The sequence below is a fragment of the Petaurus breviceps genome, unplaced genomic scaffold, assembly GCF_028583685.1.
Source record: "Petaurus breviceps papuanus isolate PSGF00001 unplaced genomic scaffold, PetGlider_PUasm1.0 115, whole genome shotgun sequence".
Classification (NCBI taxonomy): domain Eukaryota; kingdom Metazoa; phylum Chordata; class Mammalia; order Diprotodontia; family Petauridae; genus Petaurus; species Petaurus breviceps.
In genome coordinates, this window is record NW_027185612.1 from 1,122,193 (window position 1) to 1,185,270 (window position 63,078).

The 63,078-nt window shown below is 44.7% G+C and overlaps 3 protein-coding genes across 10 annotated transcripts in view; 2 read left to right on the forward strand and 1 right to left on the reverse strand.

The window, feature by feature from the left end:
* The window catches only part of RARRES2 (retinoic acid receptor responder 2), a 5,667-nt gene extending 3,277 nt beyond the window's left edge, over positions 1-2,390 (reverse strand). For 3 of the 4 annotated variants that reach the window (XM_069083452.1, XM_069083428.1, XM_069083443.1), the window contains exons 1-2: positions 2,277-2,390; positions 366-589 (exon numbers count right to left, since the gene is read on the reverse strand). In XM_069083452.1, coding sequence (XP_068939553.1) covers positions 366-563 — 198 coding nt within the window. In that variant the 5' untranslated portion in view covers positions 564-589; positions 2,277-2,390. Of the gene's footprint in view, positions 1-365; positions 590-998; positions 1,100-2,276 lie in introns of all 4 variants that reach the window. The other variant, XM_069083437.1, reaches the window with a different exon arrangement.
* Positions 2,391-10,292: 7,902 nt separating this feature from the next.
* REPIN1 (replication initiator 1) lies at positions 10,293-18,797 on the forward strand. Of its 4 annotated transcripts, none has more exons than XM_069083481.1 (4): positions 10,293-10,556; positions 12,273-12,378; positions 12,700-12,777; positions 13,361-18,797. In XM_069083481.1, exon 4 carries the CDS (start codon positions 13,408-13,410, stop codon positions 15,148-15,150), a length of 1,743 nt encoding a protein of 580 aa, XP_068939582.1. In that variant the 5' UTR covers positions 10,293-10,556; positions 12,273-12,378; positions 12,700-12,777; positions 13,361-13,407; the 3' UTR covers positions 15,151-18,797. The 4 variants fall into 4 exon arrangements, with proteins under 4 accessions (XP_068939582.1, XP_068939564.1, XP_068939572.1 ...); XM_069083463.1 differs by lacking the exon at positions 10,293-10,556 and adding an exon at positions 10,563-10,773; XM_069083471.1 differs by lacking the exon at positions 10,293-10,556 and adding an exon at positions 10,563-10,773 and having other exon boundaries at positions 13,364-18,797.
* A 22,985-nt stretch (positions 18,798-41,782) lies between these two features.
* On the forward strand, positions 41,783-52,895 carry ZNF775 (zinc finger protein 775). Of its 2 annotated transcripts, none has more exons than XM_069083500.1 (3): positions 41,783-41,916; positions 48,233-48,347; positions 50,435-52,895. In XM_069083500.1, exons 2-3 carry the CDS (start codon positions 48,296-48,298, stop codon positions 52,117-52,119), a joined length of 1,737 nt encoding a protein of 578 aa, XP_068939601.1. In that variant the 5' UTR covers positions 41,783-41,916; positions 48,233-48,295; the 3' UTR covers positions 52,120-52,895. The 2 variants fall into 2 exon arrangements, with proteins under 2 accessions (XP_068939601.1, XP_068939612.1); XM_069083511.1 differs by having other exon boundaries at positions 50,438-52,895.
* Positions 52,896-63,078: the final 10,183 nt, after the last annotated feature.

A 63,078-nucleotide genomic window follows, 5' to 3' on the forward strand; every position in this document is an offset into this window, starting at 1 on the left:
AGAAAATCAAGGCCTACAGAGACAGTCTCTTGTCCAAGATCACAGATAGCAAGTGGCAGAACCAGGATTTGAACTCAGGTTCTCTGGTTACAAATCCAGTACTCTTTCCATTGTACCACACTCTGATGTCATCCTCTCACAACCATCTCACTTGAAGGAGAGGAATACAATATTCTTGGATTCAGGAAGACCTACATGCCTTTACATAAAAACAAAACAAACCCAAAAACCCTTGCCTGTTAGAGAAATATTGACATCTCTGGGGTGGAACTCCAGAATGTACCCCCTCCCAGAGCAAAGCAGAAAATTCTTCTCTCAGTATAACCCCCACCCTCATTCCTGCCAGAGAGGTTCCTCCCACCCACCATGTCACTGGCATTGTCCACACCAATCTCCTTGAATGCCCACTGCACAGGTGGGTGATTGTGGAACTTCTCCAAAGCCACCTGCAAGCCTCTTTGTTGTGCCACTGAGAGCTCATCTCCCCTGGTTCCTGTGGGCCCCAGAGCACTGAGCCACAGGGCCAGGGGCAACAGCAACTGCCTCATTTCTTTTCTGCACATCAGTCAACTGGACCCAGGCCAGGCACCTGCAAGGGATGAAGCTGTGTCTATGAGAACAAGATCCCCCTGCCAAATCCCACACTCCCTACCCTCCCTCCATCCCCTACTCCAGCTATGGCTCCTCTGTCACCTAGAGTCAGTCCTGGTTTGCCCTTGGGCTCATCCTTTAGTTGTATGGGGAGAAGCAAGGCTCAGGAGGGGAAGGAGTAATGGATTGGGGGAGGGGAGGGGTTGCTGTGGTCTTAGATTGGGCCATTCTTAGGGGAGTGGGGAGCAAAGGACAAATGCACTCTACCCTAAATGAAAAGGAAAGTGCAATCAGAATAAAATGAACAAACAGGGAGCCTTTGATAGAACAAAGAGCAATGTGGCACAGTGGGAAGCATCCTGGACTTGCAGACTGAGGACTTGGGTTCAAAACTCAGCACCACTCACTGGATAAATTCGGCCAGTCGTCTCACTTGGATTCCTAATTAACAAAATGTAGAAGGGTGACTGATCTCCAAGGCCCTTTGCAGCTTCTTTCTTGGGGCCACCTGAACCGAATCAGGGGAATGGGAGAATTTGATGGAAGAAGAGAGGGGCAGATAGTGTAGGACATTTAGTTAGATTTCTTTTTTAGCACCAGCCTAGGGTGCCCCCCTTCACCTGCTTGCTTCTCTAGGTTAGCTGTCTAATTCTGGGCCTGGGGGTAGGGTGAGGGTTGGGGACTGGGCAGGGAGAGCTACCTCCTGTGAGTCCTTCCTGAAAGTGAAAGTGTAGGTCCCTGGGTGCCGTCTAGCTAGCTCCCTTTCCCTCCCCTTCCTAGCTTTCTCTTTTGTAGCTCCCTTTCCCAGCAGAAGGGATTGTGAAGAGCTGCTCTCTGAAGTTTTCCAGAAACTGGAAATGGCGTCAGAGCCAGGGCCAGGTTCCTGAGGCCTTGGAAACAGATTCCATCTTCCTTCCCACCCCCTCTCCCACTGTGCCCACTCTGCTCCTCCCATGCCACTCTCTTCTCAGCTTGGTCTGTCTCCCCAACACCTTCCACTCTATCTTCCCCTTTTCCCTTCTTTCCCTCCCTCCTCCTGGGTCAGGTCAGTGCCCTGGACTTTCCCAGCACTCAGGAGGTCCTAGCTCCTCCCCCAGCCCCTGGCACTGAAGAGGCCTGTGGGGGAGGGAGGGGAATAGAGGGAGAGGAGGAGAGGCACACACTGAAGAGAAATATTTTGGGGAGGACGTAAACATCCCAAAGAGGGGCTGAGCCGGGCTTAACCCTAAGCATGCTGGGGCCTGTTGCTGGGCTGTCCAACCCAAGAAATCTGGATCTCAATAAGATTCCAGCTCGTCTTCCCCTTGCAGAGCCCCCTGGTACTAACTGACTTTGGTTCTTTTCTAGTTTAACTCCTTCCCAGAATGGCTTCCCCACTTCCCTTCCCCTACAAGGCCTCCCTTTCCCCCTCTCTTTTCTGGGGTCAAATCACTTCTGCTTCCTTCTTCCTCCTCCCAGTTTCTGACTTTGGGAGTCAGACTTCCCCTGCTCTCTGGTCCCTTACTAGCTCCACTGCGGCAGATCCTTCAGCCCTGAAGAGTTCCAAAGCTTGGTACAACCTCCAGGATAAGGGGGATATAAAATTGGATCCTGGAGTCTGCTTTTCCCTTCACCTCTGACCCACCCTTCTATCTCCTCACCCTCCTGTCCATCCCCAGTTTCCCTCCACCTCTCTCCCACTTCACCTTCTTCTTAGCTGGGGCTGCTGGACCTCTCCTCTTAAGCTCCGGTAGCCGTTTGCCTCTCCTCCCCCTTACCCCCCAACCCCCCCCCCCCCCCCCCCCCCCCCCCCTCCGGTCTCCCCCCCCCTACCCCCCCCCCCCCGCCTCCCCAGCTCCTCCCCTGCATCTGGTCTCTGCCCCCATCTCCTCCCACCTCTGGCTCCATGACCCCCCCCTCCCCATTACCACCATTCAATGCTTCTAGGTTCCTACTCCCACAACTTCTGGGGTTCCCTTCTGCCCTAACCCTGAAGGATCCAGAATGGTGTCCCAAGCCTCCATCCCACCCCTCAAATCTCCTCTTTCTTCTTCCATTCTCCCTGACCCCATCCCCCATCCAAGTCCAGGGAAGCTGGCCAGCTGGCTAGACCTCAGTCAAGGCAGTTAGTTGAGCTCTTCCACCAGACCGAGTCATCAAAGGCGGGGATCCTGTCCAAAGGACCTACCTTTGGGTTAAATCCTGCCACCCCTCAGCCTTTTCTAGTCCAGATCTTGGCCCTCCAAAGACCATTGGATAGTCTTTGGTCTCTCCCCTTGCTTCTAGTCAGGGCTGCCTTTAAACATCTTTCTTGCCTCTCTCCATTGCCAGGGTCTCACACATATCTAATCAGAAAATTCCTTCTAGAGCCATAGATCCCTTGATTTGACAATAAAATAAAGGTTTAGTGAACCCTTATTATGTGCTCTGTGCTAGCACTGGGGATAGAAAAAAAAAAAACCCTTGCCCTCAAAAAGCTTACATTCTCTGGTGCTAAGGATACATTTACACTAATAAATGATATAGGAAGAGACTCGTTCATTGCCTTGCTAATGTAGTGACCATTTGATGTAATGGGAGGGCGATCAGGAGAACTTAGGCTGATGAACCCCTCATCAGCTTGATGAGATAATAGGGCCTAGACCTGGGGCATCCTGGAGCCAGCTTTCTCTGGCTTATGTAAAGGAGCTGCTAAATTTTCCGTGAGTATTCACACCTCAGAAATTGCCAAATGCTACAAATCAGGACTTGATTAATTGTTCAACCAATTGTCTAGACTTAAGAAAATGATGGAGGAATTGTGAACAATGTTGATTAAACTTTAAAATGTGTCAGGTATACTTCTGGAGAGCCGTGTGCTGAGCATTTACTGGCACACTCCTGGACTGGCCTGTTGGCAGTGCAGAGGGACAATGAGCTCCTCCTAGAGGGCACCAGACTGGGATTGACTTAAAGATGATTGGTGATTTCGAGGGGCAGGGAAGGAGAAGGGGGATGGATAGATTGTTGCCAGAGAATAGTGTGGTTAGTAAGAGCCAGTTCTCTCTTTTGGTGCTCCAGACCATGGTGCAGGAAGAATGCAGCAAAGGGAGGGGAGTTGGAAAGGGGATTTTTCCTTCCCTCTCAATCCCACCAGGAGCAGCAATGGAAACTTACAGTAGAAGCACCATGGCAATCTGAGACTCTATTCTAGATGACTTCTGCCTTCCTATTCCCTTTTCTGAGCACAGGTTGTTGACTAGTTTACATATGTCCTAAATGGTCTATGGGCAAGGTGGACAGAGAGTTGGGCTGGAGTCAAGAAGAACTGAGATCAAATCTGACCTCAGACACGTACCAGCTGTGTGATCCTGGGCAAGTCACTTAACCTTGTTTGCCTCAGTTTCCTCATCTGTAAAATGAGCTGGAGAAGGAAATGGCAGAGCACTTCAGTATTTTTGCCAAGAAAACCCCAAATGGGATCACAAAGAATCAGACTTTACTGAACAACAGTAAGTAATTGATAATACGCATTTATTAAGCTTTCTTTTGTGCCAAGCACTGTGCTAAACTCTGGGGATACAAAAAAAAGGTAGAAGAGCAGCCCCTCTGACACTGGCAAAATTTCATTGGCCCTTTGGGTCCAGACACTGATGTGGATAACAGATATAAGGGGAAATAAGAGGTCAGACAAGAGACTCCCCTAGAATTTTTGAGGGTGGAAGTGGGGGATAAAATACAGCAGCTACATTGGTCTCCCCGCCACCACATTGCCTCAGGAAAATGTAAACATTTCCACATACCCGATGAAAGCTGGGCTTCTAGAACGGACAAGTTCTCAGGCAGCAGAGGGCAGTAGCTAAAATGACCACACAGAGAATGAAAATCACAGAGTGAAAAGGGATTTTCAGACTTCAAACTGCTGCCCTAATTTTGAGATTAGACTGTTTTGCCCTGTGTCCCAAACTGTAGCATGAGAGCTGGAGTGTTTGTGATCTGATAATTCACTGCCTGTGATCCTGATGATCTAGAGCCTCCCTGAGTAGGGAGGCTGCCACTGATGGGGAAAAAATGGCTGCCCCAAGTGAGGATTTCCTTTTGTGCGGGGGTGGGGGTGGGGGTGGGGAGTGGACAGACGCACAAGGAGAATTAGATCTGGAAGTGAATGAGATTAGTAATCTATGTTACATTCAAGCCATACTTCTGCTTTTACCACCCATATATTTAATATAATTAAACTGCTTACTAGGAAAATAATCTTTAAAAGGGCAGAAGCTTTTGTGAAATGAATGTGAAAAAATGTAGTGGGTATACAAGCTAAGAGACTAATTTGCATGCGTATGTCTAGATCAGGGTTTTTAAATCTGGGGTCCATGTCCATAGGTAGATTTTAAGGGCTCTGGTGAACTTGGGTGGGGAAAATTTATATGTTTAATTTTCACTAACCTTTAACTGAAATCTTTTCCTCCAATTATGAATGTAGGCAAATGACCATGATAGTATTGTGATAGTGCCTGGTACTTTGTCACCAATAAAAATCAGATATTTTCATGTCATATCACAGTTGTTGCAGATGTCTTGAAATAGCATTTATGCTCATCATTACTTTGAATTACTATAGTTATTAGCCCCACCACTAGATCACATGCAGTTTTGCTGTCTACAGAATGTATTTTAATATAATCAGTTTCCTTTGTAATCCTATGTATTTCATTTTATGCATTTAAAAATATTATTCTGAGAAGTGGTCCATAGACTTCACCAGTCTGCCAAAAGGGTCCGTGACACAAAAGAGTTAAGAACCCTTACTTTAGATGGTTTAAGAACCTAGGAGCCATAATGTAGGGGGCGGAGCTTTTGAGTAACAGACAGCAAAAATGAACTTGTCTCCTGCTGATGTCTAAACTCAGATTTAAAGGACTGGCCAGGCAGGTGTACGTTCCGATACCACCACCTACTGGTGACAGTAAATACACTGTAATTTGGAATATTGGGAGTACATTAACAACCAGGGTGCTCTGGAAGCTCCCTAGGCCAGGAGGCCTAACATGAGCCTTGGAGAAAGCTAAGACTTCTAAGACATGGAGGGAGGAGAGAATGTATTCTGGACATGCAGGACAGCTTGTGAGATGGACTGTGAAGGTCAGGGCAAAGCAGAGTGTGTAGTAGGGGAGTCATGTGAATGAATGACTAGAGTCAGGATATACAAGACTTTAATACACAAGCTTCAGAATTAGTATTTTATTCTTGAGATTGAAGGCTGTCGAGCAGGGCAATCACATAATCAGATGTGTATTTTATTTAGAAAGATTACTTTAAAAACTATGTGGGGGGTAGAGTGAAGAGGGACAGACTAGAAATCTGGAGACCAGTGCTGTTTCAGTAATACGGGGGAAAAGTGATGTGGCCTGAATTAGGGTGGAGATATCGTGAGACAGAAGGGTGTGGATGCAAAAGATGTTGTGGAAGTATAATTCACAAAAGTTGGCAGTCATTTGGATAGGAGAGGTCAAGGACAAGAAGCAGTGAAACATGACTTTGAGATTTTGAATCTGGTTGACGAGAATTGTAAAACACACCTTCAGCAGAAATAAGAAAGCTTATGGAAGGGGGAAGATAAATTTTGTTTTAGATATATTCAGTTTGAGATGCTTTCAAGACAAGTGCAGTAAGTTCAAATGTCCAGCAGGACATCAGGAGAGAGATTAAGGGCAGGATTTAGGGCTGTATCTAACACATGCTCAGGATAAGTAGCAAGAAAAACACTTTCATTTGGGGGCTCGGATGGGGAGGGAACAGAAAGTGAAGAAGTGACAAGTGGGATGACCATGATGGAAAAGGAGTAGAAAGCAGGGTAGGATAAGGAAAGAGCTCATCCCAAAGTGGAAGAAACGGCAGTGTTATCAATGACCTTGAAATCCAGTGCCCTGGGGCAAGGTCATTTTACCCTAATTTTCTTTCTAGCTGGTGATATAGATTCAGAAGTCACCTGCATAGCAATGACAATTGAATCCTTGGGAATGAACGAGATCATTAAGGGAGTGTATAGAGAAGAGAAGGTGGCCCTATGATGAAACCTTCAGAAAACCCACAATTAGTGGGTGAGAACTAATGTCAGCTAAGGAGACTGAGGAATAGTCAGACAGGTAGGAGGAGAATGAGGAAAGGACAATGTCATGAAAGCCCAGGGAAGAGAGGGTATGCAAGAAGAGGAACTAATCAGCAAGGCCAAAAGCTGCAGAGATGAGAAGGGGGTTTTACATTACATGTAATAGCGGGTTAGGTGAGCTCAGGGCCTTTCTTCTGAGGCATGGCCTCATGGAGAGATCTTTTTTAGTCATTATCTATGGTTAGAATAAGATCTTCATGGCCTGTAGCTTGATGATTCTGATACTTGTTTTTATCATATTCTTTTTCCAATTAGGGGCAGATTCTCATCATGGAAAGAACACACACATGCCATGGAGTCTGAAGACCCAGGTTCAAATCTCAGATCTGCTAATAACTACCTCTATGACTTTGGGCAAGTTATTTAGATTTTTTCAGGGCCTTAAATTCTTCACCTGTAAAATAATGAGGTTGGATTAGATGGATTAGATCTAAGGTTCCTTCTAGCAGGCAAGTTATTAAAGCAGTTTTTTTTTTTTTAAGAACCATTCTCTGTACTAGGTGATGAAGAGAAAGGAAATGGGAAGATGGGTTATTCATACTTTAGGGCAGAATAATTTAGGGAAATTGAAACTTCCTGGACTGGTAGCAGTAGAAATGAGAGATAAAGAAAGGGATTCTACTTCAGTAGCTCAAGGATGCTGGTCCCCTACAGTACTGACCAGTGAAAAGGAAGAAAATGCCAGATGGGACTGAATCCAGCTGGTTTGTTTTCCAGATGTTCATCATTCACATGAGTTGTAATAGTCCCAATGCACTGCTCTGATCATATCATCACACCTTTACTCAAAAAAAACCAAAACAATTCCTCGACATTGTCTGCTCCAAAAAGTATTGTCAGCCATGATCTGACTGTGGCCTACTTTAGCTTTATGGCATGATCCTTCCCTTCAGTTAACTTCGACACTTCTCCTTCCCCTGTGCTCATGTACTGTATGCTGCTTGTGCTGTCCCCACTGCCAAGAAAGGATGCCTTTATCTCCTGCTATCTTCATCTGTTGAGGTCTTTTCCACTGAGGTGCTGCCTTCTTACTGAGTCTTACTCTCTATGATTTTCCTCTCCTCCAAGTTGAAGATGAATGATTTCTTGCTCATCACATTTATCACAACTCTTTGTTTGGACTACTCCTTTGCATTTACTTCACTCTTTTGTGTTTCCTATTTATTTGTGTACCTGTTTTCCCTGACCTCTGTAAAGGCAGGGTTTATGTCAGTGGTTCTTAACCTGAGGTCCACTGACTCCCAAAGGATCCAGGGATAGATTTCAGGAGCTATGTAAACATGGATGGGGGAAAATATGTATACACACATCTATCTTTATTTTCACTAACTTTGGCTTCCTTTGTAATCCTATGTATTTTATTATTTAAAACCCCTTTTATTTATTTATTATTTAAAACCCTTATTCTGAGATCTATGGGCTTCACCAGATTGCCAAAGGATTCCATGACCCAAAAAAAGGACTTTGCTCTGTGTTCTATACATCCTTGTATATCTCTGACACCTAGTATAGTTCCTAATATTTAGCATATTTTACATATTTAATATTTAACATACTGAATGTTTTAAAAAATTTACATATTTAATATTTAACATAGTGAATGTTAAATGAATGAGTAAATAAAGGTCTCCTTCCTGACTTGGGTCCTGTTGCTTCACAATAAGCATCTGTGTTTTCAAGTAGTCTGAGGAGAGAGGTTGAATGATAGAGCCACAAGTGTGAGAGACACTGCGGCAGTCACAAGATGTCGGAGGGGGTGCACGTAACCTCTGAGGGACAGGAGCTTGGAGATGTGGAGGCCGACTCTGCTGGGCCGAAAGGGCTGACATGGCATTGAGCGCAGGGCCGTGGGAGCCGACTTTGCCAGGTTGGGAAAGGCCGACGTGGTATTGAACGTGCCTTATCAACACGGACTCCTCTTAACACATACTCCTTTGCCCTACACTCGGGAGAGTGCACAATTGGCTCCCACATGGCATGTGACAGTAAGAAGAATGATAAGGATATTAGGGAAAAAGCAAGGGGAGGCTCCCCCTCTCTCTCTTTCTCTTTTTCTCTCTCCTCCTCTCTTCCTCCCTCTCTCTCTCTCTGTCCCGCTCTCTCTGTCCCACGGTTCCTTTCTGCTGTGTTCTGATGGCCACACTGTTAAGATGTAACTGAATAAAGAGCAGCTTCGCTTGGCAACCTCCGTGTCCTTGGGTGTTCTGTGGGGGTGAGTTCTTCTTGGAGACAAGAAGCCGGAGACATCCGAAGACTGGGTATAAGGTAAGACAAGGCCGGAGCTGGGAAGGAGAGCCCAGCAGTTGAAAATAAAAGTTTGTCAGGCTTGGGAATCACAGGTAACACTGACCTCTGCTACTTGTAACTCATTCAGGCCTTTGTTGTAGGTCATCACTGCCCAAGGACAGGGAGACACTGGCTGGGACTGGGATGGGGACCAAGAGAATGTTCCTCTTGGGGATGAGAGGCTATGTCACCTAGAGGCAAGAGGATACATTGGATAATGGTGATTTTATGAAGGGATTCCTCTCTGTAAAGCTCTGGAGCTCAGGGGCATTTCTAGGTGGATGGCACTGTTCTGTCCTGGAAAAGGTAAGAGGCTCTGGTCACTTAGATGGGGAGCCACCTATGGTTTTGGGTGAACTGTTTAGTAGGTCAAGTGGTTGTTCCTACTCCACTCCTCTTGTGAAGACTGATTTAAATGAAGGGAATTTAAAGGTATGACTTTCAAGGGAGGCAGCAGGAAATGAGCCGGGGAGGTAGCTCCTTGAAGGAGAGGCAGGGCCTTGAAATGTCCTTCACTGAACCACACAAATACCTTCTACTCTCGGTCATTAAGTAGCTTTATGACCCCGAGGAAAGTCCTCTGGGTCCAGGTTTCATGTGGAAAACAAAGGTCTCAGCCCAGATGCTCTCTAAAGCCCCTTCTAATGCCAGTCAGGTCACCAACGCCCTTCCTCCTCCTCTCTAATAGTGCCTTATGCCAGCGTGCCATGCCCTCCGTCAGCCCAGAGCTCCACCATCCTTCACCAAGGGGATGGAGGAAAGTGAGCCACCAAGACAGGCCGAAAAGCTGGGGCCCCTTTAGGGTCCCTGGCTGAGCAAGGGGTACTGGCAGAAAAAGGCAGATTTGAGGAGGTAGCTGAAAAAAGGGGTCCTAGGGCCTGAGAGGACTTTAGGACATCATCTGGTCAAATTCCCCAGATTCTATGACAGTGACTCAACTATTGGCTCCTATCCGATGGGGGAGGATTTAGTGGTTCGGGGCGCCTTGATAAACACCACCGAAGTGTTAAATAGATGGCGGCAGGGCAGGAGGGGCCGGATCAGGGCGGACGTTTTACATATGAGGAAACCGAGTTCCAGAAGCGGGTCTCATCTGGATAAGCACACTCACCCCCCCCCCCTTCCCACCCCATCTGGCCCTGAGTTGGGGGTTGGCAGTGGGAGTGTCTTTTCAGCAACACGTCAGATCTATGATTAATGGAAATCAGGATTTTTGGGACACGCCCGCACCCCTGGAAGCTGCACCTGATTTTCCTTTCGGAAGGCCCACGTTTGAATCCTAGTCAGGGCTAACCGCGTGACCTTGGAGAAGTCCCTCAGTTTCCCCCAGTGTAAAACGGGGGCGGGGTCCTCGTAATCTCTAGGGTTAAATCCGATGACGCCCCACCCCCATGCCCATCAGAGTCCGCGCGCCTCCAGGCAGCCTAGCCGAGGCCTACGGTCCAGGTCTCGAGAGGACACCGCCCCCGCTCCTCCCCCAGCCGAGGGCCTTGGCAGCTCCGCCCCTCCCCGCCCTGCGCCCGAGCACGGGGACTGACCCTCGGCAGCTCCGGTAGTCACATGGTGCTGGGCTCTGCCGGGGAAGGAGGGAGGCACAGAGGGTCGGAGCGCGGACAGGGGGAGGAAGGAGAGCTCGAGGGAGGCCGGGAGGTGGCGGGGAGGGGATGGGCTTGGCGGCGGTGAGGCTGGGCCTGCTGCTGGGCGGGGAAGCGGCACCGGTTTCCCCGTACATGGATGGGAGGCGTGCGTACAAGCACACGGACCGGGAGGTACGACCCTGCTGGGGCAAACTGAGGAGGGAGGGATTTGGAAGTGTGTGTGTGGAGGGGGGGTGCAGAATGGCGCCTACCAACGCCTGTGGTGCGGGGCCGCGGAGGGCGCATGCGCGGGGGGGGGGGCGGCAGAACGCCTGCCGGGAGGTGCTAGGGGGGGGGGGATCTTGAGCACATGAGGCTGGGGTGTTGGGGTGCGGGGAAGACGCCTGCTGTTTTTGTGAGCCCCGAATACGCGTGAGTGCAAGTGTATATGTACACATCTCTGCGCATGTGTTGGGGGGAAGATGTGTGGATGCGCACGTACACCTGGAGGTGTGCGCACGCCCCTGCGTGGGAGAGGTGTGCCTGTTGGCGCTGGCCTGGGCGTGCTCGGCCCTGCCTTTGTTCTCCACCCCCCACCCCTTGGCGGTGTGAGTGTGTGCACGCCAGGCCTTCTAGGGAAATGGGACAAAATAATGGCAGGTTTACGGATGGGAGAAGTCCTTGGGCGGGGAGGGGTGGGTAAAGGGATCCCTGGATTGGGGCGGGGCGGCACACCTCCTCTGGGAGTGCAGGCTCCCAAGTCTCAGAGGGCCATGGAAGCCAGCCTCAGCCTGACCGAGATTCCCAGCCCCAAAAGCCTTCGATTGAAGACTTTTGTGAACATATCATCTATCGCCAGAGTCAGTCCATCCCCTTCATGTATCTAGTTAGGAGTTTTTTTCCTTTACATCAATCTGAAATCTGCCTCCCTGCAACTTTTAGCCCATCGTGGCTCTGCTGACCTTTTGGGGAAAGCAGAACAAATCTAATTAACCTGTGGGCTACCTATGATATGGGAGAAGGATTAGACTTATTTTAATTTACTCAAGAAGTGAGCAGAGCTAGAAAGGACTGAAAGCTTCAGGGAGATCCATCTGCATTTCATGTGGATGTGGAAAAAGAACATCTAACAATTTGAGTTATTAAAAAGTGGAATGGAATATGGGGGGGGGGTGTACACACACATATATTTATCCCTTTATATACTAAAAGAGTTGATGTATCTGGCCTTTCCATAGGTCTTCTTCAGGCTAAACATCCCTAAGACCTTTGGCCAGTTCTTGTAAAGATGTGATCTTGAAGCCTACGTCCTTCCTGGTTGTTTCTGAATGTATGCATTGAAGCTTGTCAGTATCTTTCCTAAAAGGAAGTCCTCAGACCTATACACAATTCTCCAGGTGTGGTTTGACCAGGGGAAAGGGAACTATCTCTTCCATGGTGCTGGCTTCTGTGTGCCTCCCTTAACTCCCCTTAAGATTGTTTTAACCCCTATGTTAAACCGGATTCATATTGAAATGTAGTCCAGGAAAACCCCCAGGTGCCTCCCCATCTTATACTTGTGAAATTACACTGATATAAAACACTGTGAGGAAACTAGCAGTTGTTTCTCGAAAACTGGTTTCTCCCTGTCTCGGGGAGGAGTACCCCACTTTGTGCCTGGAGCGGTGTAGGTAAAGTCTCTGTTGTTGCAGGCATCCCTACATTCTGGAAAGGATCGGAGATACCTCTCTCCTGGGAGAAGTAGGTTCATTCGTAAACGAGGCTGGAAGGAGAATCGCCTGTTTCTTCGTTCCCAGGGTAGGGTCTGGGCTTCTTCTTGATCCCTCCTAGGTTTAGTGAGGGTTACATATATAGGGGATCACAGTTCAAGTGATGGCTATCACGGGGCTGGATTGGATCGTGTACGCAACTGCTTATAGCAGCATGGGAAAGAGCTAATTCTCTGTCCCTCTAGATAGAAGATGGAAATTGAGAGAGCAGTGGGAGATAGGGAAGGACACTTGAAATTGGTGGTAAGGCAGGAAGCTGGAGGAACCCTAGGGAGGAAAGCTTTGTTGAGAATCAGGGAATCCCTGCCACCTCCTCTCCTCTGCTTAATATGGCTATTTCTTCTTATAGGGTCTTCTGGGGAGGAGCCATGTGGCAGTGGGGGGCAACTCCCTTCTGTTGGGGGCAGGGTGCTCCGAAACACTACAGGTAAGTGCCTCATTGCTCAGCCCTCTTGGTCCTCTGAGTCTTGAACAGCGCTGTGGCCTTGAAGATGAAGACTGTTGTCCTATTCTCCTTCAGGTTAGGGAAGGAGTGGGAGAGGTAGGCCTCATGGGCCTCAGCCTCCCTAAAGGATGGCTTATCCCTTGCCCAGGGTGGCTTCAAGGTCTGTCTTCAAGGGTGCCGGGTTGTGCAAGGGTATCATTGCTCTGTAGGGCAGTAGGGGTGTTGATTTTCTCCTTGTGTTACTTTGAGGAACAGAGCAGATAGTGCTGTCTTAATTTAAAGTCTTAGGGAGGCATTGTAACTTGGAGTGTTCAGGACAGACTTCATGAAAGAGGGGAGGCTTGAAATTTTTTTTTTGGACCACTGTTATGTCAGAGGCATAATGGAGACCTGGAACCCAGGTTTTCCTAACTCTGGGGCCGGATATTTAGAATTGAGTAGCACCCTAAGAGTGGTCCGACCCTCTCAATTTATAGATGAGGAAATGGAGTTCCAGAGAGGTCATTTAAGAGTTTCTCCAGGTCACATAGTAGCCCTTCTAAAATAACTGATTCTTTATCCCCAGCAGGGCAAAGACCTCTGTTGGAGCGTCGCTGCCGGAGACCCCCTGCGATGGGTTCATCCCGGGCTCGGCTCTTCTCTGGATCCTTTCAGGAGTCACTCCGAGGGTCAGAGCAGGATACCCATAGGATTAAATTAGAAGGGGCTGTGGCAGCTAGTCATGGGGGCTCGTTTCAGGGTGGTGCCTACCGCTGTGCCCGCTGTGGAAGACACTTCCCTGGATGGGCAGCCTTGCGGCATCATACTCGTCGGCGCCATGGCCGTCCACCTTTGTCCTGCCCTGAGTGTGGGCGTCGATTTCACCATGCTCCTTTCTTGGCCTTACACCGCCTGGCCCACTCTGCTGCCACAGCCATACCTCCTGCCACAGGTTTCCTCTGCCAAGTCTGTGGGCACAGTTTTAGGAGTTGGGCAGCCCTTGCACTGCATGGCCAGGCTCATGCCTCATCTGCCCGGGCAGTCGCCTGCCCCAAGTGTGAGAAACGCTTCAGCCGAGCCTCCCAGTTGCGGGCACACCTGCGACAGAACCACCCACCTGCCCCACCACCTCGACGTTTCATCTGTAGTGGCTGTGGTCAGAGCTTTGCACAGTGGGCTGAGCTAGTTACTCACAAGCAGGTTCATGTAGCTGAAGCACAGGCATCAGAAAAAGTCCTTGCACCTCGGCCCCGGGGCCGCCCAGCACTTACTGCTGCCCAGCCAGGTGGTGATGCGGCTGATCGACCCTTCCAGTGTGCCTGGTGTGGCAAATGTTTCCGTCACAAGCCCAACCTGATTGCTCACCGCCGTGTACATACTGGTGAACGTCCTCACCAGTGCCCTGAGTGTGGGAAACGGTTCACTAATAAACCCTACCTGACCTCCCATCGGCGAATTCATACCGGTGAGAAGCCTTATCCATGCACTGAATGTGGGCGCCGATTTCGTCACAAACCCAACCTTTTATCCCATGGCAAGATTCATCGGCGCCCTCAGGGCTCTGCAGAGGCCACCAGTAGCCAAGGGAGTTTCCATCTTCCACCTCAGCTATTGGAGACTCAGCAAGACCAGGCCACAGATCCCCAGCAGGACCAGGCCATGAGCCTTCAGCAGGATCAGGCCATAGACTCACAGCAGGATCAGTCCATAGACCCTCAGCAAGATCTGGTGGACTCCCAGCAGGATCAGGTCTTGGATCCCCAGCAGGACCCAGAAGTGGATCCTGCTGTTCCCTATGGTTTTGATGAGCATGGCCGCACCTTCCGAAACCGAAGGTCTTTGCGAGGTCAGCAGCAACTACATCCTGGGGAACGTCCTTTCACCTGCACTGAATGTGGGAAGAACTTCAGTAAGAAGACCCACTTGGTGGCCCACATCCGTATCCACTCAGGTGAGCGGCCCTTTGCCTGCCTGGAATGTGGGCGCCGATTCTCACAAGGAAGTCACCTGGCAGCCCACCGTCGTGATCATGCCCCGGAGCGGCCCTTCATTTGCCCTGACTGTGGCAAGTCCTTTAGGCACAAGCCCTACCTAGCGGCCCACCGCCGCATCCACACAGGTGAGAGGCCATATGCCTGTCCTGACTGCGGCAAGGCCTTCAGCCAGAAATCCAACCTTGTGTCCCACCGACGCATCCATACTGGTGAGCGGCCTTATGCTTGTCCTGATTGCGAGAGGCGTTTCAGTCAGAAATCCAACCTCATCACACACCGCAAGAGTCATGGTCGAGAGGGGCCATTCATCTGTGCCACCTGTGGCGAGAGCTTCATTCATGAGCAAAAGTTCCTGACCCATCAGAAGAAGCATGTGGCCTGAGTTGGAAGGAACAGGAGAGCAGAGAGAGGGAGACAAACTTTGGGGGGTAGGCAAAGATAGATAAGGGACAGAGGTGTCATGATGGAGAAGGGATGGAGGGTGTTAGTGATGGTGACAGGGGTAAGGGATGGGAGACATCTAGTGGAAGTTGGTGAGGACCCTGGAGAGAGGACTGGGTGCCCTTGCCCCAGCAGGCCTGTTAGAAGTTTCCAGGTACCCCAAATGTTCCCACCTCACTGGAAGTTGTGCTTCTCTCTTCCCCCTTGGGTAAGAAGTATTTGAAAAGAAGATACATCAGCAGCTGGAGAGAATGAGAAAAACACCTGGACACATGCAAAGACCTTTAATATGTTAGGCAGCGTCTGGATTTATTCAGCTCTCTCCAGGGAAGGAAATGCCCTAATGGTGTCAGTTTCTGGCAGCACCTGATTTCTCCCATCCCCTTCGTGCTCTTCTCCCATGCTTGCCCTCCCCCCCTGCCTTTTTTCTTTATCTTTCCTTTGTGTGTATGTAGCCTTCTCTCTACTCACAACTGTTTTCAGCTTTGGATTGTCTCAACACGTCTTCTCCCTTACCTCCTTGTTTTCATTTCCCAGATCAAGACTTTGTCTAAATCCCTGAAGTGAAGTTCCCTTCTCCTTTAGTTCTCCTAGCTCTCATTACTAGAGAGAAAGGAAAATACTGGGTTTCTAATAATGAATCTAAGAAGAGCAGGTGGAAAAACCCTAGGGAATAGGCCCAGTATGGGATAGATTTGGAAGAGATCTCAAGAGTCTGTTGGAATGGACATTAAAGTTCATCTAATTCCCAGCTAATTCATCTCTTAACAAGCCTCTGCTTGAACACTTCCAGTGGTGGGGATTGAGAAACTTTTGAAGGCAGTTCATTCTGTTACTGAATATCTAGTTGTTAGAAATTTCTTTATTACATTAAATGAAAGTCTATTTCCCTGTACTTTCTACCCATTGATTCTAGTTCTGCCTTCTGGAACCATACATAGCAAGTCTGTTTCCCTCAGCTGTAGCTGAAATGTGTTCTCTCCCTTTGTTGAGTTGCAAGGGTATGAGGTCTGAGAAAGCTGTTTTCCAAGGGAATTGTGTGCAGGGGTAGAAACTCAAGACAATAAAATAAACATCAGTAGGACTTGGGTTGGTGGATGAAGAAGAATTGTTTCAAGAATCAACTCAAGTTCCTTGCTTGACAGATTCAAAGTGCTATAGACTTAAGTTTCTTATAGCTGGATATCTCAAGAGAATGTAGTGACTTCAGTCCTGGGGGCTGTGATGATTTTCTAGGAGGGCAAAATGAAGATTGAACTGGGATAAGAACCAGGTCTCCAGGGAGCTTTATCTTCCTATTCTTTGGCTCTGGGTCATCTCCAGTCATCTTGATCTATATCTTGCCACTGGACCCAGATGGCTCCAGAGGAGAAAGTGAGTCTGGTGACTTTGCACAGCCACCTCTCTCTTAAATCCAATTCTCTTGCAATTCGTGGCATCGCCTTCCTGACACCATGGTTCTCTTCAAGAATGAAGGACAGATAACAGGCTAAACTAGGGAAGGCAGAACCATCTTTATTACTGACTTTACTATTATCAGAGATTTAGAGCTGGAAGAGAGAATAGATTAGAGGTTATCTAGTCCAATCCTGGCATCTTACATGTAAGAAAATGAGGCCCAGACTTGCTTATGGTCACATAGGTAGTAAGTGGCAGTCAAAATCCAAATTTGGGTTCTCTAAATACAGCTTTGTCTGGACACTATCAGCATCATCCATGTGATTAAGATGTTGCATGGTTTGTAGACTTGTTAGACTCAGATTTTGCTCTTTAGTAGGTAAGATGGTTCTAGGGTAATATCAGTTATCCTGCATTTGGCAGGACTGGGCTAATTTTACTTTGGTGTCAATTCATATTATACAAAAATGCACATACATATGTAAATGAGGTCGAGCAGGTGAATAGGACCTCTACTATAAATGTTGCTTGCCTTCCATGGGACCTTTTAACTTCCAATATTACAAATCATACTATTTAGTTATTTGTGTACATGCTTCAGTTTCATGAACTTAGAGAATAGTAGAATTGGAAGGAGGGTCTTAGATAACTATAGTATTTGATACTGTGGCTCCCCTGTGCCATCATATTTGATACCCTCGACTTTGGCTTCCATGCTGTTGCATTTTGTTCATTTTACTTGTGACTTTTCCTTAATCCCTTTCTCTGGTTGGTTCTTCATCATCCTACCCCTTAATCATAAATGTCCCTTAGGACACTTAGCCCTTTTCTCTCTACTTTGTTTTGACAATATTTTCTGTTTCCATGGCTTCAGTTATCATGTCTGTGCAGGTAACTTCCACATCTTTTCTGGTCAAAGAGGGTAACTTTTCTCTTTTAATATCCTGTTCTTCTGTTCATAGCTTTTCCTTTCCCATCTTCACGGGAAATAGACACTTCCCTAGAGTTCTAGCTTCATAACTCCAACTGCCCACTGTGAATCTTTATCTGTGTGTTCTACTGGTACATCAAAATCAGTCTGCCCAAAACTGAGCTCAATCCTATAATCTAAAAAGCCTGCTTTTCTCACATCCTCCATTTATGATGTGACCACCATCCTCTTTCAGTTAATGATGCATATGACTTGCCTTTTTTCTTAAACTTCTCTTCCTATCCCCATATGTAGTCAGTTATCTACTCCTGACAATTCTACCTGTACTTTGTCCCCCATTGTAGTTTAGGGCCTCATCTCCCTTTGTCTAGGCTGTTGTAATAATCTTCTAACTGATCTTCATGATTCCAAGCTATCTTCTCTTTGCTGCTTGAGCAAATTTTTTAATGTGCTGCTTTGATTATATCACTTCTCAAAAATCATCAGTGGTTCCTTATTACTTATTAAGGAAAGTATAAACTCTTGATCCTGGCTTTCGAGATACTCCATAATCTGCTTCACCATACCTTTCTAGCATTATATTTTCCTTAACATTCTTTATTTGAGCTAAACTAGGTTTTACTCTCCCCCATTTTCACCTTGCCCCCTCCAATCTATTCCTCACACTGTCTTCCATTTTTGTAATAAACCCTATGCTTTCCCTCCCACTCACCCCTCATCTCCCATCTCTGTCTTGCAAAGTCCCTTTCTTGAACACCAGGTCAGGTTTCATCTCCACAAAATTTCCCTAATCACCCTCTCCACCTCCCCCCCTCCCCCAGGTGAATGTGACTTTTCCTTGCATTTTTTCAGGACTTTTACATTTAAGCTCACTTTTCCTTGTATCATTGTTATTTCAGTATCTGTCTGTTCCCCTGTTAGATTGTATGCTCCTTAAGAGCAGGGTCTGTGTTGTGTCTCTCTGTATTCCTAAAACCTAGAATAGTTCACATAGGAGGTGCTTAATAAATGTTTGTTCAATTTAATTAACTAGTCCAACCCCCTCTTTATGTAGATGAGGATGCTAAGGTTAAGAGAGGTGGGAGGCCTTGTCTAGGGTTACGGAGCTAGTTTGTGGCAGAGCCTGGACTAGGATCCAGGTTCTAGTTCTGCTTCCCCCCCACTACCACTTATCTGCTAGATTGTGAAGTCCTGAAGGGCAGACACTGTCTGATAACTCTGTACCCCCAGCAAGAAAAACAATAAATGTGTTGGATCAATGAATGAGGTGACTCCTTTGAGTTAAGGCATCCTGTTAAAATGGAAATGTTTCCTTTGAGGAGTAGTATTACCAGCTCAGTTCTATAGCATTATAAGGTTTATAAAGGCCTACAGCCTTGTGAGGTAAGTAGTGGAAGTTTTATCATCCTTATTTTGCAAAAGAAGAAATAGAAAATGAAGTGACTTGGCCATGGCACACAGCTAATAGTGGCAGAAATGTGCCCAGCCCCCAGTTCTGTTATTCCTAGCTCTATGTCCTTTTGACTGTGCCATGCTATTTCGTAAGAATGACGACATTCATCTGAAGTCCCATATCCTGTCTGCCGTCCACCTTTTTTCTGTGCTTCTGCCATGGTGTTACCACAGTTGTGAAGGGTCAGTTGCCTGAAAGTAGCAGCTGTTGCTAATGGCCAAGCAAGGTACCACCCTTTCTCCCACTGAAACTGCCTATGGATGGAAAATGAAAGGATGAACCTGAAGTTCTGATGATACTAGATTGGCCTGTATGCTGGGATTACAGGGCTCGGTGTACTGATCAGTGGGAGAACAAGAAGTAGATATGACCTGTCTGGATAAATTAACTATGGAATCTTGCTTACCTGAGTGACTCTTCCTGGGTGTCTTTGTTTTGTGTTCCTGTGCTTTCTGTAAACTTTCTGAGGACTTGGGCACCAAGGTACACCCAAGGTTTGGGAAATAATAAATTCAGTTATGAGTTCAGTAACAGGTGCATTCTTAACAATACTAAATGCTTGTTTATATACATTTCTAAGAGGGTCAGAGAAACCCGTTTGGTCTATTGACCTAATGCTGTCCTGAGAACTCCCAGTGCTACCTGAGCACATCCAGACTATTACAAGGGATTAATTAGAATAGCACATGGTCATTTTAGTGAGCTGGGACAAGGGGTATGAATTTTGATCAGGCTGTACTTGGTGGAGGCAAAGTCTAGTGAATGGTGCAGTGCTGTATTTTGGACAGTCAGATGTAGTATGAAAGTGTCACGTTCTTGGTGGGCACACCATGAGTGGGGAGACCCAGTTTTTTCTAGGACCCTGGGTTGTGGTTCTATTCCAGCCCATAGATTCTTTGTATCTGAACTAGAGTTTCGTGAATAGCCCCAGAGTGACCTCCAGTGGCTTTGTGAAGTACATACTTAAGTGTTTACCATATGCCAGATGGCATAAGGGAGGAAGGCAGGCCAGGGGTGGATAAGTTTCAGAGACCCATAGAAGGATGCCAAAGACTACTCTTAACTGCTTGTTTATGGAGGAGGAAACAGGCCTAATAGTGTGATTTGTGAGATACTATGAAGGACACCCACTCTTTTCATTCCCTTGAGAATCAGTTAACATTTTTTAAACACCAAGTATGTGCAGGGCACTGTGCTAAGCACTGGGAATACAAAAAGGCAAAAGATACTTGCTGCTCTTAGGAGCTTACAATCTAATAGAGGAAACAACATGCAGAGCAAGCTATAGGCAGGATGAATGGGAAATGATTAAAAGAGAAAAGGCATTAGAAATAAAAGGGGTTATGGAACAGCCAGGGGGTCAGTGTTACCAGACTGAAGAAAAAAGTTCTAGGGAGTAAGGTGTAAGAAGACTGGAAAGGAGAGGCGGCCAGGTGGTTCAGCAAGTAAGAGCACCGGCTCCAGTGTCGGGATGACCTGGGGATCAAATCCGAGCTCAGATACTTAGCACCACACCCAGAAATAACTGGCAGTGTAACCTTGAGCAAGTTACTTAACCCCATTGCTTTTAAAAAAAAAAAAAAGACTGAAAAGGTAGGAGTGGGCTAGGTAAGGAAGGACTTTAAATGCCAAACAGAGCACTTTGTATTTGCTCCTGGAGAATAAGAGGCCTCTGAAGTTTAGGGAGGTGACATGATAGGACCTGTCCTTTAGGAATATCATTTTAGTGGCTTGATGGAGACTGGATTGGAATAGAGAGACTTGAGTGGGTTGAGGACCTCTGTTGAAATACTGCTTCCAAGTCTGACCCACCAGCAGTCTGTTGTTAGTAATCAAAGTGAAGTTAACAAGGGTCTGCACCAGAATGGTGGCCGAGTTAGAGGAGAGGGCAAAAAGATGAAATCAGTAGGCCTTGACAACAGCTTGGATGTGGGGGCAGAGAGAGAGGAATCTAGGGTGATTCCTAGGCTGTAACCCTGAGGAATGAACCGGGTGGATTGTATTGCCCTCTACAATAATAGGGAAGGTAGGAGTGGGAAAGAATTTAGGGTGAAAGATAATGAGTTCTGTTTTGGGCATACTGAGTTTAAGATTTCTGCTGGACATCCAGTTTGAGGTAGCTGAAAGGAAGTTGGGGATGTGCAGTTTGAGGTCAGTAAAGAGATTGGGGCAGGATAGGTAAATTTGATAATCATAGAGATGGTAATTAAATGCATGGGAATTTCGATAGTTTAAAGGAAGAAGAAGAGGGCTGGACAGAACCCCAAGGGTATGATTAAAGGGCTTGAACTGAAAGAGAATCTGAATGGATTAGATAAAAGGAGTGGTCACATGGGAGAAAATCAGGATCGAGTGGTGTCTTGAAAACTTGAAGAGAAAGAAAAAACTCAAAGAAGAGAGGAATCAGCAGTGTCAAAAGCTGCAGAGAGGTCAAAGAGAAAGAAGATTGAGAACAAGCAATTAAGAGACCATTGGTAATTTTGAAGAGAGCAGTTTTGGAGAAATAATGAAAGTTGGAAACGAGATTGTAAGGGGTTAAGACAATGAGAGGAAAGTGGAGGCACCAAATGTAGATAGACTTTTAGAGGTAGAGGTGTTGTGGTTTAAAACCAGGGACACCTAAAACTTTCGGTTTCATAATGTATTGTGGTAGAACTGTTTCAAAGCATTCAGTCAGACCACCTCTAATCCAAGTATAGGCATTTATTGAGATTGACGCCTCTCATGAAGCAGGCTAAATTCCAAGAAGAACCAGCAACTTGAGAGAAGTCAAGATGGACTTTTATAGGGTAAAGATAACAATTACACAACAGAAATGTACATAGAATAGAGGAATATCATTAATATTAGAAAGGCAGGAGGAGTTTGTTAAGGGATTAGGTAATGGAGGAAGGGTCCCATTTTATGGTTCAGTGGTTAAACATTCTGGTCATTCTGCCCTCCAACTGGCTAGCTATTGTGTTCCTGTCTTAGGCTAGGTGGATGATGTGATTGTGATTTAATACAATAATACACCTGTTTCTATGGGAATGGGTCTGGGGGCAGTAACCAGGTAGAGGCAGTGGCTAGGTTCCCATCATATAGACACAACTGCAGTTTCTGTGGGAACTAAGAGTTCAGGGACACATCTGTTGTTCCAGTGAGCAGTGAGGCATATATGAAGAAGTTAGGACACTGTTGGGGAAGGTGGGGCTGGGGCTAGGTAGGTACAGCGGGCCTGCTGTTAAGTAGGGCCAGGCCTAAAATGAAGTTAGAATATTGGGGCTGGGGACAGCTTTATTAGGGTTCCATCAGTGTTTAGCTACAAAGGGCAGAAGAGGTATAGGACAATGGTTATCAGGTCTTTTGGGGGTAGGGAAGACATGGGCATGTTTATAGGCAATAGTAAATAAGCCAGTAGAGAGAGAGAGAGATTTAAATAAGTGAAAGAGTGGGGATGATAGAGGGGAAAATCTATTGGAGATGGTATGGAATGGGATCACCTGAACAAGTAGAAGGGTTAGCCTTGGTAAGGAGTGAAGCCACTTCTTCATGTGAGACAGGTAAAGGAGGAGAGAGGGTCAGAATGAGGTGACAGAAGAAAGGAGTGTGTAGGTGGCCTCAACATTTCTGGTAAAATATGAGACAAGGTTCTCAGCTGAAAAAGTTTGGGGGAAGGGGACCCATAGGAGGTTTGAAGAAGGATGAAAAGTTCCATTGTGGAGAATAGAATAGTAAGTCAATAGAGGAGGTATAGTAAGATTGCCTAGCAACAGTGAGGGGCCAGTTGAAGTTATTTAACAAATTTGTAGTGGACCCAGTCAGAATGGTTGCATGATTTTCTCCACCTTCATTTAGCAACACATGTAGGAGCAAAGGCAACAAATGGTAGGAGGGAACCAAGACTGAGGCTTGGCAGGATGTAATCAGTGATATGATAAGGGGTTAGGGATTCAAAAGAGGACATTGTAGAAATGAATTACTTCACCAAGGAGTCAAGATGAGAGAGTAGCTAGTGCAGGAGAGATAGCCTGGGAGAGAAGTGAGGGGTCAAAGGGTCAAGTCACAATGTGGATGAAGAGTAGGGTCATGTAAAGGATGGCAGACGGAGAGGTGAAAATTAAATAGATTTAATTTAAGTTTGTAAAACTGGATTTCCAAATTCTTGAGTATGGAGGTGGTCCATGTGTAGGTGAGGGCAAGAGCAAAGGTTATAATAATCTTTGTGTGCTGCTGAGGTAAAGTAGAGGTGGTTGTTGTGGTTGTTCTCAGAACAATCATCAGGAAGGTGATGCTGTGACTTGGAAGCGAATTGGATTGGGAGAGCTGTGCAAAGTCACGATTCACCTTTCCTCCAGAGCCATCTGGGTTCAGTGGTCAGATATAGATCTGGACTACTGGAGAGGGCCACAGGGTGGAGGAGTAGCTCATGGGAGGTGAGTGGGTTAAGCTCTGTTGAAATACTGCTCTCAAAAGTCACCAGTGAATTCTTGCTCCTTGCTACCTAGATATGGTGGAACGGGCAGAAGTCTGGGAAAAGAAGTCCTAGGTTCGAATCCTGGCTCTTGTACTCTGCACTGTTTGAACTTGGACAAATGGCTTACTCTCATTGGGCCTTAGTTTCCCCAGTCCTTTCTGTCAAGATGCTTACGGTATAAGGTGGAAATACGACTTAGGTAATTAAGTATGCAATAGGTGGAAGGTGACGAGGCCCACGAGAAGCCTCGAGGGACATACTAAGTCCCAATAGGGACAGGTTAAGTCCATCTCAGGAGCATCAGAGATGACTCTCACGGACCCTCATTCACTGATGGAGAGTGAAAGGAACGCTGGCAGTCATCTGGTCCAACGCCCCGGTGTCAGGCAGGAACCTGAGGCCGAAAGAGATGAAGTGACAGCCTTAGGGCGCTGGAAGACGCACCCACGGCGGAACCTGAAGAGTGCGTGGGTGCGGCGGGTGCGAGGGGGACCGCGGGAGATCGGCGGGCCACGCTGGGGCGAAGGCCTCCTCCGGGGACGTCGGGTCCCAGGAGAGGCTTCGCTGTTGTCCTCTAGAGGCGGGAGGGCGCCTCTCGGGTCGCTGTTCGGCGTCCTTAGGAAGGTGCGAGGCTGGGGGTGGGATCCGCTGGAGCCCAAGAGACGGGTTAAGGGGGAGCAACTGACGGTGGTGCAGGTCTGGGAGCCCAGAGTCTAGCCCGGGGTGGCAGCGCGCTTGGATACCAGGCACAGACGGCGGGAGTGGAGCAGGGACTGAGAGTGAGTCCGGGCTAGAGGTGAGAGAACTCCTGGCCGAGGGCCCCCGCGGGCCTTTCCGGTCACCCTCACTTCCCTCACTCCATTTTTCAAAGTGACTTGGTTTTTTCTTTTTCCCCTCGTGTTCCCCCGCATCTAGGGGGTTAATGCCCGGGCTTCCGGTTCACACCCCTCTCCTCAATCTCTTCACGGGTGTTTGAGAACAAAGAAGGCCTGCCTCTGCTCTCCTCTGATTGAGCTGCTCTGGCCACCTGAGAAGGATCGCCAATAGCAGCGCGGCAGCCTGGGGCTGCCCCGCCCTCCAGCCAATCAACAGCTTCTGCCCGTCCTTCACCGCTTAGTATTAACATTAGCCACTGGGGTTAAGGTACCTCTTTATTTCTCGGTTGGAGTCTGCTAATGGGAGCAACGAGAAAGGAGCCCAAAGAGGCCCAGCCCTCGCTAGTTCTTTCCTCTGCCCACGTCTGAGCGAGGCCAGGTGTCCCAGGAATGACGTCCCCCAGGCCCCTGCGCTTCCGCCCTCCAAGCTGCGGCCCCTTTCCTTTGGGGATGAGGAAAAGCAAGGCCCGCTTTGGGGGTCTGGGGGTGGTGTAATGGGGTGGTTCTGGAGGGCCTCCCTGGAGGAGGCGGCGGCCGGGCCCTAAGGACAGGGCCAGAGATATGATCGGGGTAGAGTGAGATTCAGACGCTGCAGGGACTCAGGGGTGGGGGTGGGGTGTCCAGGAGGAGCCGGCCCGAGCAGTGGGATAGACCAAGAGAGTGGGGAAAAGAGCAAAGTGAGAAGCTCCGGGGAGAAAGCTGATTTACGGAGGTTCCACCCTCCTGGCTTTATTTGGGAGAGACAGTTCTTTTGGACAGTGCATCTGTATCAATCAGGATATTAGGCAGTTTAGGACCGCGGGGTTTTAGAAAATGGTGGAGTGAAAGAAGGTCTGGTTGGACTATGGAGTAAGAGGACCAGAGTTTGATTCTCAGTTCTGCTCCCTACTGCCTGTGAGACCTTGGACAACTCATTTCACCACTATAAGGGAGGTGTTTGGTTGAGACACTATAGATGAGTCTCACGTTTCCTATCTTCTGGCTTTGTTCTGAAAAAGACTGTAGGACCTGGAGCAAGCTACGCCAGAACTTCATCATCTAGTAAAATAAGACTGAACTAGATTTTTTAAATCTATTTTTAAATTAAATTTTTTAAATTAAAATTAAAAAAAATTTAATTAAGAAAAATATTTTCTTTTCCTCCCACTTCTTCCTCCCCCATTGGAAAAAAAGAAAAGAAAAACACACAAAACCTTTGTAACAAGTGCTCATACTCAATCAAAACAAATTCTAGCATTGAATAGTTCAAAAAATGTCTCATTCTGCACCCTGTGTCATCAGTTCTCCCTCAGGAGGTGATTTCTGAGAACCTTTCCAGCTCTGACAATCTTTGGTTTCTATCTTATAGATGAGGAAACAGAGGCTTGGAGAGCCCTTAGAAAAATCAGATGTCAGTTGATGCAAAAAAATTATTATAATTTTACTTTGAAAATTGAAAATTTGAATATTTTTCAGTCCTATTTTCTTTGTCTTGCAGATTAAAAAAATGCAGTGCATCAGCTGATGCCATGTAGTCCTTTGACGCCATGTAGTCCTATTCTTAAACTTCTGCCCTTCTAGTATTCAGTTATTTGCCCCCACACCAGGAAGCCCAGGTTTTCTTAGTAGGAGTGCAATACTTCTGGCACCACACTCATCTTTTATGAAAGTGAAAATATTTTTGTGCAAATCCTCAGGGAATAGGATGTGGGTATGTGGATTGAGATATTGGGGTCTAGTTTGTCCTCTGCCTCAGGACTCAGGTTGATTAAAAGAATCCCTGGGGAGAGACACCATGGTATAGCAGAGAGCAGGATGACCTCCAATACTACTTCTGACACATGCATTCTTATGTAATCAGGACAAGTTATATAATTTCTCTATCCATGGCAATTGTCTAAGACCAATTGGTCCCAGGAACTAACTCTTTCCCCTGCTAAAAGTAACAGGTTAAAAAAAAAAAAAAAGTAATCCCCAAGACCTTAGTTTTTGCCTTGTTTAAAATTAGTACAATAGCTTCAGTCCCTTCTAGCTCTAAAATTTAAGATCCCATCAACTTTATTCTCTTTAGTCACTGAGACAGCAAGAAACTAGATCATGCCTGGTTGGTGAATCTGGGTGTTCTGTGCGCAGAGTTCCTGGAGACCCTCAAGTAAAATTAGTGTTGGAAATGCCAACTTGAAAAAGCAAAAACACAATTGATAGAAAAATCTGATATCAAAAAAAATTTATTAGGGAGAAATCCAAAGGAATTGATCACTTCTGGCCAGAAGTGGACCCTGTGCTTCTTGTGGAAGGAGTCCAGGAGATAAAAGCCAAGCAAGTTTTATATGGTAGTTTGGTGCAGACACTCCCTTCATTCTTTTCTGGGTACATCTCCCCATTATCATACATTATTACTAATGAGGCTCTAATTCTTTCAGATAATATACATAATACATGAACCCCAGGATATGGATCTCTCTCCCCACCCCCCCCCGAAATCTAACCCAGATATGAACAGTGTCTGCTTTCTAATGAGTCAAATCTACCTGCTCTTTTTTATTTTACATCATTTCACTTTTAGTAATATCTAGGAGTTCTATGGGAACTGGGAATCCAACTTCTTCCTGAGGTTACTGTCTGGTACTTTTATCAGTAGCCTTATTTCAGCAAATTTTGCATTTCTGTGGAAACTTAACCCTTTGCTACTTCTCACATTAGTTATTGAGCATTTGGGGGCTATAAGCTTTATGAAGAGGAGTAAGACTTTCCTGGCCATGAGGACCTAATAGGTTGGGAGAGAAGATAGAAATATAAGAAAAGCTGAAGGCAGTAGAAGAGATGTTATGAAAAGCACAGAATTACTTGTTGAATGAGTGGTTGAAACAATCATTGTTAGAGGAAGAACTCAGTATTGACTGAAGCAAAAGGCTACATAAGTGAAGTAGCTTTTGTACTGGCCCTTGAAAGATGGCTAAGGTTTGGAGTGGTATTCTGGATTAGGTAAGTAATAAGATGTTGGAGGCAGGAAAAGCTCAACTTGTCTTTGGGGGGATGGCAAAGACCAATTTCATTAGATTGTAGTGTACTTGAAGAGGGATGAGAAAAGGTTGCAAAAGTGTGCTAACCCCAGATTGTGAAGGGTCTTGAAAGCATGGCTGAATTTATACACTATATCATCAGCAAAGAGAAGCTTTTGAAGGTGATGAGAATGGTATTTGAGGAAGAAAATTCTGAGCATAGTGTGCTGGATAGATTTGAGGGAAAAGAAATGTAAGGCAGGGAAACAATTATAGGAAGCCAGGTATGAGTTGGAATAAGGACTTGAATTTGGGGGTGGCTTTGGGAATGGAGGGGATGGTAAGTATGAATGACCACTGGAAATAATAGACCCTTCTTACAATGAGGCTGAGCTGTTGTCAGATAGAGGCCACAGGATCATAGATTTAGAGGTGGAAGGGCTGTTGCTAGGCCTGTTAATAACTGGTCTAAGCTTAAATCTCTGGTCTTCCAAGAGGTCTATTCTGATTCCCCCAAGCTGAAGGTAATCTCACCTCAAATTTTTTGTAGTATATGTCTGGGACTCTTTTTTGCCCCAACCATCTTCTACTTTATATTATATTTATGTAAGGCATCATAATGTTAATAGGAGTTGAAGATCTTTCCCAACTGTTAATAGGTCTCACAGTGGGGCCCAACCAGAGAAACTGGCTTAGGGGAGGCTTGTTTTTCAGGAAGGCCCTCACCTTTTGTTACTTTGTGATTAGGCAGTAGTAGATCAAAAGGGTTGTGATGCCCTCTGACCCTGAAGAAGTATATATATTCTAAGGTTAGAAATTTGCTTTGGGGCTTACTCATAGGAGTGTTTGAGTGATATAGCCAGATGAGACTCTAGGTAGCCATTAAGGAGACCCCCAGCTTTTGAAAACCCAGATGTTGATGCTTCTCTCTCTGGTAACTATGTATGTATATAATGGTCAGATAGTTGGATCTGTCTGTTGATCTGTGATGCAAGTATTATTTGGTCAGATGGTTATAAACCCTGTCTCTTGGTCTTTATGCTACTATTTCTGCTTGTAATTTCTGTTGGTATTTTCTCTGAAGTTTGGGGTTTTGACTTTTCCCCCTTGTGAGGGATAACTTGTGAAGTTTTCCCATTCTGAACATCCTATATACATTCTTATTCCTTATACTTTGTAACTAAGTTCAGTATCGTTTCCCCATATATATAGGTCATTGTGTATTTCAAGGTAATGTAAGAGCTATTGAGTATTAATACAATTGATTAACTATTGAGACCAAATTAGAGGTGTTTTTAGTTCGGGGAAAGGAATGGTAGTGTGAGAGGTAGCAAAGGTTTAAGTTTCTATAGAACTACAAGAATTGCTAAAACAAGACTACTGATAAAAAATACCAGACAGGGGGTGGCTAGGTGGCACAGTAAATAGAGCACCAGCCCCGGAGTCAGGAGGACCTGAGTTCAAATGCGGCCTCAGACACTTGACACACTTACTAGATGTGTGACTTTGGGCAAGTCACTTAACCCTAATTGCCTTCCAAAAAGCAAAAACAAAAGTACCAGACAGTGGCCTTGGGAAGAGTTGAGGCAGTAGCCTTGGGAAGAAGTTGGCTTCCCAGTTCCCAGAGAACTCCTAGATAATACTAAAAATGAAATAATGTAGAATAAAAGGAGCTGGCAGCAGCAGGTGGATTTGACCAATCAGAAAGCAGACAGCGGCCTTGGGACACTCAGGCCCAGATAAGGACACATCTAGGTTGGACTGAAGGGGGTTCAGTATTCTGGGGGTGTTACTCTGCTTGTGTAGTGGACCTCATGTGTTATGTATATTATCTAACAAAATTAGAACCTCATTAGTAATAATTAGGGTAATGAATGGAGAGGGCTTTTCGACTATTGGTTGGCATTAATAAGAAGATTGTGAGCTTGCCTTACCAACCAATGGTAAGGTGGGACAGTGGAGAAGGTGTGGAATTCCCACGTTAGGGCTTTATAATCTTGCTTTTGCCTTCTGTAGTGCTCTCCTCCCTTCTGACTTTCTTGTTGGATTTGGGGACACCCTTTCTCGAGAAAGATGGTAATAAAGTTTTTGCTTCTACCTTGAGAAGTCTCTGAGTCATTTTGGGTGAGTGGTCTTCTGACACATACACCCTGAACTAAGTAAATGATATATATGTTTGATTAAAGTAAGATTGTTGACCCCTTTTGAGTTGCTTTCCTTTAGAAAAGCCAAAAACCTATGCTAGCAACCCTCCTGTGTGCTGGTCTTCATGGCCTTACATTCCCACAGCAGCTGCAGGTAGCATTGTTGTTATGGTTATATTCTCTCATTATATTGTAAGCTTCTTGATAATAAAGGAGTGGGAGGAATTCTGCCTTTGGTTATCCAGGTGAGGATTTGGGTAAAGATTCAGAAGATTCTTGGGGCTAGAGATAGCCTTTAGAATAAGCCCAGTTGGCTCTGATAGTTAGGAGGTCTGTGTTCTAAAATTCTGTATGATCCTATGCAAATTACTTAACCTCTCTGGGCCTCAATTTCCTTATCTGTTAAACGGAGAAACTACTTACTACTCTGCCTATCTCTCAGGTGAGGTGATCAAAGATGAGGTGATAGAAGTGCAAATTATGATGCAGGTATGTGTGTGTGTGTGTGTGGGGGGGGGGCAGTGGTTATTGCCTCATCCCCAGCCTTCAGGTAAAAAATAGGTAGGGGTTGGTATTTGTTCTACCTTTGAGGGTGGGACATCCCTTGCCTCCCTGTTGTGTTCGTCCTTTGTTTTTGAAGAGGACCATGGCATCGAGGAAATGATGACATGACTTGCAGTTGACTTTGACTTGAGTGAGGGAGAGCTATGCAAGGTTTCATTTTTCTCCTCCAGAGCCATCTGGCTCCAGTGACTAGATATTCATCAGGATGACCCAGGATGCAATGGGAGACCTTGGCCCTTTTAGACTAAGGCCTTTTCAGATACTCACTTAGAGTACTCTAAGTGCCTCCCTAAAAGGAGAAAGAGTGAATAAGAACTTCTTTATCCCCTAGGGCTACTAAACCAGGAAAATTCGTGGGCTGAGAGAGGGAAAATGAGTAGAACTAGGCTAGAAGGATCAGGAGCCTATTGAAACTAGGGCAAAAGACAGTCTAAAAAGAGGTAGATGCCTCCAGGACCTGGATTTGGGACTGAGCTGTTCTCCGAGAGACTTCCAAGAGGGCAAAGGAATGAGAAAGTTAAAGTAGCTGACTCAGTTACCATTTGGTAGTAGTTCCCTAGGGATTCTTGGGAATGGAAGGCCCCTTACACAAGGGTAAATAGCTTAACCTCCCTCCCAGTGTCATAAAATACAGTTCTTAGGGACAGAAGGGCATGGCATGATAGTGCTAATAAGAATTGTGGATGTGTGATTAATGCATTGAATTTTTGCTTTTCTTTTCTTAGTTGATTTTCATGTGATCGCTATGAGTGAGGTAGAAGGTTAGTTTTACTATCAAAAAATAAAGCCAAGATCATACACCTAAGAAGCTTTAGGACTAGAATTTCCTCCTTGGTCTTTCTGTGGACAACATGGCCAATTTTTGAGTTTCTTCTTTGACCTTCTCCACTCTAGGATTTGAGAATTCAGTATTTGGCAGTGAGGAAAGATGGAGGGGATGGGTTGGACATATAAAAGGAAGAGAGGGGCCCAGGAAGAATGGAGCAGGGTAGAACCTGGAATGAGTTGCGTGAGTTGTGTCTGGGGGAGTGGAACCTAGAACAATCTGTTGAGGGGAGTCAGAGAGGAAGTATTCCCATTGGGCTAGGTTATCTTGAGAAGTGGGGAGAGGTAGGAGGGACAGGGTAATATAATGATTATAAATCAATCACTTTAAGGTTTACAAAGTTCTTTTCTTTACAATAACTCTGTGAGGTGGATAGGGCAAATTTTATTCCCATTTTATAGATGAGGCTACTGAAACCCACAGGATTGGAGTGACTTGCCAAGGTCACACAATAAGGGTTGGAGTCCCAGGAAGGGAAGGGGGAAGCAAATAGGCATTTAAATAGGGCCTACTATGTGTCAGTCACTGTGCTAAATACTTTTTAAAAAGGTAGGTACTGTAATTATCTCCATTTTACAATTGAGAAAACTGAGGCAAATAGAGGTTAAGTGATTTGTCCAAAATACAGAGTTTTTAAGTGTTTGAGGCTGAATTTGAGTGCACTTCCTGATTCCAGACCCAGCGCTTTATATATTTTTTTACCTAGCTGCCAACTCCTGGGTCCAACACTCTTTCCATAGTGCCACCATAGTGCCTTTGGTATAGGCATAGTTATGACTCAGTCAGAAAAAGAGGATTGTAGATAGTTGCCAAGATCTCTGAGACAGCTGGGTTGGCTATGTGAAGAATGTCTCTGCTCTACTTTTTAGTAAGGAATGTTATCAACTGATAGAGAATCAAATAGCTACAACTAAGCACTTGGCTATGAGGAGGCCAGTTCTGCCTGGGCATTTGTAGGGTTTAAAGGTGGAAGGAACTTGAGAGATCATCGAGTCTAACTCCCTTATTTTGGAGATGAGAAAATGGAGACCTAGAGAAAGGAAGAGACTTGCCCTAGGTTATATGGGTTGGGTAATTAAGAGCAGAGGGGAAATTTGGATTAATGTCCCCAGGGTCCAAATCCTTGGCTTTTCCCACTAAACCACATTATCTATGGCAAATGTGTCACACAATGATCCTATCTTGTAAGGCCATGCCTTAGACCAGGAGTCCCTGCTAAATCTGGCTGCAACTTTTTTTTCCTCTAGTGTCGAGCTAGGAATGGTTTTTGCATTTTTAAGTAGTTTCCATAGGTTGGATTTGGTCCTCTGGCCAAAGTAGGCTGACTCCTACCTTGTAGCTTGGGGCATGATTCTCCCAGAACTGAAGAGCTCATTTTGCAGTTACCCAAGGGTAACTCTCTTGTTAAACCTGAGTGCCAGCTGATCCTTTGCCATTATTCCTGGGGCCAATGAGAGGATCTTCCCATTAGCACAAATCAGAATTCCTGGGGAATAGGCAGGGCTGAGAGATCAGTGGAACAAGGACTGGTGGTGGACTGACACCACCAGTAAGTACAGAAAGCTTAATAAACAAGACCAATTGTTTGGAGTAGATGACATATGGGTCTGGGCTGAGTTTTTGCAGTGATGACAAATCTTACCTGCCTAGTCTTTTTCTTTTGAACCTGGGTAAATTTTTAAGGCCTTTTCCTCAAATATTAATATTAATTTAATATTAATATTTGATAATATTAATAATGATGATAATCTCACACTTATATGGTTTTACTTTAAGGTTCTGAACCTTGAGTTAGTGTTTATCTAGGTCTGGGAATCAGCATAGGGAGTAGAGCATAGCAAGGGTTTGGAATCTGGAAGTAGGTATGGAAAGGAGTGCAAAAACTCTACAGCATATACATTGGATATTGCTGATAGGTAGATTGGAAAACAGCTGGGCTCTTGTTGGAAGGAGAAGGCTAGTTTATAGAAAAAGAAATGTTTTCTGATCAGGTTAGGTCTAGAAAAGGTGGGGTGGCTTTTTAGGTTTAAAAAAATTCTCATTAAATAATAAGTTGGGGGAGGGGAGAGCCTCATCCCAAATTCCCAAAGTTTTACATTTCTTTTGCCAGGCTTTCACATCTGAGTGACTTTATAAGCCAAACAGTGACTTTATGAGCCAATCAAGTTATACATAATACATTTTTTGTATGTTTCTAATTGAATAAAGTGACTTTAGAGTTTTGAAGACTACTTAAAATTGCATGTATTTAAACATTTTCCTAAAATTTTCTGGTCTAAAAGAATATGCCCACAAACTGTTTTCACTGCAGTGGTTTTAAAAATTCTGATATTTTGATGTCTATAGTGGCTGACATCCTGAGGGAGGAGTAAATTAGAGCAGGGATTACTACATTTCTAAGTACAATTTCCCTGTTTCTGGTATGTTAACTTAGTGATGCCACCAGGTAATGTTGCCATTTTAGGGTGGGAGTCAGTGACGGGGATCTGGGGATTCCAAACAAAGAAGATAGTCTTTTGGACTTGCTGGCAACTTTCAATGGACATTTCTGCAGCTGAGAAAGGGATCATGTTTGTGGCAATTGGTCTGTGTACTATTGAAAAATTAACAAAAGGTGTGGAGTGTGTGGGGTAGAACTAGTGAGAGCAGCCTTGGAAAGAAGTTGAAGGGATGGTCAGAGCTCTTCAGGAAGTGCATTGTGAGGTTGTGAAGTTTAACCCTGCACTTGAAGGAAGAGGCTATGAGGCTGTGTCCAGTAGGAACTTGCAAGCAAGGAAAACATTGTTTTGGGGTGTGTGGCCTGAAGGGCATTAGGAAAGACCAAGTATGGCTTTAGGATTTGCAAAGTGTGAGGTCCCAGTACTGGGAAAGAGAAAGAGCTGGGTGCCAACTAGAGAAGGAAGGTAAGCTATCAGTAAGGGGCATTAACAACAACAACAATAGCTAGCATTTGTGTAGCATTTTAAGATGTGCAAAACACTTTACAAATATTATGTCTATCTTCACAACAGCCCTGGGAGGTAGGTGCTATTAACCCCATTTTATAGATGAAGACACTGAGGCAAAGAGGCTAAACCGACTTCCCTAGGGTTTTCTGAGGTCACATTTGAACTTGGACCCCTTACTCTATCCATTACACCACCTAGTAGTATTACTGAATAGATAAAAATGCTTGATGGTTGTTCAAGGCCTGAAGCATTCATCTACTTATTCAATAATAATATTATAGAGGACTTGCTACTTGCCCAGCACTGTGTTAAGCTTTGCTTCAGGAACTTAAGAGTATCCAGTGTAAGACTAAACACTTAGTAGCTGCTCAGTAAATACTGGTTGATTGCTATAGAGATAAGACATACGTATAAGGAAAGGTAAGTAGTAATACAGGGCAGTATGTGGCATGTGCCCCAGAAGTGGTGTAGGCTGAGTCAGCAGTGCCCAAGAAAAGAAGACGAAACACACGTCAGGGAAATACTTTGCTTCTAACCACGTCTGAAACCTCACATTCTGCTTTTCACCTGATGAAGTCCGAGTGCAGCACGGTCAGAGAGTGTAGGAATGGTCAGGAAGGTGGCTGTGTTTCTGAAGGCACCAGAACTTGCCACGTTATAACCCCTGAGAACGTAGGTAGAGATGTCAAGAAATACTGTGATAATTCCTTCCACGCTATCCCTGAAGACACACTTTTTTCTGTTTTTGATACAGTGCTAAGATACATTCAGGGAAGAGAGACTGTGGGTTCTGGTACTTGAGGATATTGTTATCAAGAAAGTAGGACTTGAGCTGAGCCAAACTTTGCCCCAAGATTTTTTCTGAACACTTTCACTTGGAGAAGCCCAGTCCTAAGTACTGTTGGGTAACCAGTCCTTTATTATTCGAATCATTGCATTTATTAAACAATTGCTATGTATGGGCAGTGTGTTAAGCCCTGGGGTTATGGTATCTGAAGGAAGGCCCTCAGGGAACTCACTTTCTAAGGGGGATATGATATAGAAACAATTGTGTTCCTACAATTAGAGATAGTCTACTGGGGCTTTAGCATTTAGAGGGACTGATAGAGGCTTCTTGCAGAAGGTGGCATTTTAGTTCAGAATTGAAAGAAGTCAGGGGGCAGAAGTGAGGAGGGACACCATTCCAGGCATGGGGGATAGCCAGTGGAAATGGAGTTTGGGGATACAGGGTTTTCTGGGAAGAATAGCAAGGAGGCCAGTATTGCTGGATCTTGAGCATATGGAGGGGAGCAAAATATGAGAAGACTGGAAAGGGTGGAAGGTAAGCCAGATTATGAAGAGCTTTAAAAGCCAAACAGCAGATTTTATATTTGATACTGCACATAATAGCCACTGCAATTTATTGAACGTAGAGGGGGTTACATGGTCAGAGCTATGCTTTTGGCCCAGAGAGGAGTGGGGAGAGATTGAAGGTGGCAAGACCAGCCAGAAGGCTGTTGTAGGAGTACAGGTGTGAGATAATGAGGGCCTCCACCAGAGTGGTGGCAGTGTCAGGAGAGGTGTTAGAAAGGTAGAAATTGGCAACCCTTCGGATATGGAATGTGAGACAAAGTGAAGAGTTGAGGATAGGGTCATCCTTGACAACAATAGGGAAATTAAGACGTTTGGATGGTTTTGTGGGACAGTTTCCAGTTTGAGGTGTTCAAGTCAGTTGGGGATGTGAGGTTAGGTCTGAACAAGTAGATCTGAAAATCATCTGCACAGAGATGGCAATTGAAACCACCTCATGAGATCTCATCAAATTAAATAGTACAGAGCTCAAAGAGAAGAGGGCCGAGGACAGAGCCTTGGGGGACACCAGTGGTTAGTGGGCATGACCATTCACTGACGGAGGCAAAGAAGAAGTGGCCACGTAGATAGGAGAAGAACCAGGAAAAAGCAGTGTCATGAAAAGAAACCAAGAGAAAATTCAATTCAATAAGCATTTATTTAGCATGTACTATGTACTAGACACTGTCCCAAGGGGAAGAAGATGACGGACAATGTCAAAAGGTTATGGAGAGGTCAAGAAGAGTAAGGATTGAAAATGACCATTAGATTTGAATGAAGAGATCATTGGTAATTTTGTTTTTATTTCGTAAATAGTATTTTTTTTCTAATTACTTGTAAAGATAATTTTTCACATTCATTTAAAAAAAATTTGAGTTCCAAATTGTTCTACCTCCCTCCACTCCCTAAAATAGTAAGCAATTTGATATAGGTTATGTGCAGTCATGTAAAACATTTCCATATTAGTCATGTTGTGAAAAAAGAAACAGACCAAAAGGAAAATACCACACACGTGAAAATAGTATGCTTCAATCTGTGTTCAGATTCCTGCAGTTCTTTCTCTGAATATGGATAGCATTTTCCATCATGAATCCTTTGGAATTGTCTTGGATCATTGTGTTGCTGAGAAGAGCTAAGTTATTCATAGTTGATCATCACACAGTGCAGCTGTTACTTTACACAATATTCTCCTGGTTCTGCTCATTTCACTTTACATCATCAGTTCATGTAAGCCTTTCCATGTTTTTCTTAAATCTGCCTGTTCATCATTTCTTATAGTACAATAGTATTACATTACATTCATATACCACAGCTTGTTCAGCCATTCTCCAATTGATGAGCAATCCCTCAATTTCCAGTTTTTTGCCACTACAAAAAGAGCTGCTATAAATATTTTTATGATCTTTTTGGGATACAGACCTAGCAGTGATATTGCTGGGTCAAAGGATATATATGCACAATTTGATTGCTTTTTGTATATAGTTCCAAATTACTCTCCAGAATGGTTGGATCAGTTCACAACTCCACCAACAGTGCATTAGTGTCCCAGGTTTCTCACATCCTAGTAACTTTGGATAAGAAGAAACAAGGGAGAAGGCATGGCTGCTCCCCTCAGCAGACTCACTCTGGTTGGGGAAATGAGACCTGAACATATCACATTGTATTGGAGAGTCAACAGAATCCTGACTCTGTTCCTAGTTAGCTGTGTGAATTTAGGAAGAAAGACAGACCCTTAACCTCTCAGGGCCTTTAATTTAATTAACATAATGTAAAAGGAGGGATCTGGACTAGATGCTTTCTCACCAGAATCAGAGTCTCAGAATTCAAAGTGACCTTGGGAGTAATATAGTCCAACCTCTACAGGATCTGGAATCCCTTTTTCACCATCCCTGGCAAGTAGCCATCCATTTTCTGTGGGAAGACCTCCAATGATGGAAACCCATGATCTCATCAGGTAATACAAGACACTTTGGGACAGCATTAATTGTTAGGAAGTCCTTATGAGAAACTGAGATCTATCTCTCTGTAGACTCCACTCATTGTTTCTAATATCTTCTGGGGCTAAGCAATATCTCATTGAGTAAAAAAAAAACTTAAACATGACCCAATGTAGCAGAAAGTCTGGGGTCCTTCACTAGCTAGCAGTGTGATAAGAGGGCTCACACTCTCAATGCGTCACATCCCCAATCAAAGATGCTAACTCCAGGTTATCATAACTCTTGGTCAGCTGCTTTCATGAAAGTTGATAAAAGTCGGTAGGTGTCATTAATTAATACAGGCTCCCTGATGATAGCCTCCATCAGGAGGCAGTTAGGAAAAAAATGAGTGCCTTTTAGGACCCGGGGCTTCACACAGGGAGCACTAGACATGCCAGTGTAGAACATGCTGCTGGGAGGAGGGACTCTACCACCAGTGCCGACATTGATGCCTGGAAAGGTTCTGAAAAGAGGACCTTCATATACCAAGAGGTCTTTGAAGAGAAGACAATGCAGTGTAGCTCATTCTCAGGACCTCTGGACTCTGATCCCCATGTGGTAAATACTCACTTTGAGGTTCTAAGGATGACTAAATCAGAGACAAAGAATGGTTTTGTTAGACCATTCCCCCACTGCTGGCATCCAAAGCTTCCTTTGAAACTATGTTCTAATGATAGCTTCATACTGTCCTCTTAGTTATATGATAGATGGCAAATACCATATTGCTCCAAATATAGACCACGTGAGATCTTCAAAGGAAAAAAATCTACACAGTGAAAATAACACTGATTACAGGCTCCACTCGGGTTTTATATATAAGCTAGATTTTATAGGAAAGCACAGTCTATTTTTGGCCCAACACAGAAGTAGTTCTAAAATGTTACAAGTGGAAAAGGCTTTAAAAATCATCTTATCCCCAACATTTTACATTAGTATTACAGGGAGGTAAACACTATATGTTATGCTAATTGATCCCTCTACCTGTGTTCTTCCACCAGGAGAATGACTCAGTCTCAGGGTAGCATGGGTAGATGTGGCCCAAACAATACTATCCACCCAAGACTACCCTACTACAAAATTGTAAAGCAATGAAATTTGTCTCTGGAACCTTCTTAGTTTCCTTTTCATCACATTTCCATCCTTACCTGTCCTCCATCTGGGATCCTTGCTCTCTTCACCACCCTGTAAATGGCCTCCCAACCTATTTTGTTCTCAGAAGTCAGACAATTTTCAGATAATATGTTAATTGGCAAAGACCTCCCCCTCCCAGAAGTAGTTTGTCAAATTATAGCATTTTAGAGTTGTAAAAGGTCTTAAGAGAGCATCTTGTCCAACCTCCTCAGGCCAAACTCACTAGGCAAGTTGATAGGAGTCAGATTAGCTGACCCTGATGTGGGTTCTCACTGTAAGATGTGTGATTCTAATGGCAAAGGTTCTTTTCTAATGGCCAGGATTTCCTAGTGTAGACTGGACTGCAACTAGCCTCTAACCTATGGGTGGCTAGAGCCAAACAAACAGAACAGGCCAGAGACAGGAAAGTCAAGACACAAAATAGAAGTTTAATGAATTTTGGAGTGAAAAAAATGATGCTTTCAAATGGAAGCCCCACCTTCCACCCCGCCCAAAAAGGAGGGACTAAAGGCAGGTGTTGTATGCATCCTGGGTTGGACATGACATAATCATTTTTAGGTCTTGAGATGCTGTTTTGGTGGGCTGTGGGAACAGTATTGTCTCAAGTCTTGAGGGTTGTACCCACCATTTGGAGCACAAAAGCAGAGTTCTGTGATGGGAACAGGAGTATGGAACAGGGATTGTGAATATATGATGGATGGCCCTGAGAAGTAGGGGGAGCTAAATCCCTCAGTGAACACCTGGTGCTAGTCCAAGCAATACACTTTACCAGAGGGTGATATCATCCAGAGTGCAAAAGAGTATTATTATGCCAAGCTCAGGACACAGCCTGCTTGCTGGGCCTTGGCTCTGGAAAACTGGGTATCTCCAAAATATTTTGACATTAGCTTCTAGTCCAGTGCTCTTGTTATTCTGCCAAGAAGCTTACTATTATTTTTTTTTTTTTTGAAAAGCCTTTGAGGTACAAAGGATTAAATGAATCTCTGGTGGTGGAATTCTGGGCACTGTGGGAGATAATGCTGGTTACTCTTCTAATCATGCTAGAAGATGGCTGCCTGTTCTACATAAGCATACAGGCTGGCCCTGAGGGTAGGCTATGGACCCTCTAAGCTGGGCCCTAGAATCTGAGGACCTGGAGGAAGTAGCTTTGCTTTTTACTCCATGAGGTAAATTACTTTATTTTTCTAGGACTCATCTTCCTCATTTGTAAAATGAAGCAGTTGGTCTATTAGAGTCCTTGCCAAGGCCCCCAAGATTCTTTGATCCTTTGAATCCATACAGTCCAAGTGGGAAAGGGACCTATTCTAACACTGGTGACCCTTGAGGGTGAGGGATACCCAGTGGCACTCCCCTAGAAAGAACATCAGACTAATATAGCTCTAAGCTCTCATCAACACAATCCTCACTCCAAGAATGAGAATTAGCTTTTCTGACTTGAAGAGGAGATTCCAAAGAAAGGACTGGGGTTGTGGTTAGGAGGCTTGGTAAGATTCAAAGACAGATGCAGAGAGAGAGAGAGAGACACACACACACACACACAGACAGAGAGAGACAGAGACAGAGAGAACCAATATAGAGGGAAATGTGGAGGAAATAAGAACTTTGAAGAGATTGACTTGTTGTTTTGTTGACACAAACCTTTGTGTTTGATAAGAACGAAACTTGGAGATAACATTGGAAAGGGAAGTTGGGCCCACATTGTGGAGCTCCTTGAATGCCATTACCAATATACATTTGTAGTTATAGGAGACATTTATATAACACTTCATAGTTTACAAAGCAGTTGATGTACATTATCTCATTTGGTTTTCATCAAAACCCTGTGATGTGTATTATTTTCATTTTATATAAAAAGAAAGTTCAGAAAGTTTAAGTGATTGATTAGAGGTGTCACAACTAGTAATACAGGAGAATTCAAACTCAGGTCTTCTCCATTAAAGTTTATCCTTCCATGACAAAAAAATGCCCTCCTGAAGACTTTGGACTTTATTGTGTAGAGAATGGGAAGCCTGTGAAGGTTCCTGATTGAAATAGTGACCTGATGAAAATGGTGTAGGAAGATTACTCTGGCAGTTCAGGTATGGTAATGAACTGCATCTGTCTTGGAAGGGCAATTGAAGTGGTAAATATGGTAGGGGTCATCATTTGATTGATATTAGTGTGAAAATTTTTGGGCCCTAGCAAGTCATTAAAATAATTTAAAAGTTTTATTGATGTCTTTTATTTTTATATCACATTTATTTCTAAATATAACCTCTTCTCCCTTCCTCACAGAGTAGCTTTCCCTTTTAACTAAGATTTAAAAAAACAAATCCAGAATTCATCAAAATCATGGCATCTGACAGTATATTCAACATTCTACTCCCATAGGACCCCACCCTTCCATTGAAAGGAAGGAGGTATATTTTTTCATCTCTGGTATCAAACTTGGTCATAATTATGCAACATTTAGTTTCATCTTAGTTCCTTCAATTTACATTGCTGTGTGTTTTTTTCTTCCATCTGCTTACTTTACGCTGCATCAGTTCATCTTAGTTTTCTCATGTTTCTTTGAATAACCCATTTATTGTTTCTGATGGCCAAAATATTTCATTAAATTCATGTATCACAATTTTTTTTTAGCCATTCCTTAATTTATGGGTACTTTGTTTACCGTTCTCACAGACTTTCTAAGTTACAGAGGTTTTATGAACTGTATCTGTGGAGAGTGTGTCCACTTTTGTGAAATTTCTGCCCATTAAACTGGGAGTTTTTTTTGGGGGGGGGAGGCAGGCCATTGGCTTGCAAAATGCAAACATAGTTTGCTTTTAGACTTATTAAGTCTCAGAAATCCATAAAAAGTAATGATGTTTCATGTCTGCATAGCACTTTGAAACCCTTTCACTGAGGATATGCCATTTGATTCTGACACATTATTTATCTTCATCCGCTGAGACAGCAAATTAGTAGCAGAGTCAACAAGAAGGACTAACATTTATTGAGCACCTACTGTGTACCAGGCACTATACTAAGCGTTAGGGATACAAAAAGAGGCAAAAGAAAAGGTCCTGATATCAAGGAACTTACTATCTAATGGGGAAAACAGCATACAACCAGATATATCTTGGATCAGACGCCGATGATCCCCGAGGAAAGGCGCTAAATCTAAGAAGGGCTGGGACTCAGGGCTCCCCCACTCCTGGTCCAAAGGTCCTTGGCCCACTGCTGCCATCCTGAGGAACCTTTTGAAAGGCTTGGCAAGGCTAAAGGGGGATGAAGCCTAGAAATCCATCCCCATCACAGGCTTTGGAAACAACCGAAGGGCTCCTGCCAACCTTGACCAAGCCCCCCCCCCATCCCTAGCCCTGGCTATGGACTGGATCCAGCCAAAGTTACCAATGGGAAAGTTGGCCTGGGGTGGGGGGTAGGAGGGGGGCGCCCTCCCAGCTGGTTCTGGGAGGAGCCGGCTCTCTAGAAGGCAGCCAATAAGCTGGCGGGGGCCGGGCCGTGGCTCGGCCTGCCGCTCTGTCATAGGTCAGGCCCCCAGGCCGGGGTGGGCAGCCCCGGGAGGCAGCCAATCCCGGCTCCCGCAGTGCGGGGAGGAGCCTGCTTCTCTCGGGGGCTTCATTCCACGGCTGCAGCTTCTCCCCTCGGACGAGCCTCGGCGGCCTCGCCCTCACTCCCCCGCTGGCGCTGGCCTGACCCATTCGGATCAGGTAACGGCTCTGCCCGTCCCCCGACCCGCCTGGTCACTTTGTGTGCACGTGACCGCGGGGGGGCTCCCCAGGGACTTGTTGTGGGGCGTGCACGCGCGCGTGGACTGATCTGCGTGTGTCTGGTGCTCGTGCGTGCTTGTGTGAGCATTTGGGGCCGCGTGAGCCGTGGCCCTGTTTGTTTTGCGCGTCTGCCCCCTCCGTAGCGTGGTGTCAAGTGCCCAGAGACCTCGACGTGGAGCCTCGAGGCTCCTAGCATTGGGAGGTCAAAAGATAGGCTCGAGTCCCGGCCCTGCCACTGACTGCTTTAGCGTGACCTTGGCGAGTCACTCCCCCTCCCGGGCCTCAGTTTCCTTAGCTGTACAGTGAGAGGATTGGACTCCTAGGCCACGTCCGAATCTAATGCCACGATCCTGTTGTGTACAGGTGCTGTGTATGTATCTGTGAGTGTGTGTGTCCTCTACATGTGTGTGTTCGCTGGATAGTGACGGGGCCAGAGGGTCCCCAGAGTGAGAGACCACCGAGGCAACCTTGAATGTGGTGTTGGTGGTGGGAGTGTCAGAGCAGTAGAGCTTCGGGGCACACACACGCACACACTGTGAGGGTGATGGTGACAGCTGGTCACCATGCTGACCTAAGCCCAGGTCCAACATAATTCACCCCCACTTCACTCCCCCCAAATCTGAACATTTCCTTCTCCCTCCTTTATCGGGGTCCAGAGGTGACCTTTAATCCCCTTTGCATCTTCTCCCTTCTCCCATGCAAAGCGACAACATATGGAGTCCTTGCACTTAGGGAGTTTAGAATCTAGTTAGGACCCATGTTTACCCAAAGAGCTCGATCAGTTAGACTTCTCCTACGGGCCCCTGCCGGAAGTTCCCACCAGTAAATGCTCTAGGAGAGAAGGAAGGAATCAAGGTGAGCTGGGCTAGTTAGAGATGCTGCCCTGGAGGGCGTGAGACTTGAGCTGGGTCTTGTCTAAAGATGGCTTAGGTTCTGGGTTGGCAGAGAAAGGGGAGTTTGTTAGGTGTAGGGAATAGCCGAAGGGAGGAGTACAGGTGTGTTGGAAGGGATTGAAGAGCCAGAGAAAGATTCACTTTCTCTCCGGTAGTTTCCCCAGGGAAAGGTGGCAGAACAGAAATTTGGGTGTGGGAGTCTGAAAATAGGATGATGAAGAGGGTCCATTATCTGTGGAGAATAACAGCTCTTGGTGCCTTTTTTTTTTTTTTCAAGTTTGAGGGTACAGATGGGGAGTGTAAGCTGACACTGAATCTAATATCCCTATCCATATCAGTCCTGTAGGCTGGCATTGTTGGTGACCAGCACCTTGGCAGGGGGGAAAGAAGGGGTCGGCTCTGAGGAAAGATTTGGTCCAATCAGAGAAACAAACTCAGAAAAGGAGGTGTGACTGAGTAAAGACTTCCTGCCTCATCCATTTCATTTCCTTATACCTCTGGGGCCTGAATCGGCCAATCTGGGAGATATGTAGTCTTTCCCTGCCCCCACCCCCAACCCCATATCCTCGTGCCACGCTCCAGTAGCCCTCACTGCCCTAGCGTGTGCCTGGCCCTTGCCATCTCTTCTGAAAATAAAGCCTCTTTGTCTCCCCTTCATCCCCCAGACCTCCCGCCTTGGCGCACAGTGCCTGCCATAGTCCCTTTGTGATCTCTCCAGGCGTTTCCATGGCAGCTGCCTTGAAGCTGGCCCCTGGACTGAGGCCTCCTCCCTAAGCGGGAAGGGGGCGGGGTAATGGAATAGGGTAGGAGGCAGGGGCTGGCTTGGGTGCAACCGTTAGGGCCAGTGGGGTCGAGAATAATGAACTGTGGGAAAGGACACTGTGGAGAGATCAATGTGTACAATGAAGGAGTGATTTAGGAGGATGTGAGAGAAGAGAAGGTTTAAGCTGGGGTGGCGAGTGGAGTGGGTAGTAAAAAGAAATTCAGAGGCAAGGTGGGTGATTACTATGAGCAACCTCCCTTTCCTGATCTGAGGACATTTTATTTGAAAAACCAGAACTCAGTCGACCTCATTCTCTGATTGTTAGCCTGATCAAGCCCACGGGGCTGCATCCAACTTCAGCTGAGTAGCATGTGTTCAGGATAGCCACTGGGCTGGTTATCTGTGTTGGAAAGATTTGGCGTTCTTTCCTTTGTTACCTACCTCAAGGGGAGTACAGTGTGTTGATGGAGATCAGGGTAGTAGTGGTGGTAGGCCTAGTGAATGATGCTGCTAGATGTATAGGGACCAGGTGGAAGAAGAAGAAAAAGAACCTCCAAACTATCAGGGGTGAAGTGTCTTGTATCTGAGTGACTATGTACACAGCTAAGGCTGGTTCAGGGGGTAGGGTCTTGATTTGGGCCATTTCTCATGATTTCCTATTGTCAACAAGGCCCATCAGATACATGACCTATGATTTGTGTGCATGGTGCTTGTGTTGTAAATATGTGCAAGTCTCCCTTCTCTCCACTAATGTCACTGGTATATAGAATCCATTCTGATTCCCCATCACTTTTTATTCTTCCTACAACTGCTTCCTTCTTGAGAGTGGGATCTCTTTTTCCTTTTTGCTTCCTAGTTCCACTCTACTTATTTCAGAGCAAAATTAGTGCTCTGAATGATCGATCAGTCCCTATGGATAAGGATTCTGCCCATGATGGGGGAGAACATCAAGTTTGGGGAGGGCATAATTATCTTTCATAAAGGTTGTATTCATGGGTTAAGACTAGGTCCTGAATAATATGCAGCATTTCTTTGAATAACTTATGCATATATCATCTAGGAACTTAAACTCTTCTTGAGCCTCTTTCTTTACTTCTCTCCTTCTCTCTATCTCTCCCTCCCCCCCACTCCCTCCCTCTCTCCCTTCCTCCCTCTTTCCCCTTCTCTCTCTGCCTTCCTTCCTTTCTCTCTCCTACTAAGCCAAACTCTTTGATGGATAAAGTGGGCTTCCTTTGGGCCATCTGAAACTTTAAAGATTTGGGAGATTCAGTGAGGTTTGGTGAATAAGTTTGTCTGTTACCTTTCTCTATATCCCCTTCATAATATTCATAGTATCTTAGGGGTGAAAACAAACATTTTATTTTATTTTTATTCTGAACTCAATCATCAAATAGAATGAGCATTTTCATATTTAAAATAGAACAGAAAAAGAGTATAGTTCATGAAACAGAATTTCTACTCCATATAACTTTTTTTTCTTTTCATCATAAATTCATCATGAAACTTTCACAGCTATCCTTGTCTGTGTTTCCTTCTGGCCTTCTTTGTTTTCTTTTGTGTATTAAAAATTGCTTCAATGATCCCTTTTTCTTTTTTGGACCCTCCTGCTAGTCCCACTCTCCCTCCTACCTTTCCCCTCTCCAAATTTCAGAAAAAGAGAAAGACAGAGAGGGAAAATAAGAGGAGGGGGAAGGGAAGAAATGAAGGAATGAAGAAAGAGAAATAAAGAAAGACTGTTGTAAGAAATATGCAGAGTCAAGCAAAACAAATTCCCAGATGGATGTGTCTGAAAATGTGTCTTATTCTGCACTTTGATGTCATAATCTCTTTGTCAAGAGGCTGGTTTCATGCTTCTTCAACTGGCTTCTGGAATTGTAATTGGTCATTCCATTCAGAATTCTTTTTTTTTTTTGCTTTTTGGAGGGGGGAGGGCAGGGCAGTTGGGGTTAAGTGCCTTGCCTAAGGTCACATGGCTAGTAAGTGTGTCAAGTGTCTGAGGTCAAATTTGAACTCAGCTCCTCCTGACTCCAGGGCTGGTGATCTATTCACTGTGCCACCTAGCTGCCCCTCCATTCAGAATTCTTAAGCCAAAAGTTGTTTTTGTTTTATTTTTTGTTTGACAATGGTGTTATATAAATTGCTCTTCTAATTCTGCTTACTTTACTTTGTATGAGTTCATAGAAATCTTCCAAGATTTATATGAAACTGTCCCTTTTGTCATTTCTAACAATGCAAGAATATTCCATTCCATTCATTCATAACATCTTTTTCAGCCATTCTCCAACAGATACACATTCTTTAGTTTCTAGTTCTTTGCTATAACAAAAAGAATATGTGGGTTCTTTTTCTCTTTCTATGGCATATAGGCCTAGTAGTGCTATCTCTGAGTCAGAGGACATATACAGTTTAGGAACTTTTCAGATATAGTTCCAAATTGTTTTGCAAAATGGCTAGCCCTAAACAAACTGATGAGGAATTTAGTTCTGAAAGGTTTTAAGCAACTTCGAAAATGAAGGAATGCATGTATTTCTCAAAATCTTTACTAAAACTATAGCCATATATTGAGGCACAGAGAAATTATAAATTAATGTTAAGAAAAATAGAAATGCTAAAGATATCCTTTACAGATAACAAAATAAAAATGGCAGTTAGTGCAGGGAACAAAAACAATATATACAAACCTAAATAAAGACTTAATGGCATCCTGAATAATTAATTTGTTAATGAACAACTAACAATAACTATGTGAAAGAGAATGATGATGAGATATCATGCTGTAATTTCTGGGATTCAGCTAAAGCAACAGAGAAGATAAAATATATTCCTAAGAATATGCATTAGCAAAGTAGAAAAACAGAAAACTCATGAATTGCAAATTTTTTAAATTAACAAATATACCCAAAATAAGCACAAAAGAAGAAAATTTGAAAATTAAAGGAGAAATAGATACATTGAAAAACCAAACCAACCCCCCCCCCAAAAAAAAACAACTCCTGAAACTATAGAACTGATAAAACTTAACATTGGTTCTTTAAAAAGACTAATAAAAATGATAAAAAAAAATGATCCTAATTTTTTTTTTCATTTTATTAGCTGGCCCTCCTAGCTTTGAGTCCTTTACAAACTTGGTAGCCATGTATACTTGTCCTTCTTTCTTCTCAAGGTGCTATTATATTTATGATGATAATTAACCATCATTAGCTAACCTCATGCAAGCATCATTTAACATTAGAAAACAATCCAATAAAACATCTAGAATAATATGATTATATCAGTAAATTCAGGGGAAAGAAAGCTTTAACAAAGAACAACACTCATTTAGGCTAAAAAATGTAAAGCATAGGCATGTAGGACTTAAAAAAACTATGATAAATAAATATATATGTGTTTATATATATATAATACCAGTTCCTATCTTTATCTAAAACCTCAATCTGTATGGAACAGAGAAACTTCTGACTTTCAGAATAAATAAAAGAGTAAAGCAAGGATGCCCCCCTTTCTCTACTGTTATTTGACATAGTTTTAGGTCTGCTGAAAAAATCAAGGAGATAAGAATAAGATATTCAAGGCAGAAAAACAGGCAACGAGGACACCAAAATGTACCTATTTGTTTATGATGTTGTTTACTCAGAAACTCATAATCAGTAAAGAAATTAATGGAAATAATTGTTGGCTTTAGTAAAGTAGTAGGATCTTTGATGAATGTTTTTATTGATACCTTTTCTTTTTATATCACATTTTATATCACATTTATTTCCAAATCTATTCTCTATCTCCCCTACAAATTGAACAAAGATTAAAAATGGAAAAGCAAAATTTTTCCCAGTAAAACCAACCAATGTATTGTTGTTTCTAATAGTGTATGTTAGCAATAGTTCAATTATTTGAAACCATCTTATAATGTCCTCCTGACATCTTCTCTTTAGTGTAAAAGTCTTCCTTTCCTTTAGTTGATCTTAGAGGCCTTTTACCATCTTTGTTGCTCTTCCCTGGACATTCTCCACTAACAGTTTCTTAAAATATGGCATTGAGAACAGAATACGATACTATAGATGTATATGAACTAGGACAAAATGCAGTAGAACTTTCAATTGTTCTGGATTCCCGTGCCTCTATCAGTGCAGCCAAGGGTACCCTTTGGACTGTTTTGTCACACTGTTAACATTCACTGGGTCACTGAGAAGTTCCCAGGTCTTTTCCAAATATGTCAAAATTTACCCAGTTTGTACTTCTGAATTTGTTTTCGAACCAAAATATAAGACTTTACATCTATCTTAGCTAAATTTCATTTTATTAGATTCAGCCTAACTTTCTAGCCTGTAAAATCTCTTTGGATCCTAATTTTTTTTTTCATTTTATTATCTGTCCCTCCTAGCTTTGAGTCATTTACAAACTTGGTAGCCATGTATACTTGTCCTTCTTTCTTCTCAAGGTGCTATTATATTTATGATGATAATTAACCATCATTAAAGTTTCATAAAGAGGATTACAGAGATGTAAAATCCTCTTGGAAAGGATCATATAATACAGTATACACATGTAAGATGTTATTATGGTGGTAAATTTTAAAACCCTTCATTTCTTCCCTGTCCCATAGGCCATCCAACTTTCCCAATCCTGTGACCCTCACATTAAAGGAAAGGGGTCAGAACTTGTGGTAATGACTCAAGAGGCATCTAAAGACAGAGATTTCCCTCTGAGTTCTTGTTCAGGTAAGTAAGGAGATAAGCAAAGGCTGGGCCCTTGGCACCCACCCAGATTCATTTTCCCCATTGTCTTTCTTATCCCCCTAGTTCTTAACTACCTTCAGCTCTTGGCTGAATGCTTGCTGCAGTTCTTATGTTGCCTGGATCTTTCCTTCCCCATGGTATGGGTGGGAGAATGAGTCTGGATGCCCCACAGAGACAACCTTCACCAAGCAGACCTGATATATCCCTAGGAGGCTGGGCCCCTTGACAGAGTGTCTTGGGGAGGTCAAGTCATTGTTCCACCTTCTCTACAACTAACCCCAGGGTGCATAAAGTATAGATTTCTTCACAGCCCCAGGACCATATATCCCATTGTTTTCTTGAGAAAGCCTTTTCTATTAAGGTCCCTTACTAATGTATTTAAACAAAAAGGAAATTGGGCACGAGACCACAGAAGGCAACATGAGTGTGATGATGTTCTGTATCAATATTCTGATAATATTTATAAAGCACTTAATGTGTTGCCTGGCACATAGTAGGTACTATAAAAATTCTTAGTCCCTTTCCCTGCTTATAGTGTAAAGAATACTAGGCTTGGGAATTGTTCTTGTCCTGCCTCTGCTACCAACTATGCAGAACAGGAAAGTCACTTCGGGGCAGTTTCCTTATTAGCAAAATAAGGGAGTTGAACTAAACATTTTCTAAGTTGCCTTCCAGCATTAACATCCTGTGAACCTATGAATAAAATGATCTAAAAAACAAAAAACTCTGCTTCCCCTTTGTATTACTCTGCTTTAGGTTTTCTTGAGAATCTATGTCCAGTATCTGATACTGGTAACTAGCAAGCAGTCTGGAGGGCTTTGGGTTCTAGTCAACAGCACTGCCATTAACAACCATGTGACCCAGTAAATCACTTCAACCCTTTGTGCCTCACTTTTTGGGATAATATTTTGTGGGGTAAACCATGGCAGAATCATAAAATAGATTCCCAATGTGAGAATTGGAAGAGACCTTAGATATCCTCCAATGGAACCATGATCCGAATTAGGAATCCTCTCTCTGTCATTCTGAAAAGTGGCCCTCATATTGACTCAAACATCCCCAATGGTAGAGAATGCTTGACCCTCCAAGTGCCCAATTTCTAGTTCCAAGTGGCCAGTTTTACTGGAAAAGCAATTGATTCCTTAGAGAAGTGTTAAACCAGTCCCCTGCAGGTCTTCTCAGTAGGTATGTCACTGACAGCCAGAAAGGGGGCTGCCAAAAACCAACTGTCTCCCTGCCTCCCCTGCACTCAACTATACAGCCTTGCAGCTATACAGATGCAAAGGGGCAATTCATCACCACCTGCCCTCCTACAAAGAATACAGCTGAGAATCCAGAAGGAATTCAAGAAAGACCCCAGACCAGTGAAGAAGGACCTCTTGAAGCCCATATACTCTATGAAATGATGGAGGGCAAAGTGAGCAGACCCAGGAAAACAATTATACAGTGATATCATTTTCCCCAGTGATATCAGATAGGAAGGAAGTATAGGACGCTTGCTGGGGGTTGGGTTTTGTTTTTTTTTTGGTGGTTGTTGTTGTTAAACCTTTTCATGGACCACCATCAGGGGCTGTGTTTTATAAAGGCCTGCATGTTTCTTCTGGATCCCTCCTTGGCCTGCCTGGACTCACAAGGTGAACAGTGAGGTGGAACAGGAAAGGGCCGAAGCTCGGGACCCACCATGGCAGTGCAGCGCAGGGACTCAAACTCAGGGCCTAGTTTTTCTGTCTGTCTTTCTGTCTTCAACTTTCTCTCCTTTCCCCTTTCTCCTCTTCTTTTCCATGCTCTCCTCCTTTCACTTCTCTTCTTACTTCTTCATTCCTCTGTGCTTTCCCATTCTCATCTCTCTTTATCCCCACCTTCCTTTCAGTGTTTGTGTTCTCATTTTCTCCTCCATTCTGTTTCCTCTTCTTTTTCTTTTCCTCCCCTTCACTACAGTCTTTCTCTGCCATCTTTCTTTCTCATCCCTGTATCTTTTACTCTCCCTCTCCTTTCTGCCTCGTGCCTTCTTCTTTTCTCTTCCAGAATCAATTATTGAGAATCATTTCTGCCCATCTCCTCCTTTTCAGCAGGTGACAGCAGCATCATGGTGAAGATCAAGTGGGAGAAGCAGGAGTGGCTTCCCCAGGCCCTGGAGCCCCCTTCCATTTTGCCAGAGAAGGACAAGGAGAACATCTTTCAGCATCCCCTGGGTCATCCGCTTCTCCAGGCTTTGGGGAAACCTCGAGTCCCAGGAGGATGGGAAGAGGCCCAAGGCCCTGGCTGCATTCCCGGTGCTCAGTGGATGGCAGGGTCAGTGGGCCTTGGCTCCACCGCAGCCCCCTCTCTTCTTGGCCCACAGTTTCCAGTAGGTGAGGGACACTTTGCATGTCCAGACTGTGGGAAGAGGTTTAGCTGGTGGTCATCACTGAATATCCACCAGCGCACTCACACGGGAGAGAAGCCTTATCACTGTGGCAAGTGTGGCAAGAGCTTCAGCCAGAAACCAAACCTGGTCAGGCACCAGAGGCACCACACGGGGGAGCGGCCCTTCCACTGCTCTGAGTGCGAGAGGCGCTTTAGCCAGAAGCAACATCTGCTCAAACACCAGAAGACGCACTCCCGACCCGCCATCCACTCCTGCCCCGAGTGTGAGCGACGTTTCCGACACAAAGTGGCCCTCCGGGTCCACCAGAGGACCCATGCCCGTGACCGCCAGCTGGCCCGGGCGGAGCTGCAGAAGCTCCTCAGAGATAAGGTGTCCCGGAAACCGCGCCGGCCTCCGGCCGCATCCCGAGAACCTCCAGGCTGCCCCTGGGGAGAAGTTGGGGGAGGGTGGAGGCCGGGGCTACCTGCCAAAGCCCGGACCTCCGCTGCTGGCTCCGCGGAGCAGCGCCAGTTCATCTGTAATGAGTGCGGGAAGAGCTTCACGTGGTGGTCGTCGCTGAACATCCACCAGCGGATCCATACTGGGGAGCAGCCCTATGCCTGCCCGGAGTGTGGGCGGCGCTTTAGCCAGAAGCCCAATCTGACTCGGCACCTTCGGAACCACACAGGTGAGCGACCCCACCTGTGCCCTGAGTGTGGCCGCGGCTTCCGTCAGAAGCAGCATCTGCTCAAACACCAGCGCACACACCGAGTCGGGGAGAAGGTGTCCTTGTGCCCTGGCTGTGGGGAGAACTGCCCAAGCCGGGCAGCCCTGCGCGCCCACCAGAGGGCCCATGCTGCTGCTGAGCTCCTCCATGGAGCAGCCCTCCGGGGCCGGATGGTGGTGGCAGTGACCAGTGTGGAAGCAGGGTCAGGCTTAATGCAGCCTGCAGAGTATGCCCTGGGCTTCTCTCTGCAGCCACCAGCCTCCCAGGCCCTGCAAGGGGATGAGGTTGTCTTGCTGAACAGGGAAGCCCGCTGGGGCAGGGGCATTGTAGGCATGGCCCAGGCAGGTGGAGGAGTCCCTTCCTCTGGCACTGCTGAGCAGCGTCAGTTCATCTGTAACGAATGTGGCAAGAGCTTCACCTGGTGGTCTGCACTCACCATCCACCAGCGGATTCACACAGGGGAGCGGCCCTACCCTTGCCCAGATTGTGGGCGTTGCTTCAGCCAAAAGCCCAACTTAACTCGGCACCAGCGGAACCACACAGGCGAGCGGCCTTACCTATGTGCTGACTGTGGCAAGGGCTTCAGTCAGAAGCAGCACTTGCTTAAACACCATCGTGTCCACAGAGGAGGGGGCCAGGCAGTGCTTGCCCCTGCACACAGTATCAAGGAAGAACCTTAATGGACGGGGCTGAGACTCAGCAAGTCTCCTTAATTGGGGATTGTGTGCATGTGTGTGTAGGGGGGGAGGGTGGGGGATGACCTACTTGCTTGGCCAGAAGACCCCTGAGAGCAGCAACTTTCCTGGGGGAGGTTTCTCCCCAACCTTAACTCAAGAGGCAGAATCTTCTTCAAGGCTCCAAACAGCTTGTGAATGAGTCCTGAGATGACCTGGCACCTTAGTACAGTGGGGTTGGATCAGGCCAGATAACATTAACCCCCATGATTGACTTCTTCCTCTATTTCTCCCTGCCCCTTTCTTCAGGGGATGCACAGTGACTCTAGATGGAGATAGCACCTTGGGAGGAACCTTCACAAATACTTGTAGGAATTCAAAGGCAGAGAATGCCTAGGATGCGTTAGTCTTAACCAGGTGCCATACTGGTCCATAGTGACCCAGAGAAGGGGCACTCCAAAGAGGAAGGGGTCTTCATAGCTGCACTCAGATGCCTCACCATCAGCATGGAAGCCAGAAGGCCTCTAATGATGCAGGTGGGATGAAGGAGCTGGCCCAGCCCAGGCCAGGGTAGAAGTGTGGGAGGCCTGGCCCACAAGCAGTGAGGATGGTGCCTGGTTGTGGTTTGATACTATAGAGGTTCCAGGAGAATAGCAATGTCACATGGCATTTAGAGAACAAAGTGATACCAAGGCAGGATGACAATGATGACTTACTTTATCAAGACTTATCTTTATCAAGAATGTTTCAGAAAAGAAAAATGAAGGATTGAATGTTTACAATGGTCTGAGTGCTCATTTCCTTTTCTCTCCCTTACCCTGCTTGCTAAATCTCCAGGACTTTGAACATATTTGCTTTCTTCCAAGAGGTCACCCAGGCAGATTCTCTTTTTTCTGCATACCATACATATGCTCAAGTGGGAAGAAATACTTCCTTCTCACACCTACTCCTGGAGGAAGGGACAGAACAAGCTTGCTGTCAAATATGTTAAGTCAATTAAAGGTTAAAGATGTTGAGACATGCTGGTTAGAGAGAGCCCTACCTTGGCTTACTGGCTGTCAGGCAGCAAGGGACCAGTCTAGGGGAAGGTAATTGATTAGGTGGAAAAATAAGGTGTTAGTGGTCCTAGATGCCACTAGGTGCCCATACCCCTGGTAGTGGGGGTGGAAAAGTAGGGGTAGGGGTAGTATTGGGTAGGCAGAAATTGCTGGTACAACTTGCCCTAAGGGAGGGTGCATGATCAGTTTTCTTTGGAGTCATGAATGGGTAGGATCCATGGTTTCATTGGTGTACTGACCTCCATAGTATGGAAACACCTTCCACTGATACAGATTAGCAACTCATCTGTAATGTAACTGTCTTGGGGGAGTTTCCTGGGCACCAAGGGATTAAATAATTTGTCTAGCATTAAACAGCCAGTATTGGTCAAAGGTGAGATTTAAACTAGAGTTTTCCTAGCACCAAAACTGGCCCTCTATCCCCTAGACCCTGATGCCCTTCAATAATTATAACCCTTTGGGGCAGCTAGGTGGCACAGTGAATATAGCAACGGCCCTGAAGTCCGGAGGATCTGAGTTCAAATGTGGCCTCAGACACTTAACACTTCCTAGCCATGTGACCTTGGGCAAGTCACTTAACCCCAAATGCCCTGCCTTCCCCCCTCCAAAATGCAAAAACAAAACAAAATAATGATAACCCTTTTACTGGTCATTATCTCATTTCTTGTTCTAATCAAGGTTGTTTATTGGCAAGGATACTCATTAGGAAATGTGACCTTCCATATTGACCTCTGGCCCTAAGAATTCCACAACGTCAAATGCTTTGGTACATTGCAGATCTATTTCAGAGAGGAATTAGTTAAGTTCTCTTCAGTGATGGGATGCTGGTTGGTCAAGTGGCTGGCAGATATTATACAAGAATTGGTGAAGGCCACTATCCTCTGTTCAGTCTGGGATGTAGTGACCCCTGGGGGTGACTTCTCACTGTTCCTGACTGTGACCAAAGAACTATTATAAGTAGACACCACAATGGCTCTTACAAAGGACAAAAACAAAATTTTGGAGAGGCATCAGGCCCTATTTCATATGATGATTGGCACAATGAGCAGCTTTTTTTTGCCAAAACCTCATAGGCAACCCTCCAGGATGAGAAAAGCTCATTGCTGGCATCATAGGGCCCCCTGTGTAGGGAGCTAGCATCAGGGCAGGGTGGGGGGATGGGAGCATAGGCTTCCTGATGGAAAAATGGAGAATAGATTGAGAAGTTTTCCTTAATGAGATGTAGCAAATGTTTTGTCAGTCAGGTGTTGAGCTTGATCTTCCACCCATTTCTAATGATGCTTTTTCGTTTTCTCATAGGTGAAGTAGATCACAGTGGTCACAGTAGTTGGGCATGGTGGCTCTTGATCCACCACTGGTCATTTTGATCTGCCTGGACAAAGTCAACCACACCATGTCTGAGCACTAATGGACTTTATTTAACTTGAAGTCCACCTAGCCATAATATTCTTATAATAGATTTAGGACAGGATGTCTTAAGTTTATTTTGTCTTTCATGAATCCCTTTTGCAATATGGTGAAGCCTATGAAATCTTTCTCAGAATAATGGTTTTAAATGCAGAAATTAAAATACATTGGATTATAGAGGAAACCAATTATATTAAAATACAGTTATGAAAATGTAAAAAAAAAAGCAAATTCAAATATAGTAGAGGTCGAGAAGTTCTTGGACTCTAGGGAGAACATAGTCCCATAATTCTCCAGCATCAATCATGTCCCTGAGCAGAGTCCCTCTGATCTGGGTTAGGGTACTGCTCCTCCTCCTGGAGATTTGGAACTTCACCTTCTACTCATACCTCCTTTTCAGATTCTCACCAGAAATGTTTTCAAGGATGGCTCTCACTAGAGGCCCACGGATAGCCATGGAAATGCTTATAGGAAGGCCTCTTGTTTTCTCCTCACAAACTCCCTGTGAGGAAAATAAAGTGGTTGGTTATCTCAATTGATGACCAGAAAACTGTGCTTTCTGGAGTCACAAAATGATCGTGTGTGACATTTAGTAATGGCAGCCTCCCACTTCCTCTAACTGGGAGACAAGGCTGTGATGCTCTTAATACAGAAAATAATAGAATTAAATGATAAGCAGCCTAGGGTTTCAGATCTGTGGGCTGGAGTAGGTAGGAGGCTTCATGGAAGTGACAGGATCTGGGTTGGGCTTTGAAGGATGGATAGGTTTTGGATAGAGAAAGGAGAGTGCATTATGGATAAAGACATGGGGACAGGATGCCCAAGGTATCTATGGGAAGTCAGGGAATCACAGGGTTACAGAATCTTGGAATTGGAAGGGACCTTAGAGATTATTTAGTCTAACCCTTACATGATCCCCTCTCTGCTGTTCTTGATGACTGGTTGCTCAGTCCTCTAGTCACAGAGAATTCATGTCTCCCAGGCCTTGTTCTGTCTCTTACATGACAACCCTTCAGATAACAAGACTGTGATTGTGGTCCCTCTTCAATGTGATGTGTTCTTTCAAGCTTCATATGACATGGTGTCAAGGCCCATTGTCATTCTGGTCACTGAACTCTGCAGGGCCCAATTTTTAAATGTCCTCTCTTAAATGTGTTCAAGACTGAACATAATCCTCCAGCTTCGAGTACCAAGGGTCTAGTGCCTTCCTCATTCTGAACCATATAGGTTCATTCAGAAAATGGAGGCTGGCATAACTAACTTCACTCCTTTCTGATAGGATTCCTGTCAGTACAGCAGGTATTTGTCAAACCAACCAGCCAAATGCTAGGTTAAATACATCAAACGGTGTGTTTTTATATTTTATATCTGATAAGAAGACCTGTTCCTGGGGTGGTGGGCAAGGAAGGAGCACTGACTTTTAGCCAAGCAGGCAAACTTCATGAAGGAAGTAAGATTTCAGAGGGTTTTTTAAAATCAGTCAAAGGTGGTTTTGAAGAACAAATGTTTTTAAGCTGTTTGGCAAAGGACCCTCTTGCCTTCCTTTCCACCCCTAACCCCATCCCCCTAATCTTCACAAGACTGGCACCTGCAGTTATGCACCATCTATGGAGACAGGTTTAAGGTCTCCAGTACTAATGGAGGAGAATGAGTGGTGCTCTACTGTTGGCTGCCATGGTGATCCCAGTCACCATGAAAACCAACACTGGGGGTGCCACTTGGCAATAGAGGATTCAGTGCATAGGTCTGGCTTAACATTCTGCATTCACAGTCATTTTGACATGGTGCAGAGAGGAGGACCCACTGGGACTTGCCAGGATAAGACTGGGCAAGCTCTTTTAAGGGAATATCTTTAACAGTACTTAATAAAGATTAAGTAAATATTAAAGATCTTCCTGATGCTTAAGGAGGGATGATTGGAAAAGCAAGAAAACTGTATCAAAAACATCCCACAGAACTGTGGCAGAGAAAAGAGAATACTGAATAATTTTTTGCAAGTGACTTGAGTTTGGGTTGGTTTTTTTTTTTTTTTGTGGGGGGAGATGGTGGTGAGGAGGATGGGGACTGGGAATGCCCTGGAATGATTTACTTCTAGTGGTAACTTGGATATCTCAAGGTATCCCCACATTCCAGGTCCTCATATTCTCTTCAAGCAGGAAACCTGGGAGGATCACTTTTGCTAAGGAAGTTGGGAAGGTAGTAGGCACCTCTTCCCTCTGACAGCCAAAGAGAAGCAGGTGTCAAAGTAGCAAATGGCAAAACTGAGGAGGCAGAAAGACTTGTGCTTATGGCATATTTCAGTGGGCTCAAACCCAAACAGAAACACACTGAAGGTGGCATATTGACTTAGAAAACCACAAATTGCCATTACCTATGTTTTATTGTATCTTTGAAAATTTTCATCCTTTATTTCTCAATTACATTTTAATCTGGTTCTGGCAGCAGTGTCTTTGATACCTATGACCTACTGGATCTTACTTAGAGTCTATACTGGAGGATAACTCTATGAGGGTTAGAGTGGGAAATTTGATCTTCCTATTTTCCCCAGCCCTGAACATGGTATTCTGCAGACAGTCAGTCAATAGATACTTGTTGTTTTTGTCATTGAGTCCCTCAGACAAAATGTTGTAAGAAGTTCTCCTGTCTTTTGGGAATCACAGAATTGTTCTCCATGTCCCCTACTCTGTTGGGGCTAGCTAGGTATTGTTTATGCCCATGGATAAGTATAAAATGTGGGGCTTGGACTAAATGGTCCCAAAGATTGCAGCTCTGATCCTCTGATCCCTCGCTCTGCCTCCTAATTGCTTTCCACTGACTGCTGCACTCTCCTCTTCCTCCAGCTCTTGAAATGTCACCTGTCAGTAAGCTAGGATTCAGCTTCTGTCAGCAATTGAGTGCTGCAAGTTAGAGGATTGAGCTATAGCAGATATCCTGTGTCAACGCAGTGTTTCATTGGTGCCTAAGATGCTTAAATGCTTCAATGTGTCAAGGGATCTGGGAGCTTGTCAGAGTCGGGGTTCATATCAAACCCCACCTACAGGTTGGTAGATGACCTTGGACAGTTGCTGACACTAAAAAAAAAGAAAGAATGGATCATCTATGGCCAGTGTACTAGTGAGAGCCTCAATTTAGCTCAATTTCAGAAACCAAGTTCATCATTGGGCCTGTCCTATCAGTCTTTCCTGTTCAGTAGTATTTTCCAGAGCTTGTGCTTTACTGACATATTTTGAGAACCCAGGGTCCACCTCCATGTCCCAGTGAGGAATCAGAATTGGACTTCTGTGAAGGAGAAACTCCCATGATCTCCTCTAAATGCTTCCTATCAGATTAACATGACTTGGAGGTTAGCAGGGGGTCACCCATCCACATTCACTCCCCCAGGACCATTTCTCTCTCCTCTTCCCAATGTTAGTCTCTTGGAACCCCTCAAACTTCTTGGTCCCAGGCTCCCACAAGGGTATGCTAGGTAACTCCTCCTTGCTCTTGCCCAGATCTCTGTCACTTGATAGGCTGGGCACTAGGGGCTTTATCATTCAGCTTTGAGGGACCCATGTTTAACTTGTGATTCCTTGAAGCCAGTGGCAACTTCCCTTTCCCTCAGCCAGGTAACATGGACTCCTATGGAAAAAGGTCAGGGTTAAACTCTACCTTGTGGGCATGATCCCCAGGCAGAGTATCTGGTGCATGCAGTAACCACACTTGGGGGATCCTGCTCCTGGTGACTGGAACTTGGATCTTCAAGCAAGGACCAGGCAGCCACACAAGCTGCCTCAGTAAAAGACCCGAAGGGCAGCTAGGTGGTGCAGTGAATAGAGTACCTGGAGTCAGGAGGACCTGTTACTTAACCCCAATTGCCCTGCCTTCCCCCCTGCAAAAAGAATAAAAACAAGCAAAAAGAAAGAAAGAAAGAAAAAACCTGAGGCTCATATAGATGTGAACAGCTTTTAAAGTCCCTACAAATTATCCAAGCAAGAGAAGGGGACTAACCCTCTTGTCTATACCTGTCTCAGGTGACCTTTGGTGAATTGTCTTCTCCTTTAAAATATATTTTGACCCATGATGTCCTATATAAATATGTTGGAAGAGAGCAGAGAGGGAACACTGTTTTTTCCTCGGCCCTCCCTCCATATCTTCAGCAAAGACCCCGAGTCACATGGTAGGTGCCTGGTTTAGCTAGCTCCAGAATCCAGGACTTTCTTCTCTGCCCTCTTTCCATCAAGGCACATTATGAGGCTTAGGTGTTATCATTTCAATACCACCTCCCCCCTTCTGCAATCAACCATCTCTTCTTTTCTATTTTTGGTGTAGACTATTCTGAAAAGGGCTAAAAATATAGATGACGTACTTGGGTATGTTACTGTTTGTTCTTTTAAAAACCTTGTTGGTGAGGTGGCCTCCTTTTCACAGAATCAAAAATATTGGAACTGAAAAAGAGCTTAGAGATTATCTGGTTCAACTCCCTCCTTGTACCAGGTGAGAGAACAGAGATCCCCAAGAGGGGAAATCAAATCAATTACGCAAGGTCTCCCAGAAAGTTGGTCAAAGCAGGCTTTAGAATCCACATCTGTCCTGGGCTCTTTCTGCTGGGAATTTGGGAAATTTGTGACTCTGATCCTTGCCAGACCTCGTAACTGGAGATGAAAGGTGTCAGCTGACACTCCTTCTATGCCTCAACCTTTCCAACCCCAAGAAAGGTCTGTGACTGGCCTTGTTTGTTTCCTAAGACAGACTGGGAGAGATGGTACCCTCACAAGCAGTGCAGCACAGACTCAGAACTGGAGGGAATCTTATCTTAAAGGTCATTAGTTTAACCTCCTTCATAATACAGAAATCTCATTTATAATATTCCAGACAGCCTCTGTTTGAGCTCTTTAAGTGATGGAGAACTCCCTCCCTCCCAAGGTAGCCTATTTCATGTAGGCAATGCTGTGGGCAGAAGGAAAGCATCCTCCAACAAAAAATTTTTCCCTTACTGATTTTTGAGGTTCCATATTAGGGATTCAGTCTTCTGGGTTAAACACTGCCCCTTCCTTGATGTTATATTAAAAAAAAAAAACAAACCCAAATACCCTGGAGGTGGGGGGAGGTGTGAAGAGGTGGGGGAGGTGGGGGTAACAGAAGTTCCTAACAAGCCTTATCACCAAGCACTGACTTTGCAGTTAAAGGGCCTGGTTTCAAATCCTGGCTTTGTCACTTACAGTGTGACATTAGGCAAATCACTTGCCCTCTCTGGGTCTGTTTCTTTGCCTGTAAAAATGAGAGAATCTGAGGTCTCTTTTAATTGTAGATCTATGAGCCTAGGGAGTGAACTTGGAAAAGGAAGGGGGCACTAGGTAAGAGATAATGGGAGTCACTAAAGACCCCATTTACCAGCTTTACAATTTTGTTGTAGACTGACCCTCCTAGGGATGGATACAAGAGCACACACACACACACACACACACACACACACACACACGGATATGTATCCCATATATGTGTATATGTGTGTGTATATATCCCTTCTATATATGTATGTGTATATGTGTATGATATACATACATAGGTTTTCTGCTTAGGGTGTGAACTTCAGGAGTTATTTCTTAGGAGTTATAAGGTAGACAAGGGGAATAATTCTCCCATCATGGGGACCATTCTTAGACTTCTTAAGTCCCTGGGCCTCACACAGCTGGGGGCTGCACTGTTCTGTGTTTTGAAAGAAACTATTGGTGATAATATTTGGACCATGGTTTGGACCTGAACAGCACTAAACTGATCATGAAGGTCCAGGGTAGCTCTTACCATCTAGGAATGTGCATTAGGCTTCCTTTTCACGATTTCCATGCTGACAAGGGGCACAGTAGCCATAACATAACTTACTGACTTGAATTCAACAATTTGACAAATATTAATAAAATCTACAGTGTGCAGAGAGCACTATGCTGGGTCGTTGGCTTGAAGATACAGACTCAAACTCAATGGAATGTTGGTGCTGGGAAGGGATTTCATATGGTTTAACTCCTTTGTTTCTGGAATTAGAATTTTTTATTGATAGCTTTGGTTTTTATATCACCATTTAAAAAAAAACATATCCCTCCCTTTCCTCTTTTCTTTCTCTCTTCCTTTCCCTCTCCCTCTCCTCTTCCCAGAGACTCAACCCTTTTAATAAAAGAAAAAAAAATTATTCTGCAAAACTAACACATACATTAACCATTTCTGACAAGATTCAATATTCCAAACCCAGAGTTCCCTACCTCTGTAAAGAAAGGAAGGGAGTGTGTTTTCTCACCTCTTTTTGGGGTTAGGCTTGGCCATTATACTTATAGTGTTTAGGGGTTTTTTTTGTTCTTTTCATTCATATTGTAGTAGACATAGTGTATATTGTTTTCCTGGTTCTGCTTATTATAGCTCAGTAATATTTCTTTCTGTCCAAGTTTCACATTTTGTTTAGCTATTTCCCAGTCAATGGACATCTACTTTGTTTTCAGGTTTTTGGTACCGCAAAGAGAGCTGCTCTATTTTGTTGTATATGGAACTTTCTGTTTTAGACACTTGGTAACTAACCATCTCATTTTTAAAAAGTCTTAGTCTTATTAAAAAAAAACAACAAAACAAAACACTGCAACAATTTCCAAACAGACTTCTTCATCTGTCTTTATTATAAAGAAAAAGTTAAGCAAAGCCCAATTAACAAAGTATCTAAACTTGATATAGTATGCAACATTGCATGTCTTTAGTTCCCTACCTCTCTCTACTGAGAGGAAGGAAGTGTATTTCATTGTATATTTTTTAGGATCAAGACTGGTACATTCATCTGAGTTTTGCAACATTTTAGTGTGTTTTGATCCACCCATCCCCTTTCTTCACAGATGGAGAAACTGAGGCATAAAACTTTAAATGACCTGCCTAAGGAGATAAAACTAATTTTGAAACTAGGTTTCAAGTCCCTTGACTTCCATTTCAAGACTTTTTTCAGTGAGACTGACTCCCCACCTGGTGCTACAGAGACCAACATCTTAATAAAAACATCAGCTGTCAGGGTTCCTGACCAAAGATGTTCAGCTGACACTGCTGACAACTGCATAGCACCTCCAGAATAAAGCCAGTACTAAGGCTTCCCCAGGGAATTCTACATGGGCCTGATGGAAACATATCCAGCACACAGAATCCCAAGTTTATATTGCCCCTTGAGTGAGGTCAATCAACCCTGAGTTTCTCCTACCATGCTCTTTAAAGGCCTGCTAGATGGCACAGTGGATAGAGTGCCAGGCTTGGAGTCAGGAGGACTCATCTACCTGAGTTCAAATCCAGTCTCAGACACTTACTAACTGTGTGACCCTGGGCAAGTCACTTAACCCAGTTTGTCTTAATTTCCTTATCTGTAAAATGAGCTAGAGAAGGAAATGGCTTTGCCCAGAAAATCACAAATGGAGTCATAAATAGTTGGACATGACTGAATAACAACTATATTAGGTTTATATTCAGTATAGCAAGAAAGTCTGATACACCTAAGGCCATATGGTCCTTACCCTTGGGGGAATTTCCAGTCTATTGTGGTGGGGATATGCTGTGATGCAAGTATGAATATAAGAAACATGATACACATATGTAGGGCGTTAAGCAGGAGCAGCAAGGTCAGCTTAAGGAGATTAAAGAATGAGACCTTTGTCCTGGCCTTGAAAATACTAGCACCCTAGACAAGATGACGACATTCCTACTGACACCACATTTGGACTCAGATGATATCTTTATGAAGCATGAAAAGGACCTCTTGCCCTGAGGTACTCTTGGTCTTTTGAAGAAGACTAATTGCCTCATGGATATACTATAGGCAGCTGGTACAGCATAAAGAACATTGGCTTTTCTAATGCTAATGGTGTAAGATCTTCCCCACCCATTTATAGGGTGCAGGTGGAACCCATTAAGGGAAACTTGCTTAGGGGAGACTTGCTTGTCCTAAGGCTTTCACACCTTCTGTTAATCTCTAATTAGGCACTGATTCTAGACGGTTGTGATGCCCTCTGGCTCTAAAAAGGGTATATATAGGGGGTGGCTAGGTGATGCAGTGAATAGAGCATGGCCCTGGAGTCAGGAGGACCTGAGTTCAAATATGGCTTCAGGCACTTAACACTTACTAGCTGTGAGACCTTGGGCAAGTCATTTAACCCCAAGTGCCTTCCAAAAAAAAAAGGGTATATATATACTCTGAGGTTACCATTTTGCTTTGGGGCTCACTCACTGGAATAGTCTTCTTGTGATTTGACCAGATGAGACTCTGGGTAGCCCTTAAGGAGCCCCCAGTTTTGAAAAAACCCAGATGTTTGTGCTTCTCTCTCTGGTATCTACCGTGTTTCCCCGAAAATAAGACTTATCCCGAAAATAAGCCCTCCCCTTACTGTGTAAGATTCCTCTAAAATAAGCCCTCCCCCGAAAATAAGCCCTATGAGATTGCTACTATAGTGAAGGTGATCCCCTGCGCTACACGCTACATTACGGTACCCTCTGTATGCACCGTCCCCCC

Bases quoted from the DNA above. Each gene is read 5' to 3' on its own strand.
- REPIN1 (XM_069083463.1), top strand. From the start codon at position 10,669: ATGGGCTTGGCGGCGGTGAGGCTGGGCCTGCTGCTGGGCGGGGAAGCG. The intron at 12,379-12,699 runs GTAGGGTCTGGG...TTCTTCTTATAG, and splicing joins CCTGTTTCTTCGTTCCCAGG to GGTCTTCTGGGGAGGAGCCA. The intron at 12,778-13,360 runs GTAAGTGCCTCA...CTTTATCCCCAG, and splicing joins GGTGCTCCGAAACACTACAG to CAGGGCAAAGACCTCTGTTG.
- ZNF775 (XM_069083500.1), top strand. From the start codon at position 48,296: ATGACTCAAGAGGCATCTAAAGACAGAGATTTCCCTCTGAGTTCTTGT. The intron at 48,348-50,434 runs GTAAGTAAGGAG...CCTCCTTTTCAG, and splicing joins CCCTCTGAGTTCTTGTTCAG to CAGGTGACAGCAGCATCATG.